Source organism: Schistocerca cancellata, chromosome 1 (assembly GCF_023864275.1).
Source record: "Schistocerca cancellata isolate TAMUIC-IGC-003103 chromosome 1, iqSchCanc2.1, whole genome shotgun sequence".
Classification (NCBI taxonomy): domain Eukaryota; kingdom Metazoa; phylum Arthropoda; class Insecta; order Orthoptera; family Acrididae; genus Schistocerca; species Schistocerca cancellata.
The window spans coordinates 41,071,641-41,143,729 of NC_064626.1; positions in this window are offsets into that span (position 1 = coordinate 41,071,641).

The window sequence follows — 72,089 nt, forward strand, 5'->3', positions numbered from 1 at the left end:
GCATTCCTCGCGCCCTCACATTGACGAATAAACACAGAAATTGCGTCCCAATGAAAAACTATGGTTTCTATGACGTCTCCTTCTAAATCGAGGAACACTTCTATGGAAACGACAGGATTTTCTTTTGGGATACGACTATCTCCTTTCCGATGCACTATTCCATCATTACTGCATTCCTCGCGCCCTCACATTGACGAATAAACACAGAAATTCAGACCCTATGAAAAACTGTGGATTCTATGACGTCTCCTTCTAAATCGAGGAACGTTTCTATGGAAACGACAGGATTTTCTTTTGGGATACGACTATCTCCTTTCCGATGCACTATTCCTTCTTTACAGCTTTCCTCGCTCCCTCACATTGACGAATTAACACAGACATTGCGTCCCTATGAAATACTATGGCTTCTATGACGTCTCCTTCTAAATCGAAGAACGTTTCTATGGAAACGACAGGATTTTCTTTTGGGATACGACTATCTCCTTACCGATGCACTATTCCTTCTTCACTGCATTCCTCGCGCCCTCACATTGACGAATAAACACAGAAATTGTGTCCCTGCGAATAACTATGGATTCTATGACGTCTTCTTCTAAATCGAGGAACGTTTCTATGGAAGCAACAGGATTGTCTTTTGGGATACGACTATCTCCTTTCCGATGCACCATTCCTTCTTTATTGGATTCCTCGCGCCCTCACATAGACGAATAAACACAGAAATTGCGTCCCTACGAGAAACTATGGACTCTATGATGTCTCCTGCTAAATCGGGTACGTATCTATGGAAACGACAGGATTTTCCTTTGGGATAGGTCTATATCCTTTCCGATGCGCTATTCCTTCTTTACTGCAATCCTCGCGCCCTTACATTGACGAATAAATATAGATATTGCGTCCCTATGAGAAACTATGGATTCTATGACGTCTCCTTCTAAATCGGGGTACGTTTCTATGGAGACGACAGGATTTTCTTTTGGGATAGGACTATCTCGTTTCCGATGCGCTATTCCTTCTTTGCTGCATTTCCTCGCGCCCTTACATTGACGAATAAATACAGAAATTGCGTCCCTATGAAAAACTATTGATTCTATGACGTCTCCTTCTAAATCGAGGAACGTTTCTATGGAATAACAGGATTTTCTTTTGGGATACGACTATGTCCTTTCCGATGCACCATTCCTTCTTTATTGGATTCCTCGCGCCCACACATACACGAATAAACAAAGAAATTGCGTCACTATGAAAAACTGCGTATTCTATGACGTCTCCTTCTAAATCGAGGAACGTTTCTATGGAAACGACAGGATTTTCTTTTGGGTTACGACTATCTCCTTTCCGATGCACTATTCCTTCTTTACAGCATTCCTCGCGCCCTCACATTGACGAATAAACACAGAAATTGCGTCCCTATGAAAAACTATGGATTCTATGACGTCTGCTTCTAAATCGAGGAACGTTTCTATGGAAGCAACAGGATTGTCTTTTGGGATACGACTATCTCCTTTCCGATGCACCATTCCTTCTTTATTGGATTCCTCGCGCCCTCACATAGACGAATAAACACAGAAATTGCGTCCCTATGAGAAACTATGGATACTATGACGCTTCCTGCTAAATCGGGCACGTATCTATGGAAACGACAGGATTTTCTTTTGGGATAGGTCTATCTCCTTTCCGATGCGTTATTCCTTCTTTACTGCATTCCTCGCGCCCTTACATTGACGAATAAATACAGATATTGCGTCCCTATGAGAAACTATGGATTCTATGACGTCTCCTTCTAAATCGGGGTACGTTTCTATGGAAACGACAGGATTTTCTTTTGGGATAGGACTATCTCCTTTCCGATGCACCATTCGTTCTTTATTGGATTCCTCGCGCCCTCACATAGACGAATAAACATAGAAATTGCGTCCCTATGAAAAACTGCGTATTCTATGACGTCTCCTTCTAAATCGAGGAACGTTTCTATGGAAACGACAGGATTTTTTTTTTGGGATACGACTATCTCCTTTCCGATGCACTATTCCTTCTTTACTGCATTCCTCGCGCCCTCACATTGACGAATAAACACAGAAAATGCGTCACTATGAATAACTGGATTCTATGACGTCTCCTAAATCGAGGTACGTTTCTATGGAAACGACAAGATTTTCTTTTGGGATACGACTAACTCCTTTCCGATGCACTATTCCTTCTTTACTGCATACCTCGCGCCCTCACATTGACGAATAAACACAGAAATTGCGCCCCTATGAAATACTACTGTTTTCATGACGTCTCCTTCTAAATCGAGGAACGTTTCTATGGAGACGACGGGATTTTCTTTTGGGATACGACTATCTGCTTTCCGATGCACTATTCTTTCTTTACTGCATTCCTCGCGCCCTCACATTGATGAATAAACACAGAAATTGAGTCCCTATGAAAAACTATGGATTCTATGACGTCTCCTTCTAAATCGAGGAACGTTTCTATGGAAACGACAGGATTTTCTTTTGGGATACGACTATCTCCTTTCCGATGCACTATTCCTTCCTTATTGCATTCCTCGCGACCTCACATTGACGAATTAACACAGAAATTGCGTCCCTATGATAAACTATTGATTCTATGACGTCACCTTCTAAATCGAGGAACGTTTCTATGGAAACGACAGTATTTTCTTTTGGGATACGACTATCTCTTTTCCGATGCACTATTCCTTCTTTACTGCATTCCTCGCGCCCTCACATTGACGAATTAACACAGAAATTGCGTCCCTATGATAAACTATTGATTCTATTACGTCTCCTTCTAAATCAAGGAACGTTTCTATAGAAACGACAGAATTTTCTTTTGGGATACGACTATCTCCGTTCCGATGCACTATTCCTACGTTTCTCCATTCCTCGCGCCCTCACATTGACGAATAAACACAGAAATTGCATCCCTTTAAAATACTATGGTTTCTATGACGTCTCCTTCTAAATCGAGGAACACTTCTATGGAAACGACAGGATTTTCTTTTGGGATACGACTATCTCCTTTTCGATGCACTATTCCTTCTTTACTGCATTCCTCGCGCCCTCACATTGACGAATAAACACAGAAATATCGTCCCTATGAAAAACTATGGTTTCTATGACGTCTCCTTCTAAATCGAGGATCGTTTCTATGGAAACAACAGAATTCTCTTTTGCGATACGGCTATCTCCTTTCCGATGCACTATTCCTTCTTTACCGCATTCCACACGCCCTCTCATTGACGAAATAACACAGAAATTGCGTCTCTATGAATAACTATGGTTTCTATGACGTCTCTTTCTAAATCGAGAAACGTTTCTATGGAAACGACAGGATTTTCTTTTGGGATACGACTATCTCCTTTACGATGCACTATTCCTCTTTTACTGCATTCCTCGCGCCCTCACATTGACGAATAAACACAGAAATTGCGTCCCTATGAAATACTATTGTTTTTATGACGTCTCCTTCTAAATCGAGGAACGTTTCTATGGAGACGAGAGGATTTTATTTTGGGATACGACTATCTGCTTTCCGATGCACTATTCCTTCTTTACTGCATTCCTCGCGCCCTCACATTGATGAATAAACACAGAAACTGCATCCCTTTCAAATACTATGGTTTCTATGACGTCTCCTTCTATATCGAGGAACACTTCTATGGAAACGACAGGATTTTCTTTTGGGATACGACTATCTCTTTTCCGATGCACTATTCCTTCTTTACTGCATTCCTTGCGCCCTCAAATTGACTAATAAACACAGAAATTGAGTCCCTATGAAAAACTATGGATTCTATGACGTCTCCTTCTAAATTGGGTAACGTTTCTATGGAAACGACAGGATTTTATTTTGGGATACGATCATCTGCTTTCCGATGCATTATTCCTTGTTTACTGCATTCCTCGCTCCCTCTCATTGACGAATTAACACAGAAATTGCGTCCCTATGAGATACTATGGCTTCTATGACGTCTCCTTCTAAATCGAGGAACGTTTCTATGGAAACGACAGGATTTTCTTTTGGGATACGACTATCTCCTTTCCGATGCACTATTCCTTCCTTACTGCATTCCTCGCGCCCTCATATTGACGAATTAACACAGAAATTGCGTCCCTATGATAAACTATTGATTCTATGACGTCTCCTTCTAAATCTAGGAACGTTTCTATGGAAACGACAGGATTTTCTTTTGGGATACGACTATCTCCTTTCCGATGCACTATTCCTTCATTACTGCATTCCTCGCGCCCTCACATTGACGAATTAACACAGAAATTGCGTCACTATTATAAACTATTGATTCTATGACGTCTCCTTCTAAATCAAGGATCGTTTCTATGGAAACGACAGTATTTTCTTTTGGGATACGACTATCTCCTTTCCGATGCACTATTCCTTCTTTACTGCATTCCTCGCGCCCTCACATTGACGAATTAACACAGAAATTGCGTCCCTATGAAAAACTATGGTGTCTACGACGTCTCCTTCTAAATCGAGGAACATTTCTATGGAAACAACAGAATTCTCTTTTGCGATACGGCTATCTCCTTTCCGATGCACTATTCCTTCTTTACTGCATTCCTCGCGCCCTCTCATTGACGAATTAACACAGAAATTGCGTCTCTATGAATAACTATGGTTTCTATGACGTCTCTTTCTAAATCGAGGAACGTTTCTATGGAAACGACAGGATTTTCTTTTGGGATACGACTATCTCCTTTACGATGCACTATTCCTCTTTTACTGCATTCCTCGCGTCCTCACATTGACGAATAAACACAGAAATTGCGTCCCTATGAAAAACTATGGTTTCTATGACGTCTTCTTCTAAATCGAGGAACACTTCTATGGAAACGACAGGAATTTCTTTTGGGATACGACTATCTCCTTTCCGATGCACTATTCCTTCTTTACTGCATTCCTCGCTCCCTCTCATTGACGAATTAACACAGAAATTGCGTCCCTATGAGATACTATGGCTTCTATGACGTCTCCTTCTAAATCGAGGAACGTTTCTATGGAAACGACAGGATTTTCTTTTGGGATACGACTATCTCCTTTCCGATGCACTATTCCTTCCTTACTGCATTCCTCGCGCCCTCATTTTGACGAATTAACACAGAAATTGCGTCCCTATGATAAACTATTGATTCTATGACGTCTCCTTCTAAATCTAGGAACGTTTCTATGGAAACGACAGGATTTTCTTTTGGGATACGACTATCTCCTTTCCGATGCACTATTCCTTCATTACTGCATTCCTGGCGCCCTCACATTGACGAATTAACACAGAAATTGCGTCACTATTATAAACTATTGATTCTATGACGTCTCCTTCTAAATCAAGGAACGTTTCTATGGAAACGACAGTATTTTCTTTTGGGATACGACTATCTCCTTTCCGATGCACTATTCCTTCTTTACTGCATTCCTCGCGCCCTCACATTGACGAATTAACACAGAAATTGCGTCCCTATGAAAAACTATGGTTTCTACGACGTCTCCTTCTAAATCGAGGAACGTTTCTATGGAAACAACAGAATTCTCTTTTGCGATACGGCTATCTCCTTTCCGATGCACTATTCCTTCTTTACTGCATTCCTCGCGCCCTCTCATTGACGAATTAACACAGAAATTGCGTCTCTATGAATAACTATGGTTTCTATGACGTCTCTTTCCAAATCGAGGAACGTTTCTATGGAAACGACAGGATTTTCTCTTGGGATACGACTATCTCCTTTACGATGCACTATTCCTCTTTTACTGCATTCCTGGCGTCCTCACATTGACGAATAAACACAGAAATTGCGTCCCTATGAAAAACTATGGTTTCTATGACGTCTTCTTCTAAATCGAGGAACACTTCTATGGAAACGACAGGAATTTCTTTTGGGATACGACTATCTCCTTTCCGATGCACTATTCCTTCTTTACTGCATTCCTCGCGCCCTCACATTGACGAATAAACACAGAAAATGCGTCACTATGAATAACTATGGATTCTATGACGTCTCCTAAATCGAGGTACGTTTCTATGGAAACGACAAGATTTTCTTTTTGGATACGACTACCTCCTTTCCGATGCACTATTCCTTCTTTACTGCATTCCTCGCGCCCTCACATTGACGAATAAACACAGAAATTGCGTCCCTATGAAATACTATTGTTTTTATGACGTCTCCTTCTAAATCGAGGATCGTTACCATGGAGACGACAGGATTTTCTTTTGGGATACGACTATCTGATTTCCGATGCACTATTCCTTCTTTACTGCATTCCTCGCGCCCTCACATTGATGAATAAACACAGAAATTGAGTCCCTATGAAAAACTATGGATTCTATGACGTCTCCTTCTAAATCGAGGAACGTTTCTATAGAAACTACAGGATTTTCTTTTGGGATACCGCTATCCCCTTTCCGATGCACTATTCCTTCTTTACTGCATTCCTCGCGGCCTTGCATTGACGAATAAACACAGAAATTGCATCCCTTTCAAATACTATGGTTTCTATGACGTCGCCTTCTATATCGAGGAACACTTCTATGGAAACGACAGGATTTTCTTTTGGGATACGACTATCTCCTTTCCGATGCACTATTCCTTCTTTACTGCATTCCTTGCGCCGTCAAATTGACTAATAAACACAGAAATTGAGTCCCTATGAAAAACTATGGATTCTATGACGTCTTCTTCTAAATTGAGGAACGTTTCTATGGAAACGACTGGATTTTCTTTTGGGATACGACTATCCCCTTTCCGATGCACTATTCCTTCCTTACTGCATTCCTCGCGCCCTCACATTGACGAATAAACACAGAAATTGCGTCCCTATGATAAACTATTGATTCTATGACGTCTCCTTCTAAATCGAGGAACGTTTCTATGGAACCGACAGGATTTTCTTTTGGGATACGACTATCTCCATTCCGATGCACTATTCCTTCTTTACTGCATTTCTCGCGCCCTTACATTGACGAATAAATACAGAAATTGCGTCCCTATGAAATACTATGGCTTCTATGTCGTCTCCTTCTAATTCGGGGAACGTTTCTATGGAAATGACAGGATTTTCTTTTGGGATACGACTATCACCTTACCGATGCACTATTCCTTCTTCACTGCATTCCTCGCGCCCTCACATTGACGAATAAACACAGAAATTGTGTCCCTACGAAAAACTATGGATTCTATGACGTCATCTTCTAAATCGAGGAACGTTACTATGGAAGCAACAGGATTGTCTTTTGGGATACGACCATCTCCTTTCCGACGCACTATTCCTTCTTTACTGCATTCCTCGCTCCCTCACATTGACGCATTAACACAGAAATTGCGTCCCTATGAAATACTATGGTTTCTTAGACGTCTCCTTCTAAATCGAGGAACGTTTCTACGGAAACGACAGGATTTTCTTTTATGATACGACTATCTCCTTTCCGATGCACTATTCCTGCGTTACTGCATTCCTCGCACCCTCACATTGACGAATAAACACAGAGATTGCATCCCTTTGAAATACTATGTTTTCTATGACGTCTCCTTCTAAATCGAGGAACACTTCTATGGAAACGACAGGATTTTCTTTTGGGATACGACTATCTCCTTTCCGATGCAATATTCCTTCATTACTGCATTCCTCGCGCCCTCACATTGACGAATAAACACAGAAATTCAGACCCTATGAAAAACTATGGATTCTATGACGTCTCCTTCTAAATCGAGGAACGTTTCTATGGAAACGACAGGATTTTCTTTTGGGATACGACTATCTCCTTTCCGATGCACTATTCCTTCTTTACAGCTTTCCTCGCTCCCTCACATTGACGAATTAACACAGAAATTGCGTCCCTATGAAATACTATGGCTTCTATGACGTCTCCTTCTAAATCGAAGAACGTTTCTATGGAAACGACAGGATTTTCTTTTGGGATACGACTATCTCCTTTCTGATGCACTATTCCTTCTTTACTGCATTCCTCGCGCCCTCACATTAACGAATAAACACAGAAATTTAGTCCCTATGAAAAACTATGGATTCTATGACGTCTCCTTCTAAATCGAGGTACGTTTCTATGGAAACGACAGGAATTTCTTTTATGATACGACTATCTCCTTTCCGATGCACTATTCCTTCTTCACTGCATTCCTCGCGCCCTCACATTGACGAATAAACACAGAAATTGTGTCCCTACGAAAAACTATGGATTCTATGACGTCTCGTTCTAAATCGAGGAACGTTACTATGGAAGCAACAGGATTGTCTTTTGGGATACGACTATCTCCTTTCCGACGCACTATTCCTTCTTTACTGCATTCCTCGCTCCCTCACATTGACGAATTAACACAGAAATTGCGTCCCTACGAAATACTATGGTTTCTATGACGTCTCCTTCTAAATCGAGGAACGTTTCTATGGAAACGACAGGATTTTCTTTTGGGATACGACTATCTCCTTTCCTATGCACTATTCCTCCGTTACTGCATTCCTCGCACCCTCACATTGACGAATAAACACAGAGATTGCATCCCTTTGAAATACTATGTTTTCTATGACGTCTCCTTCTACGTCGAGTAACACTTCTATGGAAACGACAGGATTTTCGTTTGGGATACGACTACCTTCTTTCCGATGCACTATTCCTTCTTTACTGCATTGCTCGCGCCCTCACATTGACGAATAAACACACAAATTGCGTCCCAATGAAAAACTATGGTTTCTATGACGTCTCCTTCTAAATCGAGGAACACTTCTATGGAAACCACAGGATTTTTTTTGGGATACGACTATCTCCTTTCCGATGCACTATTCCTTCATTACTGCATTCCTCGCGCCCTCACATTGACGAATTAACACAGAAATTGCGTCACTATGATAAACTATTGATTCTATGACGTCTCCTTCTCAATCGAGGAACGTGTCTATGGAAACGACAGGATTTTCTTTTGGGATACGACTATCTCCTTTCCGATGCACTATTCCTTCTTTACTGCATTCCTCGCGCCCTCACATTAACGAATAAACACAGAAATTTAGTCCCTATGAAAAACTATGGATTCTATGACGTCTCCTTCTAAATCGAGGTACGTTTCTATGGAAACGACAGGAATTTCTTTTGGGATACGACTATCTCCTTTCCGATGCACTATTCCTTCTTTACTGCATTTCTCGCGCCCTTACATTGACGAATAAATACAGAAATTGCGTCCCTATGAAATAATATGGCTTCAATGACGTCTCCATCTAAATCGGGGAACGTTTCTATGGAAACGACAGGATTTTCTTTTGGGATACGACTATCACCTTACCGATGCACTATTCCTTCTTCACTTTATTCCTCGCGCCCTCACATTGGCGAATAAACACAGAAATTGTGTCCCTCCGAAAAACTATGGATTCTATGACGTCTCCTTCTAAATCGAGGAACGTTACTATGGAAGCAACTGGATTGTCTTTTGGGATACGACTATCTCCTTTCCGAAGCACTATTCCTTCTTTGCTGCATTCCTCGCTCCCTCACATTGACGAATTAACACAGAAATTGCGTCCCTATGAAATACTATGGTTTCTATGACGTCTCCTTCTAAATCGAGGAACGTTTCTATGGAAACGACTGGATTTTCTTTTGGGATACGACTATCTCCTTTCCGAAGTACTATTCCTCCGTTACTTCATTCCTCGCACCCTCACATTGACGAATAAACACAGAGATTGCATCCCTTTAAAATACTACGTTTTCTATGACGTCTCCTTCTACGTCGAGTAACACTTCTATGGAAACGACAGGATTTTCGTTTGGGATACGGCTATCTCCTTTCCGATGCACTATTCCTTCTTTACTGCATTCCTCGCGCCCTCACATTGACGAATAAACACAGAAATTGCGTCCCAATGAAAAACTATGGTTTCTATGACGTCTCCTTCTAAATCGAGGAACACTTCTATGGAAACGACAGGATTTTCTTTTGGGATACGACTATCTCCTTTCCGATGCACTATTCCATCATTACTGCATTCCTCGCGCCCTCACATTGACGAATAAACACAGAAATTCAGACCCTATGAAAAACTGTGGATTCTATGACGTCTCCTTCTAAATCGAGGAACGTTTCTATGGAAACGACAGGATTTTCTTTTGGGATACGACTATCTCCTTTCCGATGCACCATTCCTTCTTTATTGGATTCCTCGCGCCCTCACATAGACGAATAAACACAGAAATTGCGTCCCTACGAGAAACTATGGATTCTATGACGTCTCCTGCTAAATCAGGTACGTATCTATGGAAACGACAGGATTTTCCTTTGGGATAGGTCTATATCCTTTCCGATGCGCTATTCCTTCTTTACTGCAATCCTCGCGCCCTTACATTGACGAATAAATACAGATATTGCGTCCCTATGAGAAACTATGGATTCTATGACGTCTCCTTCTAAATCGGGGTACGTTTCTATGGAGACGACAGGATTTTCTTTTGGGATAGGACTATCTCGTTTCCGATGCGCTATTCCTTCTTTGCTGCATTTCCTCGCGCCCTTACATTGACGAATAAATACAGAAATTGCGTCCCTATGAAAAACTATTGATTCTATGACGTCTCCTTCTAAATCGAGGAACGTTTCTATGGAAATAACAGAATTTTCTTTTGGGATACGACCATGTCCTTTCCGATGCACCATTCCTTCTTTATTGGATTCCTCGCGCCCACACATAGACGAATAAACAAAGAAATTGCGTCACTATGAAAAACTGCGTATTCTATGACGTCTCCTTCTAAATCGAGGAACGTTTCTATGGAAACGACAGGATTTTCTTTTGGGATACGACTATCTCCTTTCCGATGCACTATTCCTTCTTTACAGCATTCCTCGCGCCCTCACATTGACGAATAAACACAGAAATTGCGTCCCTATGAAAAACTATGGATTCTATGACGTCTCCTTCTAAATCGAGGAACGTTTCTATGGAAACGACAGGATTTTCTTTTGGGATACGACTATCTCCTTCCGATGCACTATTCCTTCTTTACTGCATTCGTCGCGCCCTCACGTTAACGAATAAACTCAGAAATTGCGTCCCTTTGAAAAACTATGGATTCAATGACGTCTCCTTCTAAATCGAGGAAATTTTCTATGGAAACAACAGGATTTTCTTTTGGGATACGACTATCTCCTTTCCGATGCACTATTCCTTCTTTACTGCCTTTCTCGTTCCATCACATTGACGAATTAACACAGAAATTGCGTCCCAATGAAAAACTATGTGTCCTATGACGTCTCCTTCTAAATCGAGGAACGTATCTATGGAAACGACAGGATTTTCTTTTGGGATACGACTATCTCCTTTCCGATGCACTATTCCTTCTTTACAGCATTCCTCGCGCCCTCACATTGAGAATAAACACAGAAATTGCGTCCCTATGAAAAACTATGGATTCTATGACGTCTCCTACCAAATCGAGGTACGTTTCTATGGAAACGACAGGATTTTCTTTTGGGATACGACTATCTCCTTTCCGATGCACTATTCCTTCTTTACTACATTCCTCGCGCCCTTACATGACGAATAAATACAGAAATTGCGTCCCTATGAAAAACTATTGATTCTATGACGTCTCCTTCTAAATCGAGGAACGTTTCTATGGAAACGACAGGATTTTCTTTTGGGTTACGACTATCTCCTTCCGACGCTCTATTCCTTCTTTACTGCATTCCTCGCGCCCTCACATTGACGAATAAACTCAGAAATTGCGTCCCTATGAAAAACTATGGATTCTATGACGTCTCCTTCTAAATCGAGGAACGTTTCTATGGAAATGACAGGATTTTCATTTGGGATAAGACTATCTCCTATCCGATGCACTATTCCTTCCTTACTACATTCCTCGCGCCCTTACATTGACGAATACATACAGAAATTGCGTCCCTATGAAAAAGTATTGATTCTATGACGTCTCCTCCTAAATGGAGAAACGTTTCTATGGAAACGACAGGATTTTCATTTGGGATACGACTGTCTCCTTCCGATGCACTATTCCTTCTTTACTGCCTTCCTCGCTCCATCACATTGACGAATTAACACAGAAATTGCGTCCCTATGAAAAACTATGTGTCCTATGACGTCTCCTTCTAAATCGAGGAACGTATCTATGGAAACGACAGGATTTTCTTTTGGGATACGACTATCTCCTTTCCGATGCACTATTCCTACTTTACAGCATTCCTCGCGCCCTCACATTGCGAATAAACACAGAAATTGCGGCCCTATGAAAAACTATGGATTCTATGACGTCTCCTACTAAATCGAGGTACGTTTCTATGGAAACGACAGGATTTTCTTTTGGGATACGACTATCTCCTTTCCGATGCACTATTCCTTCTTTAGTACATTCCTCGCGCCCTTACATGAGGAATAAATACAGTTATTGCGTCCCTATGAAAAACTATTGTTTCTATGACGTCTCCTTCTAAATCGGGGAACACTTCTATGGAAACCACAGGATTTTCTTTTGGGATACGACTATCTCCTTTCCGATGCACTATTCCTTCATTACTGCATTCCTCGCGCCCTCACATTGACGAATTAACATAGAAATTGCGTCACTATGATAAACTATTGACTCTATGACGTCTCCTTCTAAATCGAGGAACGTTTCTATGGAAACGACAGGATTTTCTATTGGGATACGACTATCTCCTTTCCGATGCGCTATTCCTTCTTTACTGCATTCCTCGCGCCCTCACATTAACGAATAAACACAGAAATTTAGTCCCTATGAAAAACTATGGATTCTATGACGTCTCCTTCTAAATCGAGGTACGTTTCTATGGAAACCACAGGAATTTCTTTTGGGATACGACAATCTCCTTTCCGATGCACAATTCCTTCTATACTGCATTTCTCGCGCCATTACATTGACGAATAAATACAGAAATTGCGTCCCTATGAAATACTATGCCTTCAATGACGTCTCCTTCTAAATCGGGGAACGTTTCTATGGAAACGACAGGATTTTCTTTTGGGATACGACTATCACCTTACCGATGCACTATTCCTTCTTCACTGCATTCCTCGCGCCCTCACATTGACGAATAAACACAGAAATTGTGTCCCTACGAAAAACTATGGATTCTATGACGTCTCCTTCTAAATCGAGGAACGATACTATGGAAGCAACAGGATTGTCTTTTGGGATACGACTATCTCCTTTCCGACGCACTATTCCTTCTTTGCTACATTCCTCGCTCCCTCACATTGACGAATTAACACAGGAATTGCGTCCCTATGAAATACTATGGTTTCTATGACGTCTCCTTCTAAATCGAGGAACGTTTCTATGGAAACGACAGGATTTTCTTTTGGGATACGACTATCTCCTTTCCGATGTACTATTCCTCCGTTACTGCATTCCTCGCACCCTCACATTGACGAATAAACACAGAGATTGCATCCCTTTAAAATACTACGTTTTCTATGACGTCTCCTTCTACGTCGAGTAACACTTCTATGGAAACGACAGGATTTTCGTTTGGGATACGGCTATCTCCTTTCCGATGCACTATTCCTTCATTACTGCATTCCTCGCGCCCTGACATTGACGGATAAACACAGAAATTGCGTCCCAATGAAAAACTATGGTTTCTATGACGTCTCCTTCTAAATCGAGGAACACTTCTATGGAAACGACATGATTTTCTTTTGGGATACGACTATCTCCTTTCCGATGCACTATTCCTTCATTACTGCATTCCTCGCGCCCTCACATTGACCAATAAACACAGCAATTCAGACCCTATGAAAAACTGTGGATTCTATGACGTCTCCTTCTAAATCGAGGAACGTTTCTGTGGAAACGACAGGATTTTCTTTTGGGATACGACTATCACCTTTCCGATGCACTATTCCTTCTTTACAGCTTTCCTCGCTCCCTCACATTGACGAATTAACACAGAAATTGCGTCCCTATGAAATACTATGGCTTCTATGACGTCTCCTTCTAAATCGAAGAACGTTTCTATGGAAACGACAGGATTTTCTTTTGGGATACGACTATCTCCTTATTAATGCACTATTCCTTCTTCACTGCATTCCTCGCGCCCTCACATTGACGAATAAACACAGAAATTGTGTCCCTGCGAAAAACTATGGATTCTATGACGTCTTATTCTAAATCGAGGAACGTTTCTATGGAAGCAACAGGATTGTCTTTTGGGATACGACTATCTCCTTTCCGATGCACCATTCCTTCTTTATTGGATTCCTCGCGCCCTCACATAGACGAATAAACACAGAAATTGCGTCCCTACGAGAAACTATGGATTCTATAACGTCTCCTGCTAAATCGGGTACGTATCTATGGAGACGACAGGATTTTCTTTTGGGATAGGTCTATCTCCTTTCCGATGCGCTATTCCTTCTTTACTGCAATCCTCGCGCCCTTACATTGACGAATAAATAAAGATATTGCGTCCCTATGAGAAACTATGGATTCTATGACGTCTCCTTCTAAATCGGGGTACGTTTCTATGGAGACGACAGGATTTTCTTTTGGGATAGGACTATCTCCTTTCCGATGCGCTATTCCTTCTTTGCTGCATTTCCTCGCGCCCTTACATTGACGAATAAATACAGAAATTGCGTCCCTATGAAAAACCATTGATTCTATGACGTCTCCTTCTAAATCGAGGAACATTTCTATGGAAATAACAGAATTTTCTTTTGGGATACGACTATGTCCTTTCCGATGCACCATTCCTTCTTTATTGGATTCCTCGCGCCCTCACATAGACGAATAAACAAAGAAATTGCGTCCCTATGAAAAACTGCGTATTCTATGACGTCTCCTTCTAAATCGAGGAACGTTTCTATGGAAACGACCGGATTTTCTTTTGGGATACGACTATCTCCTTTCCGATGCACTATTCCCTCTTTACAGCATTCCTCGCGCCCTCACATTGACGAATAAACACAGATATTGCGTCCCTATGAAAATCTATGGATTCTATGACGTCTCCTTCTAAATCGAGGAACGTTTCTATGGAAACGACAGGATTTTCTTTTGGGATACGACTAACTCCTTCCGATGCACTATTCCTTCTTTACTGCATTCCTCGCGCCCTCACGTTAACGAATAAACTCAGAAATTGCGTCCCTTTGAAAAACTATGGATTCAATGACGTCTCCTTCTAAATCGAGGAAATTTTCTATGGAAACAACATGATTTTCTTTTGGGATACGACTATCTCCTTTCCGATGCACTATTCCTTCTTTACTGCCTTTCTCGCTCCATCACATTGACGAATTAACACAGAAATTGCGTCCCTATGAAAAACTATGTGTCCTATGACGTCTCCTTCTAAATCGAGGAACGTATCTATGGAAACGACAGGATTTTCTTTTGGGATACGACTATCTCCTTTCCGATGCACTATTCCTTCTTTACAGCATTCCTCGCGCCCTCACATTGAGAATAAACACAGAAACTGCGTCCCTATGAAAAACTATGGATTCTATGACGTCTCCTACCAAATCGAGGTACGTTTCTATGGAAACGACAGGATTTTCTTTTGGGATACGACTATCTCCTTTCCGATGCACTATTCCTTCTTTACTGCATTCCTCGCGCCCTCACATTGACGAATAAACTCAGAAATTGCGTCCCTATGAAAAACTATGGATTCTATGACGTCTCCTTCTAAATCGAGGAACGTTTCTATGGAAATGACAGGATTTTCATTAGGGATAAGACTATCTCCTTTCCGATGCACTATTCCTTCTTTACTGCATTCCTCGCTCCAACACATTGACGAATTAACACAGAAATTGCATCCCTATGAAAAACTATGGGTCCTATGACGTCTCCTTCTAAATCGAGGAACGTTTCTATTTAAATGACAGGATTTTCTTTTGGGATACGACTATCTCCTTTCCGATGCACATTTCCTTCTTTACAGCATTCCTCGCGCCCTCACATTGACGAATAAACTCAGAAATTGCGTCCCTATGAAAAACTATGTATTCTATGACGTCTCCTTCTAAATCGAGGTACGTTTCTATGGAAACAATAGGATTTTCTTTTGGGATACGACTATCTCCTATCCGATGCACTATTCCTTCCTTACTACATTCCTCGCGCCCTTACATTGACGAATACATACAGAAATTGCGTCCCTATGAAAAAGTATTGATTCTATGACGTCTCCTTCTAAATCGAGGAACGTTTCTATGGAAACGACAGGATTTTCTTTTGGGATACGACTGTCTCCTTCCGATGCACTATTCCTTCTTTACTGCCTTCCTCGCTCCATCACATTGACGAATTAACACAGAAATTGCGTCCCTATGAAAAACTATGTGTCCTATGACGTCTCCTTCTAAATCGAGGAACGTATCTATGGAAACGACAGGATTTTCTTTTGGGATACGACTATCTCCTTTCCGATGCACTATTCCTACTTTACAGCATTCCTCGCGCCCTCACATTGCGAATAAACACAGAAATTGCGTCCCTATGAAGAACTATGGATTCAATGACGTCTCCTACTAAATCGTGGTACGTTTCTATGGAAACGACAGTATTTTCTTTTGGGATACGACTATCTCCTTTCCGATGCACAATTCCTTCTTTACTACATTCCTCGCGCCCTTACATGAGGAATAAATACAGTTATTGCGTCCCTATGAAAAACTATTGTTTCTATGACGTCTCCTTCTAAATCGGGGAACACTTCTATGGAAACCACAGGATTTTTTTTTGGGATACGACTATCTCCTTTCCGATGCACTATTCCTTCATTACTGCATTCCTCGCGCCCTCACATTGACGAATTAACACAGAAATTGCGTCACAATGATAAACTATTGACTCTATGACGTCTCCTTCTAAATCGAGGAACGTTTCTATGGAAACGACAGGATTTTCTTTTGGGATACGACTATCTCCTTTCCGATGCGCTATTCCTTCTTTACTGCATTCCTCGCGCCCTCACATTAACGAATAAACACAGCAATTCAGACCCTATGAAAAACAGTGGATTCTATGACGTCTCCTTCTAAATCGAGGAACGTTTCTGTGGAAACGACAGGATTTTCTTTTGGGATACGACTATCACCTTTCCGATGCACTATTCCTTCTTTACAGCTTTCCTCGCTCCCTCACATTGACGAATTAACACAGAAATTTCGTCCCTATGAAATACTATGGCTTCTATGACGTCTCCTTCTAAATCGAAGAACGTTTCTATGGAAACGACAGGATTTTCTTTTGGGATACGACTATCTCCTTACCAATGCACTATTCCTTCTTCACTGCATTCCTCGCGCCCTCACATTGACGAATAAACACAGAAATTGTGTCCCTGCGAAAAACTATGGATTCTATGACGTCTTATTCTAAATCGAGGAACGTTTCTATGGAAGCAACATGATTGTCTTTTGGGATACGACTATCTCCTTTCCGATGCACCATTCCTTCTTTATTGGATTCCTCGCGCCCTCACATAGACGAATAAACACAGAAATTGCGTCCCTACGAGAAACTATGGATTCTATGACGTCTCCTGCTAAATCGGGTACGTATCTATGGAGACGACAGGATTTTCTTTTGGGATAGGTCTATCTCCTTTCCGATGCGCTATTCCTTCTTTACTGCAATCCTCGCGCCCTTACATTGACGAATAAATACAGATATTGCGTCCCTATGAGAAACTATGGATCCTATGACGGCTCCTTCTAAATCGGGGTACGTTTCTATGGAGACGACAGGATTTTCTTTTGGGATAGGACTATCTCCTTTCCGATGCGCTATTCCTTCTTTGCTGCATTTCCTCGCGCCCTTACATTGACGAATAAATACAGAAATTGCGTCCCTATGAAAAACCATTGATTCTATTACGTCTCCTTCTAAATCGAGGAACGTTTCTATGGAAATAACAGAATTTTCTTTTGGGATACGACTATGTCCTTTCCGATGCACCATTCCTTCTTTATTGGATTCCTCGCGCCCTCACATAGACGAATAAACAAAGAAATTGCGTCCCTATGAAAAACTGCGTATTCTATGACGTCTCCTTCTAAATCGAGGAACGTTTCTATGGAAACGACAGGATTTTCTTTTGGGATACGACTATCTCCTTCCGATGCACTATTCCTTCTTTACTGCATTCCTCGCGCCCTCACGTTAACGAATAAACTCAGAAATTGCGTCCCTTTGAAAAACTATGGATTCAATGACGTCTCCTTCTAAATCGAGGAAATTTTGTATGGAAACAACAGGATTTTCTTTTGGGATACGACTATCTCCTTTCCGATACACTATTCCTTCTTTACTGCCTTTCTCGCTCCATCACATTGACGAATTAACACACAAATTGCGTCCCTATGAAAAACTATGTGTCCTATGACGTCTCCTTCTAAATCGAGGAACGTATCTATGGAAACGACAGGATTTTCTTTTGGGATACGACTATCTCCTTTCCGATGCACTATTCCTTCTTTACAGCATTCCTCGCGCCCTCACATTGAGAATAAACACAGAAATTGCGTCCCTATGAGCAACTATGGATTCTATGACGTCTCCTACTAAATCGAGGTACGTTTCTATGGAAACGACAGGATTTTCTTTTGGGACACGACTATCTCCTTTCCGATGCACTATTCCTTCTTTACTAAATTCCTCGCGCCCTTACATGACGAATAAATACAGAAATTGCGTCCCTATGAAAAACTATTGATTCTATGACGTCTCCTTCTAAATCGAGGAACGTTTCTATGGAAACGACAGGATTTTCTTTTGGGTTACGACTATCTCCTTCCGACGCTCTATTCCTTCTTTACTGCATTCCTCGCGCCCTCACATTGACGAATAAACTCAGAAATTGCGTCCCTATGAAAAACTATGTATTCTATGACGTCTCCTAAATCGAGGTACGTTTCTATGGAAACAATAGGATTTTCTTTTGGGATACGACTATCTCCTATCCGATGCACTATTCCTTCCTTACTACATTCCTCGCGCCCTTACATTGACGAATACATACAGAAATTGCGTCCCTATGAAAAAGTATTGATTCTATGACGTCTCCTTCTAAATCGAGGAACGTTTCTATGGAAACGACAGGATTTTCTTTTGGGATACGACTGTCTCCTTCCGATGCACTATTCCTTCTTTACTGCCTTCCTCGCTCCATCACATTGACGAATTAACACAGAAATTGCGTCCCTATGAAAAATTATGTGTCCTATGACGTCTCCTTCTAAACCGAGGAACGTATCTATGGAAACGACAGGATTTTCTTTTGGGATACGACAATCTCCTTTCCGATGCACTATTCCTTCTTTACAGCATTCCTCGCGCCCTCACATTGAGAATAAACACAGAAATTGCGTCCCTATGAAAAACTATGGATTCTATGACGTCTCCTACTAAATCGAGGTACGTTTCTATGGAAACGACAGGATTTTCTTTTGGGATACGACTATCTCCTTTCCGATGCACTATTCCTTCTTTACTAACTTCCTCGCGCCCTTACATGACGAATAAATACAGAAATTGCGTCCCTATGAAAAACTATGGATTCTATGACGTCTCCTACTAAATCGAGGAACGTTTCTATGGAAACGACAGGATTTTCTTTTGGGTTACGACTATCTCCTTCCGACGCTCTATTCCTTCTTCACTGCATTCCTCGCGCCCTCACATTGACGAATAAACTCAGAAATTGCGTCCCTATGAAAAACTATGGATTCTATGACGTCTCCTTCTAAATCGAGGATTGTTTCTATGGAAATGACAGGATTTTCATTTGGGATAAGACTATCTCCTTTCCGATGCACTATTCCTTCTTTACTGCATTCCTCGCTCCAACACATTGACGAATTAACACAGAAATTGCGTCCCTATGAAAAACTATGTGTCCTATGACGTCTCCTTCTAAATCGAGGAACGTATCTATGGAAACGACAGAATTTTCTTTTGGGATACGACTATCTCCTTTCCGATGCACTACTCCTTCTTTACAGCATTCCTCCCGCCCTCACATTGCGAATAAACACAGAAATTGCGTCCCTATGAAAAATTATGGATTCTATGACGTCTCCTATTAAATCGAGGTGCACTATTCCTTCTTTACAGCATTCCTCGCGCCCTCACATTGACGAATAAACACAGAAATTGCGTCCCTATGAAAAACTATGGATTCTATGACGTCTCCTTCTAAATCGAGGAACGTTTCTATGGAAACGACAGGATTTTCTTTTGGGATACGACTATCTCCTTCCGATGCACTATTCCTTCTTTACTGCATTCCTCGCGCCCTCACGTTAACGAATAAACTCAGAAATTGCGTCCCTTTGAAAAACTATGGATTCAATGACGTCTCCTTCTAAATCGAGGAAATTTTGTATGGAAACAACAGGATTTTCTTTTGGGATACGACTATCTCCTTTCCGATACACTATTCCATCTTTACTGCCTTTCTCGCTCCATCACATTGACGAATTAACACACAAATTGCGTCCCTATGAAAAACTATGTGTCCTATGACGTCTCCTTCTAAATCGAGGAACGTATCTATGGAAACGACAGGATTTTCTTTTGGGATACGACTATCTCCTTTCCGATGCACTATTCCTTCTTTACAGCTTTCCTCGCGCCCTCACATTGAGAATAAACACAGAAATTGCGTCCCTATGAGAAACTATGGATTCTATGACGTCTCCTACTAAATCGAGGTACGTTTCTATGGAAACGACAGGATTTTCTTTTGGGACACGACTATCTCCTTTCCGATGCACTATTACTTCTTTACTAAATTCCTCGCGCCCTTACTTGACGAATAAATACAGAAATTGCGTCCCTATGAAATACTATTGATTCTATGACGTCTCCTTCTAAATCGAGGAACGTTTCTATGGAAACGACAGGATTTTCTTTTGGGTTACGACTATCTCCTTCCGACGCTCTATTCCTTCTTTACTGCATTCCTCGCGCCCTCACATTGACGAATAAACTCAGAAATTGCGTCCCTATGAAAAACTATGTATTCTATGACGTCACCTAAATCGAGGTACGTTTCTATGGAAACAATAGGATTTTCTTTTGGGATACGACTATCTCCTATCCGATGCACTATTCCTTCCTTACTACATTCCTCGCGCCCTTACATTGACGAATACATACAGAAATTGCGTCCCTATGAAAAAGTATTGATTCTATGACGTCTCCTTCTAAATCGAGGAACGTTTCTATGGAAACGACAGGATTTTCTTTTGGGATACGACTGTCTCCTTCCGATGCACTATTCCTTCTTTACTGCCTTCCTCGCTCCATCACATTGACGAATTAACACAGAAATTGCGTCCCTATGAAAAATTATGTGTCCTATGACGTCTCCTTCTAAATCGAGGAACGTATCTATGGAAACGACAGGATTTTCTTTTGGGATACGACTATCTCCTTTCCGATGCACTATTCCTTCTTTACAGCATTCCTCGCGCCCTCACATTGCGAATAAACACAGAATCTGCGTCCCTATGAAAAACTATGGATTCTATGACGTCTCCTACTAAATCGAGGTACGTTTCTATGGAAACGACAGGATTTTCTTTTGGGATACGACTATCTCCATTCCGATGCACTATTCCTTCTTTACTAAATTCCTCGCGCCCTTACATGACGAATAAATACAGAAATTGCGTCCCTATGAAAAACTATTGATTCTATGACGTCTCCTTCTAAATCGAGGAACGTTTCTATGGAAACGACAGGATTTTCTTTTGGGTTACGACTATCTCCTTCCGACGCTCTATTCCTTCTTTACTGCATTCCTCGCGCCCTCACATTGACGAATAAACTCAGAAATTGCGTCCCTATGAAAAACTATGGATTCTATGACGTCTCCTTCTAAATCGAAGAACGTTTCTATGGAAATGACAGGATTTTCATTTGGGATAAGACTATCTCCTTTCCGATGCACTATTCCTTCTTTACTGCATTCCTCGCTCCAACACATTGATGAATTAACACAGAAATTGCGTCCCTATGAAAAACTATGTGTCCTATGACGTCTCCTTCTAAATCGAGGAACGTATCTATGGAAACGACAGAATTTTCTTTTGGGATACGACTATCTCCTTTCCGATGCACTATTCCTTCTTTACAGCATTCCTCGCGCCCTCACATTGCGAATAAACACAGAAATTGCGTTCCTATGAAAAATTATGGATTCTATGACGTCTCCTACTAAATCGAGGTACGTTTCTATGGAAACGACAGGATTTTCTTTTGGGATACGACTATCTCCTTTCCGATGCACTTTTCCTTCTTTACAGCATTCCTCGCGCCCTCACATTGACGAATAAACTCAGAAATTGCGTCCCTATGAAAAACTATGTATTCTATGATGTCTCCTTCTAAATCGAGGTACGTTTCTATGGAAACAATAGGATTTTCTTTTGGGATACGACTATCTCCTATCCGATGCACTATTCCTTCTTTACTGCCTTCCTCGCTCCATCACATTGACGAATTAACACAGAAATTGCGTCCCTATGAAAAACTATGTGTCCTATGACGTCTCCTTCTAAATCGAGGAACGTATCTATGGAAACGACAGGATTTTCTTTTGGGATACGACTAACTCCTTTCCGATGCACTATTCCTTCTTTACAGCATTCCTCGCGCCCTCACATTGCGAATAAACACAGAAATTGCGTCCCTACGAAAAACTATGGATTCTATGACGTCTCCTTCTAAATCGAGGAACGTTACTATGTAAGCAACAGGATTGTCTTTTGGGATACGACTATCTCCTTTCCGACGCACTATTCCTTCTTTGCTGCATTCCTCGCTCCCTCACATTGACGAATTAACACAGAAATTGCGTCCCTATGAAATACTATGGTTTCTATGACGTCTCCTTCTAAATCGAGGAACGTTTCTATGGAAACGACAGGATTTTCTTTTGGGATACGACTATCTCCTTTCCGATGTACTATTCCTCCGTTACTGCATTCCTCGCACCCTCACATTGACGAATAAACACAGAGATTGCATCCCTTTAAAATACTACGTTTTCTATGACGTCTCCTTCTACGTCGAGTAACACTTCTATGGAAACGACAGGATTTTCGTTTGGGATACGGCTATCTCCTTTCCGATGCACTATTCCTTCTTTACTTCATTCCTCGCGCCCTCACATTGACGGATAAACACAGAAATTGCGTCCCAATGAAAAACTATGGTTTCTATGACGTCTCCTTCTAAATCGAGGAACACTTCTATGGAAACGACAGGATTTTCTTTTGGTATACGGCTATCTCCTTTCCGATGCACTATTCCTTCATTACTGCATTCCTCGCGCCCTGACATTGACGGATAAACACAGAAATTGCGTCCCAATGAAAAACTATGGTTTCTATGACGTCTCCTTCTAAATCGAGGAACACTTCTATGGAAACGACATGATTTTCTTTTGGGATACGACTATCTCCTTTCCGATGCACTATTCCTTCATTACTGCATTCCTCGCGCCCTCACATTGACCAATAAACACAGCAATTCAGACCCTATGAAAAACTGTGGATTCTATGACGTCTCCTTCTAAATCGAGGAACGTTTCTGTGGAAACGACAGGATTTTCTTTTGGGATACGACTATCACCTTTCCGATGCACTATTCCTTCTTTACAGCTTTCCTCGCTGCCTCACATTGACGAATTAACACAGAAATTGCGTCCCTATGAAATACTATGTCTTCTATGACGTCTCCTTCTAAATCGAAGAACCTTTCTATGGAAACGACAGGATTTTCTTTTGGGATACGACTATCTCCTTACCAATGCACTAATCCTTCTTCACTGCATTCCTCGCGCCCTCACATTGACGAATAAACACAGAAATTGTGTCCCTGCGAAAAACTATGGATTCTATGACGTCTTATTCTAAATCGAGGAACGTTTCTATGGAAGCAACAGGATTGTCTTTTGGGATACGACTATCTCCTTTCCGATGCACCATTCCTTCTTTATTGGATTCCTCGCGCCCTCACATAGACGAATAAACACAGAAAATGCGTCCCTACGAGAAACTATGGATTCTATAACGTCTCCTGCTAAATCGGGTACGTATCTTTGGAGACGACAGGATTTTCTTTTGGGATAGGTCTATCTCCTTTACGATGCGCTATTCCTTCTTTACTGCAATCCTCGCGCCCTTACATTGACGAATAAATAAAGATATTGCGTCCCTATGAGAAACTATGGATTCTATGACGTCTCCTTCTAAATCGGGGTACGTTTCTATGGAGACGACAGGATTTTCTTTTGGGATAGGACTATCTCCTTTCCGATGCGCTATTCCTTCTTTGCTGCATTTCCTCGCGCCCTTACATTGACGAATAAATACAGAAATTGCGTCCCTATGAAAAACCATTGATTCTATGACGTCTCCTTCTAAATCGAGGAACATTTCTATGGAAACGACCGGATTTTCTTTTGGGATACGACTATCTCCTTTCCGATGCACTATTCCCTCTTTACAGCATTCCTCGCGCCCTCACATTGACGAATAAACACAGATATTGCGTCCCTATGAAAAACTATGGATTCTATGACGTCTCCTTCTAAATCGAGGAACGTTTCTATGGAAACGACAGGATTTTCTTTTGGAATACGACTATCTCCTTCCGATGCACTATTCCTTCTTTACTGCATTCCTCGCGCCCTCACGTTAACGAATAAACTCAGAAATTGCGTCCCTTTGAAAAACTATGGATTCAATGACGTCTCCTTCTAAATCGAGGAAATTTTCTATGGAAACAACATGATTTTCTTTTGGGATACGACTATCTCCTTTCCGATGCACTATTCCTTCTTTACTGCCTTTCTCGCTCCATCACATTGACGAATTAACACAGAAATTGCGTCCCTATGAAAAACTATGTGTCCTATGACGTCTCCTTCTAAATCGAGGAACGTATCTATGGAAACGACCGGATTTTCTTTTGGGATACGACTATCTCCTTTCCGATGCACTATTCCTTCTTTACAGCATTCCTCGCGCCCTCACATTGAGAATAAACACAGAAACTGCGTCCCTATGAAAAACTATGGATTCTATGACGTCTCCTACCAAATCGAGGTACGTTTCTATGGAAACGACAGGATTTTCTTTTGGGATACGACTATCTCCTTTCCGATGCACTATTCCTTCTTTACTACATTCCTCGCGCCCTTACATGACGAATAAATACAGAAATTGCGTCCCTATGAAAAACTATTGATTCTATGACGTCTCCCTCTAAATCGAGGTACGTTTCTATGGAAACGACAGGATTTTCTTTTGGGTTACGACTATCTCCTTCCGACGCTCTATTCCTTCTTTACTGCATTCCTCGCACCCTCACATTGACGAATAAACTCAGAAATTGCGTCCCTATGAAAAACTATGGATTCTATGACGTCTCCTTCTAAATCGAGGAACGTTTCTATGGAAATGACAGGATTTTCATTTGGGATAAGACTATCTCCTTTCCGATGCACTATTCCTTCTTTACTGCATTCCTCGCTCCAACACATTGACGAATTAACACAGAAATTGCGTCCCTATGAAAAACTATGGGTCCTATGACGTCTCCTTCTAAATCGAGGAACGTTTCTATTTAAATGACAGGATTTTCTTTTGGGATACGACTATCTCCTTTCCGATGCACTTTTCCTTCTTTACAGCATTCCTCGCGCCCTCACATTGACGAATAAACTCAGATATTGCGTCCCTATGAAAAACTATGTATTCTATGACGTCTCCTTCTAAATCGAGGTACGTTTCTATGGAAACAATAGGATTTTCTTTTGGGATACGACTATCTCCTATCCGATGCACTATTCCTTCCTTACTACATTCCTCGCGCCCTTACATTGACGAATACATACAGAAATTGCGTCCCTATGAAAAAGTATTGATTCTATGACGTCTCCTTCTAAATCGAGGAACGTTTCTATGGAAACGACAGGATTTTCTTTTGGGATACGACTGTCTCCTTCCGATGCACTATTCCTTCTTTACTGCCTTCCTCGCTCCATCACATTGACGAATTAACACAGAAATTGCGTCCCTATGAAAAACTATGTGTCCTATGACGTCTCCTTCTAAATCGAGGAACGTATCTATGGAAACGACAGGATTTTCTTTTGGGGTACGACTATCTCCTTTCCGATGCACTATTCCTGCTTTACAGCATTCCTCGCGCCCTCACATTGCGAATAAACACAGAAATTGCGTCCCTATGAAGAACTATGGATTCTATGACGTCTCCTACTTAATCGAGGTACGTTTCTATGGAAACGACAGGATTTTCTTTTGGGATACGACTATCTCCTTACCGATGCACTATTCCTTCATTACTGCATTCCTCGCGCCCTCACATTGACGAATTAACACAGAAATTGCGTCACTATGATAAACTATTGACTCTATGACGTCTCCTTCTAAATCGAGGAACGTTTCTATGGAAGCGACAGGATTTTCTTTTGGGATACGACTATCTCCTTTCCGATGCGCTATTCCTTCTTTACTGCATTCCTCGCGCCCTCACATTAACGAATAAACACAGAAATTTAGTCCCTATGAAAAACTATGGATTCTATGACGTCTCCTTCTAAATCGAGGTACGTTTCTATGGAAACGACAGGAATTTCTTTTGGGATACGACAATCTCCTTTCCGATGCACAATTCCTTCTTTACTGCATTTCTCGCGCCCTTACATTGACGAATAAATACAGAAATTGCGTCCCTATGAAATACTATGGCTTCAATGACGTCTCCTTCTAAATCGGGGAACGTTTCTATGGAAACGACAGGATTTTCTTTTGGGATACGACTATCACCTTACCGATGCACTATTCCTTCTTCACTGCATTCCTCGCGCCCTCACATTGACGAATAAACACAGAAATTGTGTCCCTACGAAAAACTATGGATTCTATGACGTCTCCTTCTAAATCGAGGAACGTTACTATGGAAGCAACAGGATTGTCTTTTGGGATACGACTATCTCCTTTCCGACGCACTATTCCTTCTTTGCTGCATTCCTCGCTCCCTCACATTGACGAATTAACACAGAAATTGCGTCCCTATGAAATACTATGGTTTCTATGACGTCTCCTTCTAAATCGAGGAACGTTTCTATGGAAACGACAGGATTTTCTTTTGGGATACGACTATCTCCTTTCCGATGTACTATTCCTCCGTTACTGCATTCCTCGCACCCTCACATTGACGAATAAACACAGAGATTGCATCCCTTTAAAATACTACGTTTTCTATGACGTCTCCTTCTACGTCGAGTAACACTTCTATGGAAACGACAGGATTTTCGTTTGGGATACGGCTATCTCCTTTCCGATGCACTATTCCTTCTTTACTGCATTCCTCGCGCCCTCACATTGACGGATAAACACAGAAATTGCGTCCCAATGAAAAACTATGGTTTCTATGACGTCTCCTTCTAAATCGAGGAACACTTCTATGGAAACGACAGGATTTTCTTTTGGGATACGACTATCTCCTTTCCGATGCACTATTCCTTCATTACTGCATTCCTCGCGCCCTCATATTGACGAATAAACACAGCAATTCAGACCCTATGAAAAACTGTGGATTCTATGACGTCTCCTTCTAAATCGAGGAACGTTTCTGTGGAAACGACAGGATTTTCTTTTGGGATACGACTATCACCTTTCCGATGCACTATTCCTTCCTTACTACATTCCTCGCGCCCTTACATTGACGAATACATACAGAAATTGCGTCCCTATGAAAAAGTATTGATTCTATGACGTCTCCTTCTAAATCGAGGAACGTTTCTATGGAAACGACAGGATTTTCTTTTGGGATACGACTGTCTCCTTCCGATGCACTATTCCTTCTTTACTGCCTTCCTCGCTCCATCACATTGACGAATTAACACAGAAATTGCGTCCCTATGAAAAACAATGTGTCCTATGACGTCTCCTTCTAAATCGAGGTACGTTTCTATGGAAACAATAGGATTTTCTTTTGGGATACGACTATCTCCTATCCGATGCACTATTCCTTCCTTACTACATTCCTCGCGCCCTTACATTGACGAATACATACAGAAATTGCGTCCCTATGAAAAAGTATTGATTCTATGACGTCTCCTTCTAAATCGAGGAACGTTTCTATGGAAACGACAGGATTTTCTTTTGGGATACGACTGTCTCCTTCCGATGCACTATTCGTTCTTTACTGCCTTCCTCGCTCCATCACATTGACGAATTAACACAGAAATTGCGTCCCTATGAAAAACTAAGTGTCCTATGACGTCTCCTTCTAAATCGAGGAACGTATCTATGGAAACGACAGGATTTTCTTTTGGGGTACGACTATCTCCTTTCCGATGCACTATTCCTACTTTACAGCATTCCTCGCGCCCTCACATTGCGAATAAACACAGAAATTGCGTCCCTATGAAGAACTATGGATTCTATGACGTCTCCTTCTAAATCGAGGAACGTATCTATGGAAACGACAGGATTTTCTTTTGGGATACGACTATCTCCTTTCCGATGCACTATTCCTTCTTTACAGCATTCCTCGCGCCCTCACATTGAGAATAAACACAGAAATTGCGTCCCTATGAGAAACTATGGATTCTATGACGTCTCCTACTAAATCGAGGTACGTTTCTATGGAAACGACAGGATTTTCTTTTGGGACACGACTATCTCCTTTCCGATGCACTATTCCTTCTTTACTAAATTCCTCGCGCCCTTACATGACGAATAAATACAGAAATTGCGTCCCTATGAAAAACTATTGATTCTATGACGTCTCCTTCTAAATCGAGGAACGTTTCTATGGAAACGAAAGGATTTTCTTTTGGGTTACGACTATCTCCTATCCGATGCACTATTCCTTCCTTACTACATTCCTCGCGCCCTTACATTGACGAATACATACAGAAATTGCGTCCCTATGAAAAAGTATTGATTCTATGACGTCTCCTTCTAAATCGAGGAACGTTTCTATGGAAACGACAGGATTTTCTTTTGGGATACGACTGTCTCCTTCCGATGCACTATTCCTTCTTTACTGCCTTCCTCGCTCCATCACATTGACGAATAAACACAGAAATTGCGTCCCTATGAAAAATTATGTGTCCTATGACGTCTCCTTCTAAACCGAGGAACGTATCTATGGAAACGACAGGATTTTCTTTTGGGATACGACAATCTCCTTTCCGATGCACTATTCCTTCTTTACAGCATTCCTCGCGCCCTCACATTGAGAATAAACACAGAAATTGCGTCCCTATGAAAAACTATGGATTCTATGACGTCTCCTACTAAATCGAGGTACGTTTCTATGGAAACGACAGGATTTTCTTTTGGGATATGACTATCTCCTTTCCGATGCACTATTCCTTCTTTACTAAATTCCTCGCGCCCTTACATGACGAATAAATACAGAAATTGCGTCCCTATGAAAAACTATTGATTCTATGACGTCTCCTTCTAAATCGAGGAACGTTTCTATGGAAACGACAGGATTTTCTTTTGGGTTACGACAATCTCCTTTCCGATGCACTATTCCTTCTTTACTGCATTCCTCGCTCCAACACATTGACGAATTAACACAGAAATTGCGTCCCTATGAAAAACTATGTGTCCTATGACGTCTCCTTCTAAATCGAGGAACGTATCTATGGAAACGACAGAATTTTCTTTTGGGATACGACTATCTCCTTTCCGATGCACTATTCCTTCTTTACAGCATTCCTCGCGCCCTCACATTGCGAATAAACACAGAAATTGCGTCCCTATGAAAAATTATGGATTCTATGACGTCTCCTACTAAATCGAGGTACGTTTCTATGGAAACGACAGGATTTTCTTTTGGGATACGACTATCTCCTTTCCGATGCACTATTCCTTCTTTACAGCATTCCTCGCGCCCTCACATTGACGAATAAACACAGAAATTGCGTCCCTATGAAAAACTATGGATTCTATGACGTCTCCTTCTAAATCGAGGAACGTTTCTATGGAAACGACAGGATTTTCTTTTGGGATACAACTATCTCCTTCCGATGCACTATTCCTTCTTTACTGCATTCCTCGCGCCCTCACGTTAACGAATAAACTCAGAAATTGCGTCCCTTTGAAAAACTATGGATTCAATGACGTCTCCTTCTAAATCGAGGAAATTTTGTATGGAAACAACAGGATTTTCTTTTGGGATACGACTATCTCCTTTCCGATACACTATTCCTTCTTTACTGAATTTCTCGCTCCATCACATTGACGAATTAACACACAAATTGCGTCCCTATGAAAAACTATGTGTCCTATGACGTCTCCTTCTAAATCGAGGAACGTATCTATGGAAACGACAGGATTTTCTTTTGGGATACGACTATCTCCTTTCCGATGCACTATTCCTTCTTTACAGCATTCCTCGCGCCCTCACATTGAGAATAAACACAGAAATTGCGTCCCTATGAGAAACTATGGATTCTATGACGTCTCCTACTAAATCGAGGTACGTTTCTATGGAAACGACAGGATTTTCTTTTGGGACACGACTATCTCCTTTCCGATGCACTATTCCTTCTTTACTAAATTCCTCGCGCCCTTACTTGACGAATAAATACAGAAATTGCGTCCCTATGAAAAACTATTGATTCTATGACGTCTCCTTCTAAATCGAGGAACGTTTCTATGGAAACGACAGGATTTTCTTTTGGGTTACGACTATCTCCTTCCGACGCTCTATTCCTTCTTTACTGCATTCCTCGCGCCCTCACATTGACGAATAAACTCAGAAATTGCGTCCCTATGAAAAACTATGTATTCTATGACGTCTCCTAAATCGAGGTACGTTTCTATGGAAACAATAGGATTTTCTTTTGGGATACGACTATCTCCTATCCGATGCACTATTCCTTCCTTACTACATTCCTCGCGCCCTTACATTGACGAATACATACAGAAATTGCGTCCCTATGAAAAAGTATTGATTCTATGACGTCTCCTTCTAAATCGAGGAACGTTTCTATGGAAACGACAGGATTTTCTTTTGGGATACGACTGTCTCCTTCCGATGCACTATTCCTTCTTTACTGCCTTCCTCGCTCCATCACATTGACGAATTAACACAGAAATTGCGTCCCTATGAAAAATTATGTGTCCTATGACGTCTCCTTCTAAATCGAGGACCGTATCTATGGAAACGACAGGATTTTCTTTTGGGATACGACTATCTCCTTTCCGATGCACTATTCCTTCTTTACAGCATTCCTCGCGCCCTCACATTGAGAATAAACACAGAAATTGCGTCCCTATGAAAAACTATGGATTCTATGACGTCTCCTACTAAATCGAGGTACGTCTCTATGGAAACGACAGGATTTTCTTTTGGGATACGACTATCTCCTTTCCGATGCACTATTCCTTCTTTACTAAATTCCTCGCGCCCTTACATGACGAATAAATACAGAAATTGCGTCCCTATGAAAAACTATTGATTCTATGACGTCTCCTTCTAAATCGAGGAACGTTTCTATGGAAACGACAGGATTTTCTTTTGGGTTACGACTATCTCCTTCCGACGCTCTATTCCTTCTTTACTGCATTCCTCGCGCCCTCACATTGACGAATAAACTCAGAAATTGCGTCCCTATGAAAAACTATGGATTCTATGACGTCTCCTTCTAAATCGAGGAACGTTTCTATGGATATGACAGGATTTTCATTTGGGATAAGACTATCTCCTTTCCGATGCACTATTCTTTCTTTACTGCATTCCTCGCTCCAACACATTGACGAATTAACACAGAAATTGCGTCCCTATGAAAAACTATGTGTCCTATGACGTCTCCTTCTAAATCGAGGAACGTATCTATGGAAACGACAGAATTTTCTTTTGGGATACGACTATCTCCTTTCCGATGCACTATTCCTTCTTTACAGCATTCCTCGCGCCCTCACATTGCGAATAAACACAGAAATTGCGTCCCTATGAAAAATTATGGATTCTATGACGTCTCCTACTAAATCGAGGTACGTTTCTATGGAAACGACAGGATTTTCTTTTGGGATACGACTATCTCCTTTCCGATGCACTATTCCTTCTTTACTACATTCCTCGCGCCCTTACATGACGAATAAATACAGTTATTGCGTCCCTATGAAAAACCATTGTTTCTATGACGTCTCCTTCTAAATCGAGGAACGTTTCTTTGGAAACGACAGGATTTTCTTTTGGGTTACGACTATCTCCTTTCCGATGCACTATTCCTTCTTTACTGCATTCCTCGCGCCCTCACGTTAACGAATAAACTCAGAAATTGCGTCCCTTTGAAAAACTATGGATTCAATGACGTCTCCTTCTAAATCGAGGAAAGTTTCTATGGAAATGACAGGATTTTCATTTGGGATAAGAGTATCTCCTTTCCGATGCACTATTCCTTCTTTACCGCATTCCTCGCTCCAACACATTGACGAATTAACACGGAAATTGCGTCCCTATGAAAAACTATGGGTCCTATGACGTCTCCTTCTAAATCGAGGAACGTTTCTATTTAAATGACAGGATTTTCTTTTGGGATACGACTATCTCCTGTCCGATGCACTTTTCCATCTTTACAGCATTCCTCGCGCCCTCACATTGACGAATAAACTCAGAAATTGCGTCCCTATGAAAAACTATGTATTCTATGACGTCTCCTTCTAAATCGAGGTACGTTTCTATGGAAACAATAGGATTTTCTTTTGGGATACGACTATCTCCTATCCGATGCACTATTCCTTCCTTACTACATTCCTTGCGCCCTTACATTGACGAATACATACAGAAATTGCGTCCCTATGAAAAAGTATTGATTCTATGACGTCTCCTTCTAAATCGAGGTACGTTTCTATGGAAACGACAGGATTTTCTTTTGGGATACGACTGTCTCCTTCCGATGCACTATTCCTTCTTTACTGCCTTCCTCGCTCCATCACATTGACGAATTAACACAGAAATGGCGTCCCTATGAAAAACTATGTGTCCTATGACGTCTCCTTCTAAATCGAGGAACGTATCTATGGAAACGACAGAATTTTCTTTTGGGATACGACTATCTCCTTTCCGATGCACTATTCCTTCTTTACAGCATTCCTCGCGCCCTCACATTGCGAATAAACACAGAAATTGCGTCCCTATGAAAAACTATGGATTCTATGACGTCTCCTACTAAATCGAGGTACGTTTCTATGGAAGCGACAGGATTTTCTTTTGGGATACGACTATCTCCTTTCCGATGCACTATTCCTTCTTTACTACATTCCTCGCGCCCTTACATGACGAATAAATACAGTTATTGCGTCCCTATGAAAAACTATTATTTCTATGACGTCTCCTTCTAAATCGAGGAACGTTTCTTTGGAAACGACAGGATTTTCTTTTGGGTTACGACTATCTCCTTTCCGATGCACTATTCCTTCTTTACTGCATTCCTCGCGCCCTCACGTTAACGAATAAACTCAGAAATTGCGTCCCTTTGAAAAACTATGGATTCAATGACGCCTCCTTCTAAATCGAGGAAAGTTTCTATGGAAACAACAGGATTTTCTTTTGGGATACGACTATCTCCTCTCCGATGCACTATTCCTTCTTTACTGCCTTTCTCGCTCCATCACATTGACGAATTAACACAGAAATTGCGTCCCTATGAAAAACTATGTGTCCTATGACGTCTCCTTCTAAATAGAGGAACGTATCTATGGAAACGACAGGATTTTCTTGTGGGATACGACTATCTCCTTTCCGATGCACTATTCCTTCTTTACTACATTCCTCGCGCCCTCACATTGACGAATAAACTCAGAAATTGCGTCCCTATGAAAAACTATGGATTCTATGACGTCTCCTTCTAAATCGAGGAACGTTTCTATGGAAATGACAGGATTTTCTTTTGGGATACGACTATCTCCTTTCCGATGCACTATTCCTTCTTTACTACATTCCTCGCGCCCTTACATGACGAATAAATACAGAAATTGCGTCCCTATGAAAAACTATTGATTCTATGACGTCTCCTTCTAAATCGAGGAACGTTTCTATGGAAACGACAGGATTTTCTTTTGGGTTACGACTATCTCCTTCCGACGCTCTATTCCTTCTTTACTGCATTCCTCGCGCCCTCACATTGACGAATAAACTCAGAAATTGCGTCCCTATGAAAAACTATGGATTCTATGACGTCTCCTTCTAAATCGAGGAACGTTTCTATGGAAATGACACGATTTTCATTTGGGATAAGAGTATCTCCTTTCCGATGCACTATTCCTTCTTTACTGCATTCCTCGCTCCAACACATTGACGAATTAACACAGAAATTGCGTCCCTATGAAAAACTATGGGTCCTATGACGTCTCCTTCTAAATCGAGGAACGTTTATCTTTAAATGACAGGATTTTCTTTTGGGATACGACTATCTCCTTTCCGATGCACTTTTCCTTCTTTACAGCATTCCTCGCGCCCTCACATTGACGAATAAACTCAGAAATTGCGTCCCTATGAAAAACTATGTATTCTATGATGTCTCCTTCTAAATCGAGGTACGTTTCTATGGAAACAATAGGATTTTCTTTTGGGATACGACTATCTCCTATCCGATGCACTATTCCTTCTTTACTGCCTTCCTCGCTCCATCACATTGACGAATTAACACAGAAATTGCGTCCCTATGAAAAACTATGTGTCCTATGACGTCTCCTTCTAAATCGAGGAACGTATCTATGGAAACGAGAGGATTTTCTTTTGGGATACGACTAACTCCTTTCCGATGCACTATTCCTTCTTTACAGCATTCCTCGCGCCCTCACATTGCGAATAAACACAGAAATTGCGTCCCTATGAAAAACTATGGATTCTATGACGTCTCCTACTAAATCGAGGTACGTTTCTATGGAAACGACAGGATTTTCTTTTGGGATACGACTATCTCCATTCCGATGCACTATTCCTTCTTTACTACATTCCTCGCGCCCTTACATGACGAATAAATACAGTTATTGCGTCCCTATGAAAAACTATTGTTTCTATGACGTCTCCTTCTAAATCGAGGAACGTTTCTTTGGAAACGACAGGATTTTCTTTTGGGTTACGACTTTCTCCTTTCCGATGCACTATTCCTTCTTTACTGCACTCCTCCCGCCCTCACATTGACGAATAATCTTAGAAATTGCGTCCCTATGAAAAACTATGGATTCTATGAAGTCTCCTTCTAAATCGAGGAACGTTTCTATTTAAATGACAGGATTTTCTTTTGGGATACGACTATCTCCTTTCCGATGCGCTATTCCTTCTTTACTGCATTCCTCGCGCCCTCACATTAACGAATAAACACAGAAATTTAGTCCCTATGAAAAACTATGGATTCTATGACGTCTCCTTCTAAATCGAGGTACGTTTCTATGGAAACGACAGGAATTTCTTTTGGGATACAACAATCTCCTTTCCGATGCACAATTCCTTCTTTACTGCATTTCTCGCGCCCTTACATTGACGAATAAATACAGAAATTGCTTCCCTATGAAATACTATGGCTTCAATGACGTCTCCTTCTAAATCGGGGAACGTTTCTATGGAAACGACAGGATTTTCTTTTGGGATACGACTATCACCTTACCGATGCACTATTCCTTCTTCACTGCATTCCTCGCGCCCTCACATTGACGAATAAACACAGAAATTGTGTCCCTACGAAAAACTATGGATTCTATGACGTCTCCTTCTAAATCGAGGAACGTTACTATGGAAGCAACAGGATTGTCTTTTGGGATACGACTATCTCCTTTCCGACGCACTATTCCTTCTTTGCTGCATTCCTCGCTCCCTCACATTGACGAATTAACACAGAAATTGCGTCCCTATGAAATACTATGGTTTCTATGACGTCTCCTTCTAAATCGAGGAACGTTTCTATGGAAACGACAGGATTTTCTTTTGGGATACGACTATCTCCTTTCCGATGTACTATTCCTCCGTTACTGCATTCCTCGCACCCTCACATTGACGAATAAACACAGAGATTGCATCCCTTTAAAATACTACGTTTTCTATGACGTCTCCTTCTACGTCGAGTAACACTTCTATGGAAACGACAGGATTTTCGTTTGGGATACGGCTATCTCCTTTCCGATGCACTATTCCTTCTTTACTGCATTCCTCGCGCCCTCACATTGACGGATAAACACAGAAATTGCGTCCCAATGAAAAACTATGGTTTCTATGACGTCTCCTTCTACATCGAGGAACACTTCTATGGAAACGACAGGATTTTCTTTTGGGATACGACTATCTCCTTTCCGATGCACTATTCCTTCATTACTGCATTCCTCGCGCCCTCACATTGACGAATAAACACAGCAATTCAGACCCTATGAAAAACTGTGGATTCTATGACGTCTCCTTCTAAATCGAGGAACGTTTCTGTGGAAACGACAGGATTTTCTTTTGGGATACGACTATCACCTTTCCGATGCCCTATTCCTTCTTTACAGCTTTCCACGCTCCCTCACATTGACGAATTAACACAGAAATTGCGTCCCTATGAAATACTATGGCTTCTATGACGTCTCCTTCTAAATCGAAGAACGTTTCTATGGAAACGACAGGATTTTCTTTTGGGATACGACTATCTCCTTACCAATGCACTATTCCTTCTTCACTGCATTCCTCGCGCCCTCACATTGACGAATAAACACAGAAATTGTGTCCCTGCGAAAAACTATGGATTCTATGACGTCTTATTCTAAATCGAGGAACGTTTCTATGGAAGCAACAGGATTGTCTTTTGGGATACGACTATCTCCTTTCCGATGCACCATTCCTTCTTTATTGGATTCCTCGCGCCATCACATAGACGAATAAACACAGAAATTGCGTCCCTACGAGAACCTATGGATTCTATAACGTCTCCTGCTAAATCGGGTACGTATCTATGGAGACGACAGGATTTTCTTTTGGGATAGGTCTATCTCCTTTCCGATGCGCTATTCCTTCTTTACTGCAATCCTCGCGCCCTTACATTGACGAATAAATACAGATATTGCGTCCCTATGAGAAACTATGGATTCTATGACGTCTCCTTCTAAATCGGGGTACGTTTCTATGGAGACGACAGGATTTTCTTTTGGGATAGGACTATCTCCTTTCCGATGCGCTATTCCTTCTTTGCTGCATTTCCTCGCGCCCTTACATTGACGAATAAATACAGAAATTGCGTCCCTATGAAAAACCATTGATTCTATTACGTCTCCTTCTAAATCGAGGAACGTTTCTATGGAAATAACAGAATTTTCTTGTGGGATACGACTATGTCCTTTCCGATGCACCATTCCTTCTTTATTGGATTCCTCGCGCCCTCACATAGACGAATAAACAAAGAAATTGCGTCCCTATGAAAAACTGCGTATTCTATGACGTCTCCTTCTAAATCGAGGAACGTTTCTATGGAAACGACCGGATTTTCTTTTGGGATACGACTATCTCCTTTCCGATGCACTATTCCTTCTTTACTGCCTTTCTCGCTCCATCACATTGACGAATTAACACAGAAATTGCGTCCCTATGAAAAACTATGTGTCCTATGACGTCTCCTTCTAAATCGAGGTACGTTTCTATGGAAACGACAGGATTTTCTTTTGGGATACGACTGTCTCCTTCCGATGCACTATTCCTTCTTTACTGCCTTCCTCGCTCCATCACATTGACGAATTAACACAGAAATTGCGTCCCTATGAAATACTATGTGTCCTATGACGTCTCCTTCTAAATCGAGGAACGTATCTATGGAAACGACAGAATTTTCTTTTGGGATACGACTATCTCCTTTCCGATGCACTATTCCTTCTTTACAGCATTCCTCGCGCCCTCACATTGCGAATAAACACAGAAATTGCGTCCCTATGAAAAACTGTGGATTCTATGACGTCTCCTACTAAATCGAGGTACGTTTCTATGGAAACGACAGGATTTTCTTTTGGGATACGACTATCTCCTTTCCGATGCACTATTCCTTCTTTACTACATTCCTCGCGCCCTTACATGACGAATAAATACAGTTATTGCGTCCCTATGAAAAACTATTATTTCTATGACGTCTCCTTCTAAATCGAGGAACGTTTCTTTGGAAACGACAGGATTTTCTTTTGGGTTACGACTATCTCCTTTCCGATGCACTATTCCTTCTTTACTGCATTCCTCGCGCCCTCACGTTAACGAATAAACTCAGAAATTGCGTCCCTTTGAAAAACTATGGATTCAATGATGTCTCCTTCTAAATCGAGGAAAGTTTCTATGGAAACAACAGGATTTTCTTTTGGGATACGACTATCTCCTTTCCGATGCACTATTCCTTCTTTACTGCCTTTCTCGCTCCATCACATTGACGAATTAACAAAGAAATTGCGTCCCTATGAAAAACTATGTGTCCTATGACGTCTCCTTCTAAATAGAGGAACGTATCTATGGAAACGACAGGATTTTCTTGTGGGATACGACTATCTCCTTTCCGATGCACTATTCCTTCTTTACAGAATTCCTCGCGCCCTCACATTGCGAATAAACACAGAAATTGCGTCCCTATGAAAAACTATGGATTCTATGACGTCTACTACTAAATCGAGGTACGTTTCTATGGATACGACAGGATTTTCTTTTGGGATACGACTATCTCCTATCCGATGCACTATTCCTTCCTTACTACATTCCTTGCGCCCTTACATTGACGAATACATACAGAAATTGCGTCCCTATGAAAAAGTATTGATTCTATGACGTCTCCTTCTAAATCGAGGTACGTTTCTATGGAAACGACAGGATTTTCTTTTGGGATACGACTGTCTCCTTCCGATGCACTATTCCTTCTTTACTGCCTTCCTCGCTCCATCACATTGACGAATTAACACAGAAATGGCGTCCCTATGAAAAACTATGTGTCCTATGACGTCTCCTTCTAAATCGAGGAACGTATCTATGGAAACGACAGAATTTTCTTTTGGGATACGACTATCTCCTTTCCGATGCACTATTCCTTCTTTACAGCATTCCTCGCGCCCTCACATTGCGAATAAACACAGAAATTGCGTCCCTATGAAAAACTATGGATTCTATGACGTCTCCTACTAAATCGAGGTACGTTTCTATGGAAGCGACAGGATTTTCTTTTGGGATACGACTATCTCCTTTCCGATGCACTATTCCTTCTTTACTACATTCCTCGCGCCCTTACATGACGAATAAATACAGTTATTGCGTCCCTATGAAAAACTATTATTTCTATGACGTCTCTTTCTAAATCGAGGAACGTTTCTTTGGAAACGACAGGATTTTCTTTTGGGTTACGACTATCTCCTTTCCGATGCACTATTCCTTCTTTACTGCATTCCTCGCGCCCTCACGTTAACGAATAAACTCAGAAATTGCGTCCCTTTGAAAAACTATGGATTCAATGACGCCTCCTTCTAAATCGAGGAAAGTTTCTATGGAAACAACAGGATTTTCTTTTGGGATACGACTATCTCCTCTCCGATGCACTATTCCTTCTTTACTGCCTTTCTCGCTCCATCACATTGACGAATTAACACAGAAATTGCGTCCCTATGAAAAACTATGTGTCCTATGACGTCTCCTTCTAAATAGAGGAACGTATCTATGGAAACGACAGGATTTTCTTGTGGGATACGACTATCTCCTTTCCGATGCACTATTCCTTCTTTACTACATTCCTCGCGCCCTCACATTGACGAATAAACTCAGAAATTGCGTCCCTATGAAAAACTATGGATTCTATGACGTCTCCTTCTAAATCGAGGAACGTTTCTATGGAAATGACAGGATTTTCTTTTGGGATACGACTATCTCCTTTCCGATGCACTATTCCTTCTTTACTACATTCCTCGCGCCCTTACATGACGAATAAATACAGTTATTGCGTCCCTATGAAAAACTATTATTTCTATGACGTCTCTTTCTAAATCGAGGAACGTTTCTTTGGAAACGACAGGATTTTCTTTTGGGTTACGACTATCTCCTTTCCGATGCACTATTCCTTCTTTACTGCATTCCTCGCGCCCTCACGTTAACGAATAAACTCAGAAATTGCGTCCCTTTGAAAAACTATGGATTCAATGACGCCTCCTTCTAAATCGAGGAAAGTTTCTATGGAAACAACAGGATTTTCTTTTGGGATACGACTATCTCCTCTCCGATGCACTATTCCTTCTTTACTGCCTTTCTCGCTCCATCACATTGACGAATTAACACAGAAATTGCGTCCCTATGAAAAACTATGTGTCCTATGACGTCTCCTTCTAAATAGAGGAACGTATCTATGGAAACGACAGGATTTTCTTGTGGGATACGACTATCTCCTTTCCGATGCACTATTCCTTCTTTACTACATTCCTCGCGCCCTCACATTGACGAATAAACTCAGAAATTGCGTCCCTATGAAAAACTATGTATTCTATGATGTCTCCTTCTAAATCGAGGTACGTTTCTATGGAAACAATAGGATTTTCTTTTGGGATACGACTATCTCCTATCCGATGCACTATTCCTTCTTTACTGCCTTCCTCGCTCCATCACATTGACGAATTAACACAGAAATTGCGTCCCTATGAAAAACTATGTGTCCTATGACGTCTCCTTCTAAATCGAGGAACGTATCTATGGAAACGAGAGGATTTTCTTTTGGGATACGACTAACTCCTTTCCGATGCACTATTCCTTCTTTACAGCATTCCTCGCGCCCTCACATTGCGAATAAACACAGAAATTGCGTCCCTATGAAAAACTATGGATTCTATGACGTCTCCTACTAAATCGAGGTACGTTTCTATGGAAACGACAGGATTTTCTTTTGGGATACGACTATCTCCATTCCGATGCACTATTCCTTCTTTACTACATTCCTCGCGCCCTTACATGACGAATAAATACAGTTATTGCGTCCCTATGAAAAACTATTGTTTCTATGACGTCTCCTTCTAAATCGAGGAACGTTTCTTTGGAAACGACAGGATTTTCTTTTGGGTTACGACTTTCTCCTTTCCGATGCACTATTCCTTCTTTACTGCACTCCTCCCGCCCTCACATTGACGAATAATCTTAGAAATTGCGTCCCTATGAAAAACTATGGATTCTATGAAGTCTCCTTCTAAATCGAGGAACGTTTCTATTTAAATGACAGGATTTTCTTTTGGGATACGACTATCTCCTTTCCGATGCGCTATTCCTTCTTTACTGCATTCCTCGCGCCCTCACATTAACGAATAAACACAGAAATTTAGTCCCTATGAAAAACTATGGATTCTATGACGTCTCCTTCTAAATCGAGGTACGTTTCTATGGAAACGACAGGAATTTCTTTTGGGATACAACAATCTCCTTTCCGATGCACAATTCCTTCTTTACTGCATTTCTCGCGCCCTTACATTGACGAATAAATACAGAAATTGCTTCCCTATGAAATACTATGGCTTCAATGACGTCTCCTTCTAAATCGGGGAACGTTTCTATGGAAACGACAGGATTTTCTTTTGGGATACGACTATCACCTTACCGATGCACTATTCCTTCTTCACTGCATTCCTCGCGCCCTCACATTGACGAATAAACACAGAAATTGTGTCCCTACGAAAAACTATGGATTCTATGACGTCTCCTTCTAAATCGAGGAACGTTACTATGGAAGCAACAGGATTGTCTTTTGGGATACGACTATCTCCTTTCCGACGCACTATTCCTTCTTTGCTGCATTCCTCGCTCCCTCACATTGACGAATTAACACAGAAATTGCGTCCCTATGAAATACTATGGTTTCTATGACGTCTCCTTCTAAATCGAGGAACGTTTCTATGGAAACGACAGGATTTTCTTTTGGGATACGACTATCTCCTTTCCGATGTACTATTCCTCCGTTACTGCATTCCTCGCACCCTCACATTGACGAATAAACACAGAGATTGCATCCCTTTAAAATACTACGTTTTCTATGACGTCTCCTTCTACGTCGAGTAACACTTCTATGGAAACGACAGGATTTTCGTTTGGGATACGGCTATCTCCTTTCCGATGCACTATTCCTTCTTTACTGCATTCCTCGCGCCCTCACATTGACGGATAAACACAGAAATTGCGTCCCAATGAAAAACTATGGTTTCTATGACGTCTCCTTCTACATCGAGGAACACTTCTATGGAAACGACAGGATTTTCTTTTGGGATACGACTATCTCCTTTCCGATGCACTATTCCTTCATTACTGCATTCCTCGCGCCCTCACATTGACGAATAAACACAGCAATTCAGACCCTATGAAAAACTGTGGATTCTATGACGTCTCCTTCTAAATCGAGGAACGTTTCTGTGGAAACGAAAGGATTTTCTTTTGGGATACGACTATCACCTTTCCGATGCCCTATTCCTTCTTTACAGCTTTCCACGCTCCCTCACATTGACGAATTAACACAGAAATTGCGTCCCTATGAAATACTATGGCTTCTATGACGTCTCCTTCTAAATCGAAGAACGTTTCTATGGAAACGACAGGATTTTCTTTTGGGATACGACTATCTCCTTACCAATGCACTATTCCTTCTTCACTGCATTCCTCGCGCCCTCACATTGACGAATAAACACAGAAATTGTGTCCCTGCGAAAAACTATGGATTCTATGACGTCTTATTCTAAATCGAGGAACGTTTCTATGGAAGCAACAGGATTGTCTTTTGGGATACGACTATCTCCTTTCCGATGCACCATTCCTTCTTTATTGGATTCCTCGCGCCATCACATAGACGAATAAACACAGAAATTGCGTCCCTACGAGAACCTATGGATTCTATAACGTCTCCTGCTAAATCGGGTACGTATCTATGGAGACGACAGGATTTTCTTTTGGGATAGGTCTATCTCCTTTCCGATGCGCTATTCCTTCTTTACTGCAATCCTCGCGCCCTTACATTGACGAATAAATACAGATATTGCGTCCCTATGAGAAACTATGGATTCTATGACGTCTCCTTCTAAATCGGGGTACGTTTCTATGGAGACGACAGGATTTTCTTTTGGGATAGGACTATCTCCTTTCCGATGCGCTATTCCTTCTTTGCTGCATTTCCTCGCGCCCTTACATTGACGAATAAATACAGAAATTGCGTCCCTATGAAAAACCATTGATTCTATTACGTCTCCTTCTAAATCGAGGAACGTTTCTATGGAAATAACAGAATTTTCTTGTGGGATACGACTATGTCCTTTCCGATGCACCATTCCTTCTTTATTGGATTCCTCGCGCCCTCACATAGACGAATAAACAAAGAAATTGCGTCCCTATGAAAAACTGCGTATTCTATGACGTCTCCTTCTAAATCGAGGAACGTTTCTATGGAAACGACCGGATTTTCTTTTGGGATACGACTATCTCCTTTCCGATGCACTATTCCTTCTTTACTGCCTTTCTCGCTCCATCACATTGACGAATTAACACAGAAATTGCGTCCCTATGAAAAACTATGTGTCCTATGACGTCTCCTTCTAAATCGAGGTACGTTTCTATGGAAACGACAGGATTTTCTTTTGGGATACGACTGTCTCCTTCCGATGCACTATTCCTTCTTTACTGCCTTCCTCGCTCCATCACATTGACGAATTAACACAGAAATTGCGTCCCTATGAAATACTATGTGTCCTATGACGTCTCCTTCTAAATCGAGGAACGTATCTATGGAAACGACAGAATTTTCTTTTGGGATACGACTATCTCCTTTCCGATGCACTATTCCTTCTTTACAGCATTCCTCGCGCCCTCACATTGCGAATAAACACAGAAATTGCGTCCCTATGAAAAACTGTGGATTCTATGACGTCTCCTACTAAATCGAGGTACGTTTCTATGGAAACGACAGGATTTTCTTTTGGGATACGACTATCTCCTTTCCGATGCACTATTCCTTCTTTACTACATTCCTCGCGCCCTTACATGACGAATAAATACAGTTATTGCGTCCCTATGAAAAACTATTATTTCTATGACGTCTCCTTCTAAATCGAGGAACGTTTCTTTGGAAACGACAGGATTTTCTTTTGGGTTACGACTATCTCCTTTCCGATGCACTATTCCTTCTTTACTGCATTCCTCGCGCCCTCACGTTAACGAATAAACTCAGAAATTGCGTCCCTTTGAAAAACTATGGATTCAATGATGTCTCCTTCTAAATCGAGGAAAGTTTCTATGGAAACAACAGGATTTTCTTTTGGGATACGACTATCTCCTTTCCGATGCACTATTCCTTCTTTACTGCCTTTCTCGCTCCATCACATTGACGAATTAACAAAGAAATTGCGTCCCTATGAAAAACTATGTGTCCTATGACGTCTCCTTCTAAATAGAGGAACGTATCTATGGAAACGACAGGATTTTCTTGTGGGATACGACTATCTCCTTTCCGATGCACTATTCCTTCTTTACAGAATTCCTCGCGCCCTCACATTGCGAATAAACACAGAAATTGCGTCCCTATGAAAAACTATGGATTCTATGACGTCTACTACTAAATCGAGGTACGTTTCTATGGATACGACAGGATTTTCTTTTGGGATACGACTATCTCCTTTCCGATGCACTATTCCTTCTTTACTACATTCCTCGCGCCCTTACATGACGAATAAATACAGAAATTGCGTCCCTATGAAAAACTATTGATTCTATGACGTCTCCTTCTAAATCGAGGAACGTATCTATGGAAACGACAGGATGTTCTTTTGGGATACGACTAACTCCTTTCCGATGCACTATTCCTTCTTTACAGCATTCCTCGCGCCCTCACATTGCGAATAAACACAGAAATTGCGTCCCTATGAAAAACTATGGATTCTATGACATCTCCTACTAAATCGAGGTACGTTTCTATGGAAACGACAGGATTTTCTTTTGGGATACGACTATCTCCATTCCGATGCACTATTCCTTCTTTACTACATTCCTCGCGCCCTTACATGACGAATAAATACAGTTATTGCGTCCCTATGAAAAACTATTGTTTCTATGACGTCTCCTTCTAAATCGAGGAACGTTTCTTTGGAAACGACAGGATTTTCTTTTGGGTTACGACTATCTCCTTTCCGATGCACTATTCCTTCTTTACTGCATTCCTCGCGCCCTCACGTTAACGAATAAACTCAGAAATTGCGTCCCTTTGAAAAACTATGGATTCAATGATGTCTCCTTCTAAATCGAGGAAAGTTTCTATGGAAACAACAGGATTTTCTTTTGGGATACGACTATCTCCTTACCAATGCACTATTCCTTCTTCACTGCATTCCTCGCGCCCTCACATTGACGAATAAACACAGAAATTGTGTCCCTGCGAAAAACTATGGATTCTATGACGTCTTATTCTAAATCGAGGAACGTTTCTATGGAAGCAACAGGATTGTCTTTTGGGATACGACTATCTCCTTTCCGATGCACCATTCCTTCTTTATTGGATTCCTCGCGCCATCACATAGACGAATAAACACAGAAATTGCGTCCCTACGAGAACCTATGGATTCTATAACGTCTCCTGCTAAATCGGGTACGTATCTATGGAGACGACAGGATTTTCTTTTGGGATAGGTCTATCTCCTTTCCGATGCGCTATTCCTTCTTTACTGCAATCCTCGCGCCCTTACATTGACGAATAAATACAGATATTGCGTCCCTATGAGAAACTATGGATTCTATGACGTCTCCTTCTAAATCGGGGTACGTTTCTATGGAGACGACAGGATTTTCTTTTGGGATAGGACTATCTCCTTTCCGATGCGCTATTCCTTCTTTGCTGCATTTCCTCGCGCCCTTACATTGACGAATAAATACAGAAATTGCGTCCCTATGAAAAACCATTGATTCTATTACGTCTCCTTCTAAATCGAGGAACGTTTCTATGGAAATAACAGAATTTTCTTGTGGGATACGACTATGTCCTTTCCGATGCACCATTCCTTCTTTATTGGATTCCTCGCGCCCTCACATAGACGAATAAACAAAGAAATTGCGTCCCTATGAAAAACTGCGTATTCTATGACGTCTCCTTCTAAATCGAGGAACGTTTCTATGGAAACGACCGGATTTTCTTTTGGGATACGACTATCTCCTTTCCGATGCACTATTCCTTCTTTACTGCCTTTCTCGCTCCATCACATTGACGAATTAACACAGAAATTGCGTCCCTATGAAAAACTATGTGTCCTATGACGTCTCCTTCTAAATCGAGGTACGTTTCTATGGAAACGACAGGATTTTCTTTTGGGATACGACTGTCTCCTTCCGATGCACTATTCCTTCTTTACTGCCTTCCTCGCTCCATCACATTGACGAATTAACACAGAAATTGCGTCCCTATGAAATACTATGTGTCCTATGACGTCTCCTTCTAAATCGAGGAACGTATCTATGGAAACGACAGAATTTTCTTTTGGGATACGACTATCTCCTTTCCGATGCACTATTCCTTCTTTACAGCATTCCTCGCGCCCTCACATTGCGAATAAACACAGAAATTGCGTCCCTATGAAAAACTGTGGATTCTATGACGTCTCCTACTAAATCGAGGTACGTTTCTATGGAAACGACAGGATTTTCTTTTGGGATACGACTATCTCCTTTCCGATGCACTATTCCTTCTTTACTACATTCCTCGCGCCCTTACATGACGAATAAATACAGTTATTGCGTCCCTATGAAAAACTATTATTTCTATGACGTCTCCTTCTAAATCGAGGAACGTTTCTTTGGAAACGACAGGATTTTCTTTTGGGTTACGACTATCTCCTTTCCGATGCACTATTCCTTCTTTACTGCATTCCTCGCGCCCTCACGTTAACGAATAAACTCAGAAATTGCGTCCCTTTGAAAAACTATGGATTCAATGATGTCTCCTTCTAAATCGAGGAAAGTTTCTATGGAAACAACAGGATTTTCTTTTGGGATACGACTATCTCCTTTCCGATGCACTATTCCTTCTTTACTGCCTTTCTCGCTCCATCACATTGACGAATTAACAAAGAAATTGCGTCCCTATGAAAAACTATGTGTCCTTTGACGTCTCCTTCTAAATAGAGGAACGTATCTATGGAAACGACAGGATTTTCTTGTGGGATACGACTATCTCCTTTCCGATGCACTATTCCTTCTTTACAGAATTCCTCGCGCCCTCACATTGCGAATAAACACAGAAATTGCGTCCCTATGAAAAACTATGGATTCTATGACGTCTACTACTAAATCGAGGTACGTTTCTATGGATACGACAGGATTTTCTTTTGGGATACGACTATCTCCTTTCCGATGCACTATTCCTTCTTTACTACATTCCTCGCGCCCTTACATGACGAATAAATACAGAAATTGCGTCCCTATGAAAAACTATTGATTCTATGACGTCTCCTTCTAAATCGAGGAACGTATCTATGGAAACGACAGGATTTTCTTTTGGGATACGACTAACTCCTTTCCGATGCACTATTCCTTCTTTACAGCATTCCTCGCGCCCTCACATTGCGAATAAACACAGAAATTGCGTCCCTATGAAAAACTATGGATTCTATGACATCTCCTACTAAATCGAGGTACGTTTCTATGGAAACGACAGGATTTTCTTTTGGGATACGACTATCTCCATTCCGATGCACTATTCCTTCTTTACTACATTCCTCGCGCCCTTACATGACGAATAAATACAGTTATTGCGTCCCTATGAAAAACTATTGTTTCTATGACGTCTCCTTCTAAATCGAGGAACGTTTCTTTGGAAACGACAGGATTTTCTTTTGGGTTACGACTATCTCCTTTCCGATGCACTATTCCTTCTTTACTGCACTCCTCCAGCCCTCACATTGACGAATAATCTTAGAAATTGCGTCCCTATGAAAAACTATGGATTCTATGAAGTCTCCTTCTAAATCGAGGAACGTTTCTATTTAAATGACAGGATTTTCTTTTGGGATACGACTATCTCCTTTCCGATGCGCTATTCCTTCTTTACTGCATTCCTCGCGCCCTCACATTAACGAATAAACACAGAAATTTAGTCCCTATGAAAAACTATGGATTCTATGACGTCTCCTTCTAAATCGAGGTACGTTTCTATGGAAACGACAGGAATTTCTTTTGGGATACGACAATCTCCTTTGCGATGCACAATTCCTTCTTTACTGCATTTCTCGCGCCCTTACATTGACGAATAAATACAGAAATTGCGTCCCTATGAAATACTATGGCTTCAATGACGTCTCCTTCTAAATCGGGGAACGTTTCTATGGAAACGACAGGATTTTCTTTTGGGATACGACTATCACCTTACCGATGCACTATTCCTTCTTCACTGCATTCCTCGCGCCCTCACATTGACGAATAAACACAGAAATTGTGTCCCTACGAAAAACTATGGATTCTATGACGTATCCTTCTAAATCGAGGAACGTTACTATGGAAGCAACAGGATTGTCTTTTGGGATACGACTATCTCCTTTCCGACGCACTATTCCTTCTTTGCTGCATTCCTCGCTCCCTCACATTGACGAATTAACACAGAAATTGCGTCCCTATGAAATACTATGGTTTCTATGACGTCTCCTTCTAAATCGAGGAACGTTTCTATGGAAACGACAGGATTTTCTTTTGGGATACGACTATCTCCTTTCCGATGTACTATTCCTCCGTTACTGCATTCCTCGCACCCTCACATTGACGAATAAACACAGAGATTGCATCCCTTTAAAATACTACGTTTTCTATGACGTCTCCTTCTACGTCGAGTAACACTTCTATGGAAACGACAGGATTTTCGTTTGGGATACGGCTATCTCCTTTCCGATGCACTATTCCTTCTTTACTGCATTCCTCGCGCCCTCACATTGACGGATAAACACAGAAATTGCGTCCCAATGAAAAACTATGGTTTCTATGACGTCTCCTTCTAAATCGAGGAACACTTCTATGGAAACGACAGGATTTTCTTTTGGGATACGACTATCTCCTTTCCGATGCACTATTCCTTCATTACTGCATTCCTCGCGCCCTCACATTGACGAATAAACACAGCAATTCAGACCCTATGAAAAACAGTGGATTCTATGACGTCTCCTTCTAAATCGAGGAACGTTTCTGTGGAAACGACAGGATTTTCTTTTGGGATACGACTATCTCCTTACCAATGCACTATTCCTTCTTCACTGCATTCCTCGCGCCCTCACATTGACGAATAAACACAGAAATTGTGTCCCTGCGAAAAACTATGGATTCTATGACGTCTTATTCTAAATCGAGGAACGTTTCTATGGAAGCAACAGGATTGTCTTTTGGGTTACGACTATCTCCTTTCCGATGCACCATTCCTTCTTTATTGGATTCCTCGCGCCCTCACATAGACGAATAAACACAGAAATTGCGTCCCTACGAGAAACTATGGATTCTATAACGTCTCCTGCTAAATCGGGTACGTATCTATGGAGACGACAGGATTTTCTTTTGGGATAGGTCTATCTCCTTTCCGATGCGCTATTCCTTCTTTACTGCAATCCTCGCGCCCTTACATTGACGAATAAATACAGATATTGCGGCCCTATGAGAAACTATGGATTCTATGACGTCTCCTTCTAAAGCGGGGTACGTGTCTATGGAGACGACAGGATTTTCTTTTGGGATAGGACTATCTCCCTTCCGATGCGCTATTCCTTCTTTGCTGCATTTAATCGCGCCCTTACATTGACGAATAAATACAGAAATTGCGTCCCTATGAAAAACCATTGAATCTATTACGTCTCCTTCTAAATCGAGGAACGTTTCTATGGAAATAACAGAATTTTCTTTTGGGATACGACTATGTCCTTTCCGATGCACCATTCCTTCTTTATTGGATTCCTCGCGCCCTCACATAGACGAATAAACAAAGAAATTGCGTCCCTATGAAAAACTGCGTATTCTATGACGTCTCCTTCTAAATCGAGGAACGTTTCTATGGAAACGACCGGATTTTCTTTTGGGATACGACTATCTCCTTTCCGATGCACTATTCCCTCTTTACAGCATTCCTCGCGCCCTCACATTGACGAATAAACACAGAAATTGCGTCCCTATGAAAAACTATGGATTCTATGACGTCTACTTCTAAATCGAGGAACTTTTTCTATGGAAACGACAGGATTTTCTTTTGGGATACGACTATCTCCTTCCGATGCACTATTCCTTCTTTACTGCATTCCTCGCGCCCTCACGTTAACGAATAAACTCAGAAATTGCGTCCCTTTGAAAAAGTATGGATTCAATGACGTCTCCTTCTAAATCGAGGAAATTTTCTATGGAAACAACATGATTTTCTTTTGGGATACGACTATCTCCTTTCCGATGCACTATTCCTTCTTTACTGCCTTTCTCGCTCCATCACATTGACGAATTAACACAGAAATTGCGTCCCTATGAAAAACTATGTGTCCTATGACGACTCCTTCTAAATCGAGGAACGTATCTATGGAAACGACAGGATTTTCTTTTGGGATACGACTATCTCCTTTCCGATGCACTATTCCTTCTTTACAGCATTCCTCGCGCCCTCACATTGAGAATAAACACAGAAATTGCGTCCCTATGAAAAACTATGGATTCTATGACGTCTCCTTCTAAATCGAGGAACGTTTCTATGGAAATGACAGGATTTTCATTTGGGATAAGACTATCTCCTTTCCGATGCACTATTCCTTCTTTACTGCATTCCTCGCTCCAACACATTGACGAATTAACACAGAAATTGCGTCCCTATGAAAAACTATGTGTCCTATGACGTCTCCTTCTAAATCGAGGAACGTATCTATGGAAACGACAGAATTTTCTTTTGGGATACGACTATCTCCTTTCCGATGCACTATTCCTTCTTTACAGCATTCCTCGCGCCCTCACATTGCGAATAAACACAGAAATTGCGTCCCTATGAAAAATTATGGATTCTATGACGTCTCCTACTAAATCGAGGTACGTTTCTATGGAAACGACAGGATTTTCTTTTGGGATACGACTATCTCCTTTCCGATGCACTATTCCTTCTTTACTACATTCCTCGCGCCCTTACATGACGAATAAATACAGTTATTGCGTCCCTATGAAAAACCATTGTTTCTATGACGTCTCCTTGTAAATCGAGGAACATTTCTTTGGAAACGACAGGATTTTCTTTTGGGTTACGACTATCTCCTTTCCGATGCACTATTCCTTCTTTACTGCATTCCTCGCGCCCTCACGTTAACGAATAAACTCAGAAATTGCGTCCCTTTGAAAAACTATGGATTCAATGACGTCTCCTTCTAAATCGAGGAAAGTTTCTATGGAAATGACAGGATTTTCATTTGGGATAAGACTATCTCCTTTCCGATGCACTATTCCTTCTTTACTGCATTCCTCGCTCCAACACATTGACGAATTAACACGGAAATTGCGTCCCTATGAAAAACTATGGGTCCTATGACGTCTCCTTCTAAATCGAGGAACGTTTCTATTTAAATGACAGGATTTTCTTTTGGGATACGACTATCTCCTTTCCGATGCACTTTTCCTTCTTTACAGCATTCCTCGCGCCCTCACATTGACGAATAAACTCAGAAATTGCGTCCCTATGAAAAACTATGTATTCTATGACGTCTCCTTCTAAATCGAGGTACGTTTCTATGGAAACAATAGGATTTTCTTTTGGGATACGACTAACTCCTATCCGATGCACTATTCCTTCCTTACTACATTCCTTGCGCCCTTACATTGACGAATACATACAGAAATTGCGTCCCTATGAAAAAGTATTGATTCTATGACGTCTCCTTCTAAATCGAGGTACGTTTCTATGGAAACGACAGGATTTTCTTTTGGGATACGACTGTCTCCTTCCGATGCACTATTCCTTCTTTACTGCCTTCCTCGCTCCATCACATTGACGAATTAACACAGAAATTGCGTCCCTATGAAAAACTATGTGTCCTATGACGTCTCCTTCTAAATCGAGGAACGTATCTATGGAAACGACAGAATTTTCTTTTGGGATACGACTATCTCCTTTCCGATGCACTATTCCTTCTTTACAGCATTCCTCGCGCCCTCACATTGCGAATAAACACAGAAATTGCGTCCCTATGAAAAACTATGGATTCTATGAAGTCTCCTACTAAATCGAGGTACGTTTCTATGGAAACGACAGGATTTTCTTTTGGGATACGACTATCTCCTTTCCGATGCACTATTCCTTCTTTACTACATTCCTCGCGCCCTTACATGACGAATAAATACAGTTATTGCGTCCCTATGAAAAACTATTATTTCTATGACGTCTCCTTCTAAATCGAGGAACGTTTCTTTGGAAACGACAGGATTTTCTTTTGGGTTACGACTATCTCCTTTCCGATGCACTATTCCTTCTTTACTGCATTCCTCGCGCCCTCACGTTAACGAATAAACTCAGAAATTGCGTCCCTTTGAAAAACTATGGATTCAATGACGCCTCCTTCTAAATCGAGGAAAGTTTCTATGGAAACAACAGGATTTTCTTTTGGGATACGACTATCTCCTTTCCGATGCACTATTCCTTCTTTACTGCCTATCTCGCTCCATCACATTGACGAATTAACACAGAAATTGCGTCCCTATGAAAAACTATGTGTCCTATGACGTCTCCTTCTAAATCGAGGAACGTATCTATGGAAACGACAGAATTTTCTTTTGGGATACGACTATCTCCTTTCCGATGCACTATTCCTTCTTTACAGCATTCCTCGCGCCCTCACATTGCGAATAAACACAGAAATTGCGTCCCTATGAAAAAGTATTGATTCTATGACGTCTCCTTCTAAATCGAGGAACGTTTCTTTGGAAACGACAGGATTTTCTTTTGGGTTACGACTATCTCCTTTCCGATGCACTATTCCTTCTTTACTGCATTCCTCGCGCCCTCACGTTAACGAATAAACTCAGAAATTGCGTCCCTTTGAAAAACTATGGATTTAATGACGCCTCCTTCTAAATCGAGGAAAGTTTCTATGGAAATAACAGGATTTTCTTTTGGGATACGACTATCTCCTGTCCGATGCACTATTCCTTCTTTACTGAGTATCTCGCTCCATCACATTGACGAATTAACACAGAAATTGCGTCCCTATGAAAAACTATGTGTCCTATGACGTCTCCTTCTAAATCGAGGAACGTATCTATGGAAACGACAGAATTTTCTTTTGGGATACGACTATCTCCTTTCCGATGCACTATTCCTTCTTTACAGCATTCCTCGCGCCCTCACATTGCGAATAAACACAGAAATTGCGTCCCTATGAAAAAGTATTGATTCTATGACGTCTCCTTCTAAATCGAGGAACGTTTCTTTGGAAACGACAGGATTTTCTTTTGGGTTACGACTATCTCCTTTCCGATGCACTATTCCTTCTTTACTGCATTCCTCGCGCCCTCACGTTAACGAATAAACTCAGAAATTGCGTCCCTTTGAAAAACTATGGATTTAATGACGCCTCCTTCTAAATCGAGGAAAGTTTCTATGGAAATAACAGGATTTTCTTTTGGGATACGACTATCTCCTGTCCGATGCACTATTCCTTCTTTACTGAGTATCTCGCTCCATCACATTGACGAATTAACACAGAAATTGCGTCCCTATGAAAAACTATGTGTCCTATGACGTCTCCTACTAAATCGAGGTACGTTTCTATGGATACGACAGGATTTTCTTTTGGGATACGACTATCTCCTTTCCGATGCACTATTCCTTCTTTACTACATTCCTCGCGCCCTTACATGACGAATAAATACAGAAATTGCGGCCTATGAAAAACTATTGATTCTATGACGTCTCCTTCTAAATCGAGGAACGTTTCTATGGAAACGACAGGATTTTCTTTTGGGTTACGACTATCTCCTTCCGACGCTCTATTCCTTCTTTACTGCATTCCTCGCGCCCTCACATTGACGAATAAACTCAGAAATTGCGTCCCTATGAAAAACTATGGATTCTATGACGTCTCCTTCTAAATCGAGGAACGTTTCTATGGAAATGACACGATTTTCATTTGGGATAAGAGTATCTCCTTTCCGATGCACTATTCCTTTTTTACTGCATTCCTCGCTCCAACACATTGACGAATTAACACAGAAATTGCGTCCCTATGAAAAACTATGGGTCCTATGACGTCTCCTTCTAAATCGAGGAACGTTTCTCTTTAAATGACAGGATTTTCTTTTGGGATACGACTATCTCCTTTCCGATGCACTTTTCCTTCTTTACAGCATTCCTCGCGCCCTCACATTGACGAATAAACTCAGAAATTGCGTCCCTATGAAAAACTATATATTCTATGACGTCTCCTTCCAAATCGAGGAACGTTTCTATGGAAACAACAGGATTTTCTTTTGGGGTACGACTATCCCCTTTCCGATGCTTGTTTCCTTCTTTACTGCCTTCCTCGCGCCCTCACATTGATGAATAAACACAGAAATGGCATCCCATTGAAATACTATGGTTTCTATGACGTCTCCTTCTAAATCGAGGAACACTTGTGTGGAAACGACAGGATTTTTTTGGGGATACGACTATCTCCTTTCCGATGCACTATTCCTTCTTTACTGCATTCCTCGCGCCCTCACATTGACGAATAAACACAGAAATTGTGTCCCTATGAAAAACTATGGTTTCTATGACGTCTCCTTCTAAATCGAGGAACGTTTCTATGGAAACTACCGGAATTTATTGTGGGATACGTCTATCTATTTCCGATGCACTATCCCTTCTTTACTGCACTCCTCGCGCCCTCACATTGACGAATAAACACAGAAATTGAGTCCCTATGAAAAACTGTGAATTCCATGACGTCTCATTCTAAATCGAGGAACGTTTCTATGGAAACTACAGGATTTTCATTTGGGATACCGCTATCCCCTTTCCAATGCACTAATCATTCTTTACAGCATTCCTCGCGCCCTCACATTGACGAATAAACACAGAAATTGCGTCCCTATAAAAAAAATTGTGTTCTATGACGTCTCCTTCTAAATCGAGGAACGTTTCTATGGCGACGACAGGATTTTCTTTTGGGATACGACTATCTCCTTTCCGATGCACTATTCCTTCCTTACTACATTCCTCGCGCCCTTACATGACGAATAAATACAGTTATTGCGTCCCTATGAAAAACTATTATTTCTATGACGTCTCCTTCTAAATCGAGGAACGTTTCTTTGGAAACGACAGGATTTTCTTTTGGGTTACGACTATCTCCTTTCCGATGCACTATTCCTTCTTTACTGCATTCCTCGCGCCCTCACGTTAACGAATAAACTCAGAAATTGCGTCCCTTTGAAAAACTATGGATTTAATGACGCCTCCTTCTAAATCGAGGAAAGTTTCTATGGAAATAACAGGATTTTCTTTTGGGATACGACTATCTCCTGTCCGATGCACTATTCCTTCTTTACTGAGTATCTCGCTCCATCACATTGACGAATTAACACAGAAATTGCGTCCCTATGAAAAACTATGTGTCCTATGACGTCTCCTACTAAATCGAGGTACGTTTCTATGGATACGACAGGATTTTCTTTTGGGATACGACTATCTCCTTTCCGATGCACTATTCCTTCTTTACTACATTCCTCGCGCCCTTACATGACGAATAAATACAGAAATTGCGGCCTATGAAAAACTATTGATTCTATGACGTCTCCTTCTAAATCGAGGAACGTTTCTATGGAAACGACAGGATTTTCTTTTGGGTTACGACTATCTCCTTCCGACGCTCTATTCCTTCTTTACTGCATTCCTCGCGCCCTCACATTGACGAATAAACTCAGAAATTGCGTCCCTATGAAAAACTATGGATTCTATGACGTCTCCTTCTAAATCGAGGAACGTTTCTATGGAAATGACACGATTTTCATTTGGGATAAGAGTATCTCCTTTCCGATGCACTATTCCTTTTTTACTGCATTCCTCGCTCCAACACATTGACGAATTAACACAGAAATTGCGTCCCTATGAAAAACTATGGGTCCTATGACGTCTCCTTCTAAATCGAGGAACGTTTCTCTTTAAATGACAGGATTTTCTTTTGGGATACGACTATCTCCTTTCCGATGCACTTTTCCTTCTTTACAGCATTCCTCGCGCCCTCACATTGACGAATAAACTCAGAAATTGCGTCCCTATGAAAAACTATATATTCTATGACGTCTCCTTCCAAATCGAGGAACGTTTCTATGGAAACAACAGGATTTTCTTTTGGGGTACGACTATCCCCTTTCCGATGCTTGTTTCCTTCTTTACTGCCTTCCTCGCGCCCTCACATTGATGAATAAACACAGAAATGGCATCCCATTGAAATACTATGGTTTCTATGACGTCTCCTTCTAAATCGAGGAACACTTGTGTGGAAACGACAGGATTTTTTTGGGGATACGACTATCTCCTTTCCGATGCACTATTCCTTCTTTACTGCATTCCTCGCGCCCTCACATTGACGAATAAACACAGAAATTGTGTCCCTATGAAAAACTATGGTTTCTATGACGTCTCCTTCTAAATCGAGGAACGTTTCTATGGAAACTACCGGAATTTATTGTGGGATACGTCTATCTATTTCCGATGCACTATCCCTTCTTTACTGCACTCCTCGCGCCCTCACATTGACGAATAAACACAGAAATTGAGTCCCTATGAAAAACTGTGAATTCCATGACGTCTCATTCTAAATCGAGGAACGTTTCTATGGAAACTACAGGATTTTCATTTGGGATACCGCTATCCCCTTTCCAATGCACTAATCATTCTTTACAGCATTCCTCGCGCCCTCACATTGACGAATAAACACAGAAATTGCGTCCCTATAAAAAAAATTGTGTTCTATGACGTCTCCTTCTAAATCGAGGAACGTTTCTATGGCGACGACAGGATTTTCTTTTGGGATACGACTATCTCCTTCCGATGCACTATTCCTTGTTTACTGCATTCCTCGCGCCCTTACATTTACGAATAAATATAGAAATTGCGTCCCTATGAAAAACTGTTGATCTATGACGTCTCCTTCTAAATCGAGGAACGTTTCTATGGAAACGAGAGGATTTTCTCTTGGGATACGACTATCTCCTTCCGATGCACTATTCCTTCTTAACCGCATTCCTCGCGCCCTCACATTGACGAATAAACTCAGAAATTGCGTCCATATGAAAAACTATGTATTCTATGACGTCTCCTTCTAAATCGAGGAACGTTTCTATGGAAACAACAGGATTTTCTTTTGGGATACGACTGTCTCCTTTCCGATGCACTATTCCTTCTTTACTGCCTTCCTCGCGCCCTCGCATTGATGAATAAACACAGAAATTGCATCCCTTTGAAATACTGTGGTTTCTATGACGTCTCCTTCTAAATCGAAGAACGTTTCTATGGAGACGACAGGATTTTCTTTTGGGATACGACTATCTCCTTTCCGATGCACTATTCCTTCTTTACTGCATTCCTCGCGCCTTCACATTGACGAATAAACACAGAAATTGAGTCCCTATGAAAAACTGTGGATTCCATGACGTCTCCTTCTAAATCGAGGAACGTTTCTATGGAAACGGCAGGATTTTCTTTTGGGATCCGACTATCTCCTTCCGATGCACTATTACTTCTTTACTGCATTAATCGCGCCCTCACATTGACGAATAAACACAGTAATTGCGTCCCTATGAGAAACTATGGATTCTATGACGCCTCCGTCTAAATCGAGTTACGTTTCTATGGAAACAACAGGATTTTCTTTTGGAATATGACTATCGCCTTTCCGATGCACTATTCCTTCTTTACGGCATATCTCGCGCCCTCACATTGACGAATATAGACAGAAATTGCGACCCTATGATAAACTATGGATTCTATGACGTCTCCTTCTAATTCGAGGAACGTTTCCATGGAAATAACAGGACTTTCTTTTGGGATACGACTATCTCCTTACCGATGCACTACTCCTTCTTCACTGCATTCCTCGCACCCTCACATTGACGAATAAACACAGAAATTGTGTCCCTACGAAATACTATGGATTCTATGACGTCTCCTTCTAAATCGAGGAACGTTTCTAAGGAAGCAACAGGATTGTCTTTTGGGATACGACTATCTCCTTTCCGATGCACTATTCCTTCTTTACTGCATTCCTCGCTCCCTCACATTGACGAATAAAAACAGAAATTGCGTCCCTTTGAGAAACTATGGATTGTATGACGTCTCCTTCTAAATCGAGGTACGTTTCAATGGAAACGAGAGGATTTTCTTTTGGGATAGGACTATCTCCTTTCCGATGCGCTATTCCTTCTCTCCTGCATTCCCCGCGCCCTTACATTGAAGAATAAACACAGAAATTGTATCCCGTTGATATACTATGGTTTCTATGACGTCTCCTTCTAAATCGAGGAACGTTTCTAAGGAAGCAACAGGATTGTCTTTTGGGATACGACTATCTCCTTTCCGATGCACTATTCCTTCTTTACTGCATTCCTCGCTCCCTCACATTGACGAATAAACACAGAAATTGCGTCCCTATGAAAAACTATGGATTCTATGACGTCTCCTTCCAAATCGAGGAACGTTTGTATGGAAAGAACAGGATTTTCTTTTGGGGTCGACTATCCCCTTTCCGATGCATGATTCCTTCTTTACTGCCTTCCTCGCGCCCTCGCATTGATGAATAAACACAGAAATTGCATCCCATTGAAATACTATGGTTTCTATGACGTCTCCTTCTAAATCGAGGAACACTTCTATGGAAACGACAGGATTTTCTTTTGGGATACGACCATCTCCTTTCCGATGCACTATTCCTTCTTTACTGCATTCCTCGCGCCCCCCCACATTGACGAATAATCACAGAAATTGTGTCCGTATGAAAAACTATGGTTTCTATGACGTCTCCTTCGAAATCGAGGTACGTTTCTATGGAAACTAACGGAATATATTTTGGGATACGACTATCTATTTCCGATGCACTATCCCTTCTTTACTGCACTCCTCGCGCCCTCACATTGACGAATAAACACAGAATTTGAGTCCCTATGAAAAACTGTGATTTCCATGACGTCTGATTCTAAATCGAGGAACGTTTCTATGGAAACTACAGGATTTTCATTTGGGATACCGCTATCCCCTTTCCGATGTACTATTCCTTCTTTACAGCATTCCTCGCGCCCTCACATTGACGAATAATCACAGAAATTGCGTCACTATGAAAAACTATGGATTCTATGTCGTCTCCTTCTAAATCGAGGAACGTCTCTATGGAAACAACAGGATTTTCTTTTGGGATACGACTATCTCCTTTCCGATGCACTATTCCTTCTTTACTGCCTTCCTCGCGCCCTCGCATTGGCGAATAAACATAGAAATTGCATCCCTTTGAAATACAATGGTTTCTATGACGTCTCCTTCTAAATCGAAGAACGTTTCTATGGAGACGACAGGATTTTCTTTTGGGATACGACTATCTCCTTTCCGATGCACTATTCCTTCTTTACTGCATTCCTCGCGCCCTCACATTGACGAATAAACGCAGAAATTGAGTCCCTATGAGAAACTGTGGATTCCATGACGTCTCCTTCTAAATCGAGGAGCGTTTCTAGGGAAACGACAGGATTTTCTTTTGGGATCCGACTATCTCCTTCCGATGCACTATTCGCTTTTTACTGCATCAAACGAGCCCTCACATTGACGAATAAACACAGTAATTGCGTCCCCATGAGGAACTATGGATTCTATGACGCCTCCGTCTAAATCGAGTTACGTTTCTATGGAAACGACAGGATTTTCTTTTGGGATATGACTATCGCCTTTCCGATGCACTATTCCTTCTTTACTGCATATCTCGCGCCTTCACATTGACGAATATAGACAGAAATTGCGACCCTATGATAAACTATGGATTCTATGACGTCTAATTCTAAATCGAGGAACGTTTCTATGGAAATAACAGGACTTTCTTTTGGGATACGACTATCTCCTTACCGATGCACTACTCCTTCTTCACTGCATTCCTCGCACCCTCACATTGACGAATAAACACAGAAATTGTGTCCCTACGAAAAACTATGGATTCTATGACGTCTCCTTCTAAATCGAGGAACGTTTCTAAGGAAGCAACATGATTGTCTTTTGGGAAACGACTATCTCCTTTCTGATGCACTATTCCTTCTTTACTGCATTCCTCGCTCCCTCACATTGACGAATAAACACAGAAATTGCGTCCCTATGAGAAACTATGGATTCTATGACGTCTCCTTCTAAATCGAGGTACGTTTCAATGGAAACGAGAGGATTTTCTTTTGGGATAGGACTATCTCCTTTCCGATGCGCTATTCCTTCTCTCCTGCATTCCCCGCGCCCTTACATTGACGAATAAATACAGAAATTGCGTCCCTATGAAAAACTATGGATTCTATGACGTCTCCTTCTAAATCGAGGAACGTTTCTATGGAAATAAAAGAATTTTCTTTTGGGATACAACTATCTCCTTTCCGATGCACTATTCCTTCATTACTGCATTCCTCGCGCCCTCACATTCACGAATAAACACAGAAATTGCGTCCCTATGAAAAACTATGGTTTCTATGACGTCTCCTTCTAAATCGAGGAACACTTCTATGGAAACGACGTGTATTTCTTTTGGGATACGACTATCTAATTTCCGATGCAGTATTCCTTCTTTAATGCATTCCTCGCGCCCTCACATTGACGAATAAACACAGAAATTGCGTCGCTATGAAAAACTATGAATTCTATCGCGTCACTATCTAAATCGAGGAACGTTTCTATGGAAACGACAGAATTTCCTTTTGGGATACGGATTCTCTTTTCCGATGCACTATTCCGTCTTTACTGCATTCCTCGCGCCCTCACATTGACGAATAAACACAGAAATTGCGTCCCTATGAAAAACTATGGATACTATGACGTCTCCTTCTAAATCGAGGTACGTTGCTATGGAAACAACAGGATTTTCTTTTGGGATACGGCTTCTCTTTTCCGATGCACTATTCCTTCTTTACTGCATTCCTCGCGCCCTCACTTTGACGAATAAACACAGAAATTGCGTCCCTATGAAAAACTATGGATACTATGACGTCTCCTTCTAAATCAAGGTACGTTACTAAGGAAACGACAGGATGTTCTTTTGGGATACGACTATCTCCGTTCCGATGCACTATTCCTACGTTTCTGCATTCCTCGCGAACTCGCATTGACGAATAAACACAGAAATTGCATCCCTTTGAAATACTATGGTTTCTATGACGTCTCCTTCTAAATCGACGAACACTACTATGGAAACGACAGGATATTCTTTTGGGATACGACAATCTCCTTTCCGATGCACTTTTCCTTCTTTACTGCCTTCCTCGCGCCCTCGCATTGACGAATAAACACAGAAATTTCATCCCTTTGTAATACTATGGTTTCTATGACGTCTCCTTCTAAACCGAGGAACACTTCTATGGAAACGACAGGATTTTCTTTTGGGATACGACTATCTTCTTTCCGATGCACTATACCTTCTTTACTGCATTCCGCGCGCCCTCGCATTGACGAATAAACACAGTAATTGCATCCCTTTGAAATACTATGGTTTTATATGACGTCTCCTTCTAAATCGAGGAATACTTTTTATGGAAACGACAGGATTTTCTTTTGGGATACGACTATCTCCTTTCCGAAGCACTATTCCTTCTTTACTGCTTTCCTCGCTCCCTCACATTGACGAATTAACACAGAAATTGCGTCCCTATGAAATACTATGGCTTCTATGACGTCTCCTTCTAAATCGAGGAACGTTTCTATGGAAACGACAGGATTTTCTTTTGGGATACGACTATCTCCCTTCCGATGCACTATTCCTTCTTTACTGCATTCCTCGCGCCCTCACATTGACGAATAAACACAGAAATTGTCTCTCTTTGAAAAACTATGGATTCTATGACGTCTCCTTCTAAATCGAGGAACGTTTCTATGGAAATGACAGAAATTTCTTCTGTGATACGACTATCTCCTTACCGATGCACTATTCCTTCTTCACTGCATTCCTCGCACCCTTACATTGACGAATAAACACAGAAATTGTGTCCCTACGAAAAACTATGGATTCTATGACGTCTCCTTCTAAATCGAGGAACGTTTCTATGGAAGCAAGAGGATTGTCTTTTGGGATACGACTATCTCCTTTCCGATGCACTATTCCTTCTTTACTGCATTCCTCGCTCCCTCACATTGACGGATTAATACAGAAATTGCGTCCCTATGATATACTATGGTTTCTATAACGTCTCCATGTAATTCGAGGAACGGTTCTATGGAAACGACAGGATTTTCTTTTGGCATACGACTATCTCTTTTCCGATGCACTATTCTTTCTTTACTGCATTCCTCGCGCCCTCACATTGACGAATAAACACAGAAATTGCGTCCCCATGAGAAACTATGTATTCTATGACGTCTCCTTCTACAGCGAGGTACGTTTCTATGGAAACAGCAGGATTTTCATTTGGGATACGACTGTCTCCTTTCCGATGCACTATTCCTTCTTTACTGCATTCCTCGCTCCCTCACATTGACGAATTAACACAGAAATTGCGTCCCTATGAAAAACTATGGATTCTATGACGTCTCCTTCTAAATCGAGTAACGTTTCTATGGAAACGACATTAATTTTTTTGGGATAGGACTATCTCCTTTCCGATGCACTATTCCTTCTTTATTGGATTCCTCGCGCCCTCACATAGACGAATAAACACAGAAATTGCGTCCCTATGAAAAACTGCATATTCTATGACGTCTCCTTCGAAATCGAGGAACGTTTCTATGGAAACTACCTGAATTTATTTTGGGATACGACTATCTATTTCCGATGCACTATCCCTTCTTTACTGCACTCCTCGCGCCGTCACATTGACGAATAAACACAGAAATTGAGTCCCTATGAAAAACTATGTGTCCTATGTCGTCTCCTTCTAAATCGAGAAATGTTTCTATGGAAACGACAGGATTTTATTTTGGGATACGACAATCTCCTTTACGATGCACTATTCCTTTTTTACAGCATTCCTCGCGCCCTCACATTGACGAATAAACACAGAAATTGCGTCCCTATGAAAATCTATGGATTCTATGACGTCTCCTTCTAAATGGAGGTGTGTTTCCATGGAAACGACAGGATTTTCTTTTGGGATACGACTATCTCCTTTCCGATGCACTATTCCTTCTTTACTACATTCCTCGCGCCCTTACATGACGAATAAATACAGAAATTGCGTCCCTATGAAAAACTATTGATTCTATGACGTCTCCTTCTTAATCAAGGAACGTTTCTATGGAAACTACCGGATTTTCTTTTGGAATACGACTATCTCCTTTCCGATGCACTATTCCTTCTTTACTGCACTCCTCGCGCCCTCACATTGACGAATAAACACAGAAATTGCGTCCCTATAAAAAAATTTGGTTTCTATGTCGTCTCCTTCTAAATCGAGGAACGTTTCTATGGCGACGACAGGATTTCCTTTTGGGATACGACTATCTCCTTCCGATGCACTATTCCTTGTTGACTGCATTCCTCGCGCCCTTACATTTACGAATAAATATAGAAATTGCGTCCCTATGATAAACTATTGATCTATGACGTCTCCTTATAAATCGAGGAACGTTTCTATGGAAACGAGAGGATTTTCTTCTGGGATACGACTATCTCCTTCCGATGCACTATTCCTTCTTAATCGCATTCCTCGCGCACTCACATTGACCAATAAACTCAGAAATTGCGTCCCTATGAAAAACTATGTATTCTATGTTTCTATGGAAACAATAGGATTTTCTTTTGGGATACGACTATCTCCTTTCCGATGCACTATTCCTTCTTTACTGCCTTCCTCGCGCCCTCGCATTGACGAATAAACACAGAAATTGCATCCCTTTGAAATACTATGGTTTCTATGACGTCTCCTTCTAAATCGAAGAACGTTTCTATGGAGACGACAGGATTTTCGTTTGGGATACGACTATCTCCTTTCCGATGCACTATTCCTTCTTAACTGCATTCCTCGCGCCCTTACATTGACGAATAAACACAGAAATTGAGTCCCTATGAAAAACTGTGGTTTCCATGACGTCTCATTCTAAATCGAGGAGCGTTTCTAGGGAAACGACAGGATTTTCTTTTGGGATCCGACTATCTCCTTCCGATGCACTATTCCTTCTTTACTGCATTAAACGCGCCCTCACATTGACGAATAAACACAGTAATTGCGTCACTATGAGAAACTATGGATTCTATGACGCCTCCGTCTAAATCGAGTTACGTTTCTATGGAAACGAAAGGATTTTCTTTTGGGATATGACTATCGCCTTTCCGATGCACTATTCCTCCTTTACTGCATATCTCGCGCCCTCACATTGACGAATATAGACAGAAATTGCGACCCTATGATAAACTATGGATTCTATGACGTCTCCTTCTAAATCGAGGAACGTTTCTATAGAAATAACAGGACTTTCTTTTGGGATACAGCTATCTCCTTACCGATGCACTACTCCTTCTTCACTGCATTCCTCGCACACTCACATTGACGAATAAACACAGAAATTGTGTCCCTACGAAAAACTATGGATTCTATGGCGTCTCCTTCTAAATCGAGGAACGTTTCTAAGGAAGCAAGAGGATTGTCTTTTGGGATACGACAATCTCCTTTCCGGTGCGCTATTCCTTCTCTCCTGCATTCCCCGCGCCCTTACATTGACGAATAAACACAGAAATTGCGACCCTACGAAAAACTATGGTTTCTATGACGTCTCCTTCTAAATCGAGGAACACTTCTATGGAAACGACGGGTATTTCTTTTGGGATACGACTATATAATTTCCGATGCACTATTGCTTCTTTAATGCATTCCTCGCGCCCTCACATTGACGAATAAACACAGAAATTGCGTCGCTATGAAAAACTATGATGCACTATTTCTTCTTTGCTGCACTCCTCGCGCCCTCACATTGACGAATAAACACAGAAATTGAATCCCTATGAAAAACTGTGGATTCCATGACGTCTCCTTCTAAATCGAGGAACGTTTCTATGGAAACGACAGGATTTTCTTTTGGCATTCGACTATCTCCTTTCCGATGCACTATTACTTCTTTACTGCATTCCTCGCGCCCTCACATTGACGAATAAACACTGAAATTCCGTACGCTATGAGAGACTATGGATTCTATGACGTCTCCTTCCAAATCGAGGTACGTTTCTGTGGAAACGACAGGATATTCTTTTGGGATCACTATCTAGATCGAGGAACGTTTCAATGGAAACGAAAGAATTTTCTTTTGGGATACGGCTTCTCTTTTCCGATGCACTATTCCTGCTTTACTGCATTCCTCGCGTCCTCACATTGACGAATAAACACAGAAATTGCGTCCCTATGAAAAACTATGGAATGTATGACGTCCCCTTCTAAATCTAGGAACGTTTCTATGGAAACGACCGGATGTTCTTTTGGGATACGACTATCGCCTTTCCGATGCACAATTTCTTCTTTGCTGCACTCCTCGCGCCCTCACATTGACGAATAAACACAGAGATTGAATCCCTATGAAAAACTGTGGATTCCATGACGTCTCCTTCTAAATCGAGGAACGTTTCTATGGAAACGACAGGATTTTCTTTTGGCATTCGACTATCTCCTTTCCGATGCACTATTACTTCTTTACTGCATTCCTCGCGCCCTCACATTGACGAATAAACACTGAAATTCCGTACGCTATGAGAGACTATGGATTCTATGACGTCTCCTTCCAAATCGAGGTACGTTTCTATGGAAACGACAGGATTTTCTTTTGGGATACGACTATCTCCATTCCGATGCACTATTTCTACGTTACTGCATTCCTCGCGCCCTCACATTGACGATAAAACACAGAAATTGCATCCCCTTAAAATACTATGGTTTCTATGACGTCTCCTTCTAAATCGAGGAACACTTCTATGGAAACGACAGGATTCTCTTTTCGGATACGACTATCTCCTTTCCGATGCACTATTCCTTCTTTACTGCATTCCTCGCGCCCCCACATTGACGAATAAACACAGAAATTGCGTTCCTATGAAAAACTACGGATTCTATGACGTCTCCTACTAAATCGAAGAACGTTTCTATGGAAATGACAGGATTTTCTCGTGGCATACGACTATCTTCTTTCCGATGCACTATTCCTTCTTTACTGCATTCCTCGCGCCCCGCATTGACGAATAATAACAGTAATTGCATCCCTTTGAAATACTATGGTTTCTATGACTTCTCCTTCTAAATCGAGGATCACTTCTATGGAAACGACAGGATATTCTTTTGGGATACGACTATCTCCTTTCCGATGTACTATTCCTTCTTTACTGCATTCCTCGCGACCTCACATTGACGAATAAACACTGGAATTGAGACCCTAGGAAAAACTATGGATTCTATGACGTCTCCTTCTAAATCGAAGAACGTTTCTATGGAAACGACAAGATTTTCTTTTGGGATACGACTATCTCCTTTCCGATGCACTATTCCTTCTTTACTGCTTTCCTCGCTCCCTCACATTGACGAATTAACACAGAAATTGCGTCCCTATGAAGTACTACGGCTTCTATGACGTCTCCTTCTAAATCGAGGAACGTTTCTGTGGAAACGACAGGATTTTCTTTTGGGATACGACTATCCCCTTTCCGATGTACTATTCCTTCTTTACTGCATTCCTCGCGCCCTCACATTGACGAATAAACACAGAAATTGTCTCTCTATGAAAAACTATGGATTCTATGACGTCTCTTTCTAAATCGAGGAACGTTTCTATGGAAATGACAGAAATTTCTTTTGTGATACGACTATCTCCTTACCGATGCACTATACCTTCTTCACTGCATTCCTCGCGCCCCCACATTGACGAATAAACACAGAAATTGTGTCCCTACGAAAAACTATGGATTCTATTACCTCTCCTTCTAAATCGAGGAACGTTTCTATGGAAACGACGGGATTTCCTTTTGGGATAGGACTATGACCTTTCCGATGCGCTATTCCTTCTTTACTGCATTCCTCGCGCCCTTACATTGACGAATAAATACAGAAATTGCGTCCCTATGAAAAACTATGGATTCTATGACGTCTTCTTCTAAATCCAGGAACGTTTCTATGGAAATAACAGAATTATCTTTTGGGATACGACCATATCCTTTCCAATACACTATTCCTTCATTACTGCATTCCTCGCGCCCGCACATTGACGAATAAACACAGAAATTGCGTCCCTATGAAAAACTATGCTTTCTATGACGTCTCCTAAATCGAGGAACACTTCTATGGAAACGACAGGATTTTCTTTTGGGATACTACTATCTCCTTTCCGATGCACTGTTCCTTCTTTACTGCATTCCTCGCGCCTTTACATTGACGAATAAATACAGAAATTGCGTTCCTATGAAAAACTATGGATTCTATGACGTCCCCTTCTAAATCTAGGAACGTTTCTATGGAAACAGCAGGATTTTCTTTTGGGATACGACTATCTCCTTTCCGATGCACTATTACTTCTTTACTGCATTCCTCGCGCCCTCACATTGACGAATAAACACTGAAATTCCGTACGCTATGAGAGACTATGGATTCTATGACGTCTCCTTCCAAATCGAGGTACGTTTCTATGGAAACGACAGGATTTTCTTTTGGGATACGACTATCTCCATTCCGATGCACTATTTCTACGTTACTGCATTCCTCGCGCCCTCACATTGACGATCAAACACAGAAATTGCATCCCCTTAAAATACTATGGTTTCTATGACGTCTCTTTCTAAATCGAGGAACGTTTCTATGGAAACGACAGGATTTTCTTTTGGGATACGACTATCCCCTTTCCGATGCAATATTCCTTCTTTACTGCATTCCTCACGCCCTCACATTGACGAATAAACACAGAAATTGTCTCCCTATGAAAAACTATGGATTCTATGACGTCTCCTTCTAAATCGAGGAACGTTTCTATGGAAATGACAGAAATTTCTTTTGTGATACGACTATCTCCTTACCGATGCACTATTCCTTCTTCACTGCATTCCTCGCGCCCTCACATTGACGAATAAACACAGAAATTGTGTCCCTACGAAAAACTATGGATTCTATGACGTCTCCTTCTAAATCGAGGAACGTTTCTATGGAAACGACGGGATTTCCTTTTGGGATAGGACTATCACCTTTCCGATGCGCTATTCCTTCTTTACTGCATTCCTCGCGCCCTTGCATTGACGAATAAATACAGAAATTGCGTCCCTATGAAAAACTATGGTTTCTATGACGTCTCCTTCTAAATCGAGGAACACTTCTATGGAAACGACAGGATTTTCTTTTGGGATACGACTATCTCCTTTCCAATGCACTATTCCTTCATTACTGCATTCCTCGCGCCCTCACATTGACGAATAAACACAGAAATTGCGTCCCTATGAAGAACTATGCTTTCTATGACGTCTCCTAAATCGAGGAACACGTCTATGGAAACGACAGGATTTTCTTTTGGAATACTACTATCTCCTTTCCGATGCACTGTTCCTTCTTTACTGCATTCCTCGCGCCATTACATTGACGAATAAACACAGAAATTGCGTTCCTATGAAAAACTATGGATTCCATGACGTCTCCCTCTAAATCGAGGAACGTTTCTATGGAAACGACAGGATTTTCTTTTGGGATACGACTATCTCCTTTCCGATGCACTATTCCTTCTTTACTGCATTCCTCGCGCCCTCACATTGACGGATAAACACAGAAATTGCGTCTCTATGAGAAACTATGGTTTCTATGACGTCTCCTTCTAAATCCAGGAACGTTTCTATGGAAACGACAGGATTTTCTTTGGGATACGACTATCCCCTTTCCCATGAACTATTCCTTCTTTACTGCATTCCTCGGTCCCTCACATTGACGAATTAACACAGAAATAGCGTTCCTCTGAAAAACTATTGATTCTATGACGTCTCCTTCTAAATCGAGGAACGTTTCTATGGAAACGACAGGATTTTCTTTTGGGATACGGCTGTCTCCTCTCCGATGCACTATTCCTTCTTTACAGCATTCCTCGCGCCCCCACTTTGACGAATACACACAGAAATTGCGTCCCTATGAAACACTATGGATTCTATGACGTCTCCTTCTAAATCGAGGAACACTTCTATGGAAACGACAGGATTTTCTTTTCGGATACGACTATCTCCTTTCCGATGAACTATTCCTTCTTTACTGCATTCCTCGCGCCCCCACATTGACGAATAAACACAGAAATTGCGTTCCTATGAAAAACTACGGATTCTATGACGTCTCCTACTAAATCGATGAACGTTTCTATGGAAATGACAGGATTTTCTCGTGGGATACGACTATCTTTTTTCCGATGCACTATTCCTTCTTTACTGCATTCCTCGCGCCCTCGCATTGACGAATAAACACAGTAATTGCATCCCTTTGAAATACTATGGTTTCTATGACGTCTCCTTCTAAATCGAGGAACACTTCTATGGAAACGACAGGATTTTCTTTTGGGATACGACTATCTCCTTTCCGATGCACTATTCCTTCTTTACTGCATTCCTCGCGCCCTCTCATTGACGAATAAACACAGAAATTGTCTCTCTATGAATAACTATGGATTCTATGACGTCTCCTTCTAAATCGAGGAACGTTTCTATGGAAATGACAAAAATTTCTTTTGTGATACGACTATCTCCTTACCGATGCACTATTCCTTCTTCACTGCATTCCTCGCGCCCTCACATTGACGAATAAACACAGAAATTGCGTCCCTATGAAAAACTATGTATTCTATGACGTCTCCTTCTAAATCCAGGAACGTTTCTATGGATATAACAGAATTTTCTTTTGGGATAGGACAAAATCCTTTCCAATGCACTATTCCTTCATTACTGCATTCCTCGCGCCCTCACATTGACGAATAATCACAGAAATTGCGTCCCTATGAAAAACTATGCTTTCTATGACGTCTCCTAAATCGAGAAACACTTCTATGGAAACGACAGGATTTTCTTTTGGGATACGACTATCTCCTTTCTGATGCACTGTTCCTTCTTTACTGCATTCCTCGCGCCATCACATTGACGAATAAACACAGAAATTGCGTTCCTATGAAAAGCTATGGATTCTACGACGTCTCCTTCTAAATCGAGGAACGTTTCTATGGAAACAGCAGGATTCTCATTTGGGATACGACTGTCTCCTTTCCGATGCACTATTCCTTCTTTACTGCATTCCTCGCTCCCTCACATTGACGAATTAACACAGAAATTGCGTCCCTATGAAAAACTATGGATTCTATGACGTCTCCTTCTAAATCGAGTAACGTTTCTATGGAAACGACATTAATTTTTTTGGGATACGACTATCTCCTTTCCGATGCACTATTCCTTCTTTATTGGATTCCTCGCGCCCTCACATAGACGAATAAACACAGAAATTGCGTCCCTATGAAAAACTGCATATTCTATGACGTCTCCTTCTAAATCGAGGAACGTTTCTATGGAAACAACAGAATTTTCTTTTGCGATACGACTATCTCTTTTCCGATGCACTATTCCTTCTTTACTGCATTCCTCGCCCCTCACATTGACGAATAAATACAGAAATTACGTCCATATGAAAATCTATGGATTCTATGACGTCTCCTTCTAAATCGAGCAACGTTTCTATGGAAACGACAGGATTTCCTTTTGGGATAGGACTATCTCCTTTCCGATGCGCTATTACTTCTTTACTGCATTCCTCGCGCCCTTACATTGACGAATAAATGCAGAAATTGCGTCCCTATAAAAAACTATAGATTCTATGACGTCTCCTTCTAAATCGAGGAACGTTTCTATGGAAACGACATTAATTTCTTTGCGATACGACTGTCTCCTTTCCGATGCACGATTCCCTCTTTATTGGATTCCTCGCGCCCTCACATGGAAGATTAAACACAGAAATTGCATCCCTATGAAAAACTGCATATTCTATGACGTCTCCTTCTAAATCGAGGAACGTTACTATGGAAACGACAGAATTTTCTTTTGCGATACGACTATCTCCTTTCCGATGCACTATTACTTCTTTACTGCATTCCTCGCCCCTCACATTTACGAATAAATACAGAATATGCGTCCATATGAAAATCTATGGATTCTATGGCGTCCCCTTCTAAATCGAGCAACCTCTCTATGGAAACGACAGGAATTTCTTATGGGATACGGCTATCTCCTTTCCGATGCACTATTCCTTCTTTACAGCATTCCTCGCGCCCTCACACTGACGAATAAACACAGAAATTGCGTCCCTATAAAAAACTAAAGATTCTATGACGTCTCCTTCTAAATCGAGCAACGATTCTATGGAAACGACAGGATTTGCTTTTGGGATAGGACTATCTCCTTTCCGATGCGCTATTCCTTCTTTACTGCATTCCTCGCGCCCTTACATTGACGAATAAATACAGAAATTGCGTCCCTATAAAAAACTATAGATTCTATGACGTCTCCTTCTAAATCGAGGAACGTTTCTATGGAAACAACAGAATTTTCTTTTGGGATACGACAATATCCTTTCCGATGCACTATTCCTTCATTACTGCATTCCTCGCGCCCTCACATTGACGAATAAACACAGAAATTGCATCCCGTTGAAATACTATGGTTTCTATGAGGTCTCCTTCTATATCGAGGAACACTTCTATGGAAACGACAGGATTTTCTTTTGGGATACGACTATCTCCTTTCCGATGCACTATTCCTTCTTTACTGCATTCCTCGCGCCCTCACATTGACGAATAAACAGAGAAATTGCGTCCCTATGAAAAACTATGCTTTCTATGACGTCTCCTAAATCGAAGAACACTTCTATG